Source organism: Pituophis catenifer, unplaced genomic scaffold, assembly GCF_029215685.1.
Source record: "Pituophis catenifer annectens isolate HBS135680 unplaced genomic scaffold, rPitCat1.0.hap2 SCAF_4, whole genome shotgun sequence".
Classification (NCBI taxonomy): domain Eukaryota; kingdom Metazoa; phylum Chordata; class Lepidosauria; order Squamata; family Colubridae; genus Pituophis; species Pituophis catenifer.
The window spans coordinates 24,873,656-24,945,744 of NW_027256884.1; the positions used below are offsets into that span (position 1 = coordinate 24,873,656).

A 72,089-nucleotide genomic window follows, 5' to 3' on the forward strand; every position below is an offset into this window, starting at 1 on the left:
AATAATTGCAGTGATTCAATCTGGTGTCTGTCTACTTTTTATCATGCTGATATGTACAATACTTAAGCAATGCTCGTGTATGCAAAATGGCAATTGCAGTAGCACTTAGAGCTCTCTCTAAGTGGTTTACAGAGTCAGCCTATTGACCCCAACTATCTGGGTCCTCAGTTTAGTCACCTTGGAAGGGTGAGTCAACCTTGAGGCGATGCGAATCAAATTGCTAGCAGCCAGCACTCAGCAGAAGTAGCCTGCAGTACTGCATTCTAACCACTGTGCCACCATAGCTCAAACTAATATACTCTGTATGTGCCCTGGATTATGGATACTGAATTTCAGTATTTTGATGTCAGTATTGAAACGTGTAGGATATTTTTGTTCCATTCAATCATATCCAATTCTCAGAGACTTATCTGGATAGGTCCGTCCAGTTTTCTTGGCAAGTTTTTCAGAAGTGGTTTGATGGTTATACTGAATGATTTGATTGTTTGGGTAACTTAGCTACTGAATGTGTCATGTTTTTAATGTGATTTTATAGGTTTTTTTTATTTGTATCTTCTTGGTGGTGGTTGTTTTTTTGCTGATTTTTAAAAATTATTGTAAGCCACCCAGAGTCATGCATGTGAATAAATCTCAGTTTTAGGGGCTGCAGAAAAACAGTTCTGAAGTTGAATACCTGCCTCTGGAGTAAAACCAGGGGTGGCTCCTGGGGGTTCAGCAGGGTTTAGGTGATCCTCTAGCCAAGTATCTCCGGGGTTCAGTGAACCCCCAAATGCCACCCCTGGCAGGCCACGCCCACCCCCTCCCCCCCAGGAGTCTCCATGTGGCCCGTTCATCATTCCTGGTAAGTATAGGGGCCATGCAGAGGGTCTGGGAGTGCAAAAAATGGCCTTCCTGGAAGGTCCTGAAGGCTGGAAATGGGCTCGTTTCCGACCTCCGGAGCCCGGGGGAAGCAGTTTTCGCTCTCCCAGAGGCTCGAGGTAAGCCTCCGGAGCCTGGGGAGGGCGAAAAATGCCCCCCCACACCATGGTGCAGGCATCCCACCATGGCCACGCCCACCCAGCAATGGGGCAGCGAACCCGTTGCTAAAGGATCTGAAGCCCATCCCTGAGTAAAACTTTAATGATCTGTCCTCTAGTTTGAAGTTTATTAAATGAAGCCTTTGTAGAAGACTGTGCTGAAGACCACCCTAATGGCTGAGAGCAGAGGCCATTTTGACTTGCTTTTATCTTTGCAAAGATGCCCAAAGACTTCAACCTTGTTTGTTTACCTCTAATTGCAGATATGAGAAGGTCCCTGTAATCCTGGTTGGAAATAAAGTGGACTTGGAGAGTGAGCGAGAAGTTTCATCCAGTGAAGGCAGAGCCCTGGCTGAAGAATGGGGTTGTCCTTTTATGGAGACGTCTGCTAAAAGCAAAACCATGGTGGACGAGCTCTTTGCAGAGATTGTCAGACAAATGAACTATGCCTCTCAACCAGATAAAGATGACCCATGCTGCTCTGCATGTAATATACAATAGCATTCCAAGGATGGGATTGGACCTAATTTGCTGTATTTGGGTAAGGTGACAGAATAGACTATTTCACTCTGTGATTTAAAATTGGTCAAAAATTCAAAGTGGAGTAGCACTGAACCTCCAAGTGAAAGATAAATATCGATCAGTTTAATTAAAAAAAAAAGAAATTGAGAAGCTTTATTTTCCTGCAGCACATCTTCTGCATGTTCTACTCTCTGGCTTAGCCAACAGATTACAGGGTGAGCACAATCCGTGCACATTGGCTTGTCAGTTAACAGCTACTTGCTTTAAATTAAGAAAAGTTTTCGGTGAAAAGGAGCGCACCAGCAAAGACCTTTTGCACTCTGCCTATTATTCTGTACTGATAAGTAAAGATTTAACAAAAGGTATCTACTTACTGAATTTCAGGACTTTTATCACTTGTGGCCAAATCAGTCAAATATGCTAATTTTATTTTTGACGCAAGTGTTGATCAATTTATTGGCAAGCTAATCTACAGTTCTGTTATTTCCTTTACATTCATTATTTTCTGTGATCCCATGATGCAAAAAGGAAAATGCTCCATCAGTACTTGAACGGAAAGAGAGAAGCTCTGGAAAAAAAAAACAAAAAAACCAACAGCTTGTAAAGAGAACACTGAAACATTAAAATATGCTAAATATTCTTCATTGTTGCTCAGAAAATGGTGGATTGCTTCAGCTGCTGTTCAGTCAAGATACCAAACCAGCCCTTGCTTTACAGAGCAGGAAATGCATTAATCTCTTTACTGATCCAGGAAGAAGCAACCATGACATGATGGGGTAAAAAGAATTATTTGGCCTTACTAATGAGGAACATTGCTAGCACATTAACAAGTACCACCTTGTAAGGAAAATGAAGCCATGTTGTATTCAGACGTTCCTTTTTGCAGAAACCTCACGGGGGCTGTAAAAGCATCCTATATTTTTTAGTTTAAGGATACCAGTTTATTTTTTTGCCTTTTAAGGGCTGTGTCTTGGATGTGATATACTAATTGAGCTATGGAATTTAATTTTGCCACTTTATTATATCTTTACTGTTGGCGATTCTGGTTAACTGTGTAGAATTACTTTGTCTCAGAAGGTGAATACAAAATATTTTAATTCCATGTGGGAATGAGAAAAGGATTTGTGTCTTCAGTTGCCTAACATGCTAGTCAGGTGCTGCCATTCAAGTGATCCTGTTGCCCTGGTTATTGCTGTGACAAATAGTGAGTGAAAGCATTGTTTTAAAATGGTGGCTCAGCCTCTAATTTTAATTTAAATAGCAGTGAAATACTTAAAATTTGCATGACTTAACAGCACCAATTATATCTATTATGTCTTACAATCAAGGAAGTTTCCAATCAGAAAGTCTTAAGATTGAAATGGTGGAATGATAATGGACCTTGATGGATAAATTGGCCTTTAAAATACAATATCACTGAGCCTATGGTCCAAATACTATCCTGAAAGATTGGTTTCTCAATCTTGTGAAGTAGTTCTGTAATTTCTTGTGTAGATGAGTGGAAAGGAATGTATGTTCTGTGTATGGATGTGTGAGTGTGTTGGTGAGTGCAACTTTTTACAAATGCTGTAATGAACTTGAGTTCTGAGATTTTGCCTTGATCAGCAGAAAAACAAACTGCAATCTAAAGGGTATCAAAAGCAAATGAATTTTTAAACGCCTTTTTTTTTAAAAAAAACAACACCACTTGGCCACTTTATACCTTACACAGTAGAACACGTTTAATTTAGATTAGATCAATTTCTAACAATAATGATATGGATGATTATTGGCTATGACTTGCCTTTGTTCTTGAATTATTTTTCCCTCATAATCAAGAGAGCAAAGAGTTGTCATTTAAACAGCGAGGTCCTGTATTAGAAATGTAATTCCTTCCCAAACCTCTTGCTGAGCTTTAAGAATTATGGAACCTTAATGCAGCTTTTATTGGCAACTTCCATGTATTAAGGTAAAAATTATGAATGATAATCTTTAAATTCTTTTAGGAGAAACATTATGCAGCAGTATGTCAGAAAATAATTTCACTGATCAAATAAAAGTGGAATAAGCAGGTATAGAAGAGTGTTGAGTGCATCTTATACTGATTAATTCCAAAAAGAAGTCCTGTATTGCATGTCAGATTATTTGATGTAAAAAGAATGAGGAGCATAAATGGCATTTCTTTATTTTTGTCAAGGCGTTATTTTAATAAGAAGCTTTGGGGGGAAAAAAACCCACAACTACTTTGTAGTGTATAATCTTCACTTACTTTCATACAAAAGTAGGTGATTTGCTAATTCCAAGAAACAATTTATATTCAATTTAGATTCTGTCACTGAGTAGTATATTTGACCAAAATGATATAAATCAGCAAGGGGGGATATCCAAGGCTATCAGTTATAGTTACAGTTATGTGGATTCCCACTCTCTCAAGTCATGAGTGTAGACACAGTTAGTAGCAGCTAAAAGGGATTCCTAGTGCCAATGCAAGAGTATGTTCCTTTGTCAATCCTTACCCTTCCCAGTTTGTAACAGTGAGATACTTTGTCATTTTCTGGCCATCACTGTGTTTGTAAAGATGATCTTGCCATTGGCTGTCCCAGAACACAGATTTTAAAAACTAGATCAAAACAGGCACATTCATCTTGGCCACAAGGTCATTCCGACACTATATACGCCACTATTCAAGCATACAGACAGTAGCCTCTATATGTGTTGGTGACATTTTCCAATTTATCTGATCGGCAATATTACATAACTTGGGACTGCTTGTTGAGACTAACTACCTGTATTGCATTCTAAGCAGATCCAGTAGACATAATTTGGGAAGGAGGACTAACATGCCTTAAAATATTATCAGTTCATCCAAAGACCCGATATTCTTTGCGTAGAGCTTTGTATTTTTCTGCAGCGGTGAGTCCCTCTTTTCCTTTGAAACTGGTTGGACAGCTCCAACATCTGTTCAGAATGTTTTTGTAAGATGATTCAGCACACATGGAAATATCGATAGCAGTTTCTGAGGAATTCCTCATCTGGTGGTACCAACAATAAATGCAGGTAGCCCTCGACTCACAACCGTAAATTGAGCACACATTTTTTTTGTTGCTGGGTAAAATACATTTGTTATGTGAGTTTTGCCCTATTTTTCACCTTTTCTTGCCACAGTTAAGCTGTTGTTAAATTAATAACCCAGTTGTTAAGTGAATCTAGCTTCCCCCGTTGACTTTGCTTGTCAGAAGGTGTTCACATGATACGGGGACACTGCAGCCGTCATAAGCATGAACCAGTTGCCAACCATCCGAATCCTGGTCATGTGGCCATGAGGATGCTGTAACGGTCATAAGTATGAAAATTGTCTTAAGTCACTTTTTTCAGTGACGTTACTTCGAACGGTCATTAAATGAACTGTTGTAAGTCGAGGACTACCTGTACCGTATATCCCTTTATTTAAAAATTGCCATTATTATTATTTTTTTGTCAGCAAACATGCTAGTATTTTCTATGTCATATATGCCGCTTAAAGGTTTAGGATGAGGTGACGCATGGTCTTCAATATAACTGAAATAACTCCACAATAAAGCAAATTTGGCAACTTCGGGATTTTATTGTGAATTTTTCCTTTCTGAGTTTTCGATCAGGTTTTAAAAAGGGATTGCAGTATGTTTTTGCAAATGTAACCATTGACAATTTGTCATTTCTAGAGTTGAATAAGCATCTTTAACAATTGACTGTGGACCTCTGTTACAACTGATAAATGGGGAAAAAATACTACATTTTATAAGTTATCAGTTGTTTAAATCGAACTATTTCAAAATAAAACAAATTGTACATAGAACTCAATGCAAACTCAGCAGTTGTATCTGGAGTTAAATTATTTTAACAAATAAATTTATTTAATGAAATGTCTGTTGGCTCATCTTCTCGTATTCCTTTTTATTCGAGAATAAAACAAAAACCCAACTACATTCTTCACGTATTACGAATTCAGATCTCCTTCATTAGAATGCCTCTTTAAAAAGGAACATATTTGTCATAGTGAAGAAAGTTTGCCCTGATAGTGATTCACTATTGCATTGTTATCATGACAATACTGCTAAAATCCGTCATTATATGAATTACAGATAGCAGTAAGTACTGTACTAAATAGTTTTAGTCCTTAAGTAATGCAAGTCCTCTGATGCCAAAGACTGCTGTGGGAACTGTATATTCCCCAGCTAGGGCTGCGAAGATTGAGAAATGTAGCTAATTGTATGCAGCCATCAGCTGGTCTTACATTTGATAATTGATTCCATTCATTCAGTCAGTCAGTTTTGGCCCAAGTCCCTTTGGAGGACTCTAAGTAGCTTTGCTTCCATGTATTGATGTGTGTGTTACAAACAAAAGTAGCTGTATAGAGCAGTATAGACCAAATTTTCTTGTTTGTCCTCCCCCTCCCTCTTTTCACAAATAAATTTACATCTCTATAAAGTTTTCAATAGCCCTGGCCTTTTAAACTGTTTCTTCGTGTAGCAAATATTAAAGAAGACCAAAAAAAAAATTACAGAATAAATGAAGGCCAATTATTCAACGAGTTCAACTTTTCTCTTTTAGGCAATACAGAAGAATCCTAAAATTGGAGCACAGACCTGTAAAAAGTTCCCATGTCAGTATTTGCATTTGTATTTAAAGCATTAATACTTTGTTCCTTAGCTAAAAGTATAAGGATGATGCTGAAATATGAACCAGATAGTGCCTACTCTCAGGTTTATATCTAACACAGGATTTTCCTCCATATTGGTGGGGGACGGACGGACACACCAAGCTTTAAGAACAGATTAAAGGCACTGTGACAGAGCTGTTGTCTTCAGTGACCGCTGAGGTTGCCAAAATACCAATATAAAAAAATTTTACCAAGTAGAAAATAAATAATAACCATACCAAGGATTTTGGGAAAAGAAACACAGAAATGAGCACATTACATTTTGCTGTAATTTTGGGTAAAGAGCCAGGTCTTCAGAAGTCTTCGAAATAACAGCAGAGTGGGGCAATCCAGATTTTGGGGGAGGAGGGGATACCTCTTTCCAGAGGGCAGGCACTGATAACCAGAAGGAAAACTTAGAGGGGTCCTGAGATGACATCGTTGAAGGAATCAAGCACCTCAACCCTACGGGATTGATTCAGCCGGGCAGGTTCTTTGAGAGGCGGGCAGTCCCTGAATAATCCGTCCCTATGTCATGTAGGACTTTTTTTTTTTTTTAGAATAGAATTTTTTATTGGCCAAGTGTGATTGGACACACAAGGAATTTGTCTTGGTGCATACGCTCTTGGGAGTACATAAAAGAAAAGATACATTCGTCAAGAACCATAAGGTACACCACTTAATGATAGTCATAGGGAAACAAGTCAATATAAATCTTAAGGATAACAGCAACAAGGCTACAGTCAGTCATAAGTGGGAGGAGATGGGTGATAGGAACGATGAGAAGATTAATAGTAATGCAGACTTAGTAACTAGTTTGAGAGTGTTGTGGGAATTATTTGTTCAGCAGAGTGATGGTGTTCGGGAAAAAACTGTTGTGTCTAGTTGTTCTGGTGTGCAGTGCTCTATATAACTTTATAACACCTTGAATAATCTGGAAGCAAGTCATTTTGGCTCCCACCTGGGTCCCAGGGACAGGATGGAAAGCGAGGGGGTGGACTTGAGGGCTATACTAGAAGACACCCCGACCTGTTGCATTATTGTTATGGTTATTGTTAACTACAAAATTAAGTTCTATAGCTCCTTTTCGCTCACAGCTCATAAAAGCTGGACTCATTTAAGAGACTTATCAAGGGGCCACCCTTGAATTTTTGGCTACCATAGACTAACACAACTTTCCTACAATTTGATTACAGGTACTCATTAACTTACAACCATTCATTTAGTGATTCATCAAAGTTCCAATGGGATTGAAAAAAGTGACTTAACGAGTTTTTCACACTTATGACGGTTGCAACTTCCCTGTGGTCACGTAATCAAAATCCAGACACTTGGCAAGTGGTTCATATTTATAATCGTTCCAGTGTCCTGGGGTCATGTGATCCCCTTTTGCGACCGTCTGACAAGGTCGCAAATCATCTTTCTTTTATCATCCACAGCAGGATAGCCTGAGTGGGTTAAGTAATTTTCAGAAATATCTGGGCAGGTATAAAGTTCCTTCTCACCTCTCTAAAACCTGCCTAGGATTTCCTTCAATAAATGTTATATTTCTTGCTCAGACTCATACTTCAATTTAAATATGTAGATAACACCATTTGGTACAGCAGCCTATAACAGAAAGAACTGGCTGTATTTCTCTCTACTGCTAGTGGAGATTTATTTTTGGTTGAGAGAAATCATTGTTCTTCCATAGCAACCAGAATGGGATGTAACACCAGAAGTTGGTCTGGTAAAAATATCTCTAGATTCATCTGGGCCAATTAAGTTCCTAAAATTAAATCCATTGACATAATGTGTTTCAATTTTAACATTATTATAAAATATAATTTGCAAATGTCAAAAACAGATTACTGTGATTATTTTGAACAAGGATTGATACTTTTTTAAAAAATCAGAGGACGAATGTAGGTTACAGCAATCTACAATTTCTTTCCTGAAATTCTGAGAAGTATTTATTTATTAAGGTAGATTATATGTGATATTCATGGCAGAGAACCTACCTAGTATAAAATATCTTTTTCAGATGGACAATTATTTTTGTAAATATGATTTAAATCCTCCATCAGCTAAAATTCTTCAAAGAGATCGGACTCCAAATAGCAGGTATGGTTGTTTGTCCTAACTTGTATTATTTCATTCTCACAATAATCTTGGTAAGCAGTGGTGGGTTTCAAAATTTTTTACTACCAGTTCTGTGGGCGTGGCTTGGTGGGCGTGGCAGGGGAAGGATACTGCAAAATCCCCATTTCCTCCCAATTAGCTGGGACTCTAGAGACAGAATAAATGGGGGCGGGGCCAGTCAGAATTTTTACTACCGGCTCTCCGAACTACTCAAAATTTCCACTACCGGTTCTCCAGAACTGGTCAGAACCTGCTGAAACCCACCTCTGTTGGTAAGTAATGCTTACAAACAGTAATTGGTATTTCCTCAGTAAACTTCATGACCGAATTGGGAATTTAAATCTTGCTATCCCCAGTCCTAGTTTGATGCTCCATGCACTGGATCTGAGTGTATAGACACATCTGGATCTGATCATTTCTTATGCCTATGATATTTTTACCTATAATATTGGCCGATTTAAATTTTACTGCGACAATAGTGCTGCACATAGTGAAACATACCTTAGAATAGTTTACTTGCTGAATGTGCATTCCGTGACTTCTATATATCTTTATCTAAGCTGCCATAAATTGTACATCTCCATCTGAAATGGAATTAAGGCCACTTCTGCATCAAAATACATTGTCAATAAATGGTTTGTGGTGCAGCAGGAAGAGCCTTACAAGGAATACAGTCAGTGGTGGGTTTCAAATTTTTTTACTACCGGTTCTGTGGGTGTGGCTTGGTGGTCGTGGTGTAGCTTGGTGGGCATGGCAGGGGAACGATAGTGTAAAATCTCCATTCCCACCCCACTCCAGGGGAAGGATACTGTAAAATCTCCATTCCCTCCCCACTCCAGGGGAAGGTTACTGCAAAATCCCCATTTCCTCCAGATCAGCTGGGACTTGGGAGGCAGAGAATAGATGGGGGCGTGGCCAGTCAGAATTTTTACTGCCAGTTCTCCGAACTACTCAAAATTTCCGCTACCGGTTCTCCAGAACTGGTCAGAACCTGCTGAAACGCACCTCTGAATACAGTCAGCCATAGTGACCAAATCAGTCAAGTCAATAAAATCCAAGGAAGCAGTATCCCAAGGTCCTTTGAGAGAGATTTATGGATGTAAGGCTTGCTTGTTAAAGATTTGCTTTGCTTGCAGACTCTGCCTCTTGAGAAAACATTAAACTTTCACAAAAAAATCCCTAAGCAAATAAAAACATTTTATTGTCATGTTCCAGATTTTTTTCACTGACAACTTCAGGAATATATAGACAACCCTTATGGAACAGTCATCTTCCTTCGCAAGAAAAGGAGGAGAACCTTCTGAAGGGCTCCCTGATGATTGAAACCTATACATAAGGATCTTCTTGGTACCGAAGACAGATTTGTTAGAAGATATAGGCATAGCATGTTGGAGATTGATGTAGTACCATTGGCTGCCTGTTAATATCCAATATACTTCCCAGTGACAGAATATGAAGTAGTTTTCCACTCTAACAATTACCACTTCCTGTTATTTGGATTACTTGCTCTTAACAGGCCCAGAATAGCTTGGTAGGACATTTACAGGTCCACAATGCCCAAATTAGGTGGTCAAGGTAATTTTCCAACTGCTAACTTCCCCAGAAGTATCATTACTTAAGCTGTCCATTGTGCTAAAAAAAAAGGAACCCTAAATGCTTGCCATTAGTTACCAACATTTGCACAAGACAACTTAAAGATAATTCAACTCCTGATTGAAGGAACCTTCGGTGCCTGTGTCTCCAAAATGGGCACAACAAAGTGAAAGTAGTGTCAGACCTGCCCCAATTTAAGACATTTAGGAAAGACCCTCGACTCCATTTGATTGAAGTGATATGTTCCTTTACTAAAGTTAAGTGGTTGCAGCTTTGCATGACCAAAGTTATCATACTAAACGTTTCCCATTAGAGTCATGCTTCACATCTCATATATTACACTGCGATTGTATGCAACCAATAATTTGGTCTTTATCGCTGCACTTGCCCTGTGAACATTCTTTTGAAGATCCAGACACCCTGACTTTGTTGGTGTTTTACAATGTGTTAATTATCTGGATATTTCCCACCGGCATTTGGGATATGTGGTTAAGTGAGACCCATTGTGCCATGTTTGCTGCAGTGAATTAAACAGGAAAGGTTTTTCAATAACAGGGAGGCATTTATAGGTTTTTGAATATTGATTTTCTGAATTGCATTACTGGGTTTTGGTTTTGATTTCTGTACTCTGCTCAAAGTCACTCTCGTGAGGTGGGTAGCCATATAAATTTTATAAATAGACAAATAGTTGTATAGTTGCAGTATACTTTGGAGGAAGAGAAGGTGTTCCTATGGAATTCACAATTTGCTCTGGAGATGAATCTATAAGTTACTAGATAACCTGTGACTTGCTGGGACATCGATTCAGAAATATTTTCTTACCAGATTCTTCAATGCCTTCAATGATTGCAGAACTTCTAATGTATTGCCTTGGTTGAAAAAGTTCTTTAAAATTTAGGGAGTTATTCAGAGATGTATCTGCCTTGAAAATAATCTATGCTGAACTGTACATTATAATCAAACATCAGGAGTTGACCACAGGAAATGTACTGTGCAGTGATGGGTTGTCCCCGGTTCGGAACGGCTCGCAAGAACTGGTAGGAAACCCAGCGGGAGGCTCCGCCCACTGACCTGGATGTCATCATAGGTGATCTGCGCATGCGCAGAAGCTTTTGCGCATGCGCAGAAGTGCGCACCCGCTGCGAACCAGTAATAAAGGTAAGTAAAACCCACCCCTGGTACTGTGGCATTTTGTATTATTTCATAACATCTTTTCTACATTTCACTAAATTTCAGTTCCATGGCAGTCATGGATCTCAGATTTTGGATTCATTCTAAATCAACCCATTTGATGCACCTCAGTCCCTACAATGCACAGTTTTACTCAGTTAAAGGTTGCACATACACAATCAGGAGAATTTTAGTTATATACAGTCTATGGAGCAAAGTGGAATACAAACACGAGTAAAAATTTAATTTGCAAATAAATATTTTAGAGGTGGTCTTTACTGAGGATTATCACATCATGGAGTTTTCGTACATCCATTGTACTTTATTATCAAACTTCAGCCTAATGTATAGTGTGTTGTTTTATTTCTATTCTAATTTTTATCCATATGTCTCTCTCTATAAATTAGGAAACATCATTAGGGATTTTAAAGAATTTTGCAGTACATCATAAGTAGAACAAATGCAGGCATTTAGCTGCTAACAGATTTGAGGCATTAGAATTAAGGTCTAGGAAACATTTCATCTAACTCTCCCACCTCCAAGAGTCAGAAACATTAGAGTAATGTATTTTACCCACTGCATGAGGCAGCCATGAGATTTTAGCTTTTCTTGTTCTTTTCACAGGAGCTTAAGACTGTTGCAATTTATGGTGCTTCCTAGTAGCCCAGTGATATATACTGTATATAGCATCTTTTTAAAGGACCATGTGTTTCAACAAGCACTGGATTTTTAAAAAGGTAAAGGTAAAGGTTCCCCTCGCACATATGTGCTAGTCGTTTCCGACTAGGGGACGGTGCTCATCTCCACTTCAAAACTGAGGAGCCAGCGCTGTCCGAAGATATCTCCGTGGTCATGTGGCCGGCATGACTAAACGCCAAAGGTGCACAGAACACTGTTACCTTCCCACCAAAGGTGGTCCCTATTTTTTATGTGCCTTCGAACTGCTAGGTTGGCAGAAGCTGGGACAAGTAATGGGAGCTCACCCCATTACGCGGCACTAGGGATTCGAACCGCTGAACTGCCTACCTTTCGATCGACAAGCTCAGCGTTTTAGCCACTGAGCTACTGCATCCCTCTAAAATGTTATAGTACAGCAATAGAAAAACTTTCTGTATCTTCTTTAATGAATAATGTTAAGTCGAACCCTTGCCCTATAAAAGATCTTGAGCAGAACATTTTTCTATAGGTAGCAGAAAAACCAAGAGAAGCCTGCAATAGTAAGCAGGTCAACAGAATGGAAATGGATTTGCCTGACATATACACATCTTTAGTTATCAAAGCACTTCTACTCAATTTCCCATCTCTCAGCAACACTTAATTAGTTATTTGAATTTATTATACCAATATTTCATTGTTAGGCAACCTGAATACAAACCAAAGCAATTAACTTCTAAAGGAAAATTCAATGCATCAATAGAGTTTCTGTCTCTGTGTCTCTCCTTCCTCTGTCACCATGCTGTATTGAGTGGGATTCTTAGGGCACAACCCTAGACAAAAGTACTTGAAAGCACACCTCCTTGAATTCTGGTAAAGGAAATGCACTTGGTGAGGGGGAGGGGTAAACCTAAGAAAACACAGCTGGGGTGAATGGATGACATTGTCTTCCACTCACTTTCAGCTCATAGCAGATAACAGAATAATAAAATGAGAAAGAAAGGACTTCTGTCCTAAGCCGTTTTAAGTCATTTCAAGGGGATGGTCTCAAACACTTCCTTCTGATTTTGATTGGCTGTAGCATGGGGCATCCTCATTGTCCTCTAGAGCAGGGGTCCCGAACCCGTGGTCTGTGGACTGGCACCGGTCCGTGGCATACCAGCAACCTGGCCGTACACACAAGTGAAGCCTCATCCATGGGATGCAGGCAGCATACAAAACCACGCCTCCTCCAGTCCGCAGAAAATCCTTTCTCCACGGAACCGGTCCCTGGTGCCCAAAAGGTTGGGGGCCACTGGTCTAGAGCACGGGTGTCAAATCCGATCGCGTCAAGTGACGTATTGTGATGTTTTTGTCCTTGTGGAGCCAGGGTGGGCGTGGCCTGCATGTAACACATCTGGCCCGTTGGCCACCAGTTTAACAGGCCTGCTTTGGGGCTGGCTAATGCCAGCCTCTGTTCTCTGCCATTCAGCAACCACCATTTTTAAAAAAATTATCTTGTGCTTGATCTAACAATGGCTCATTAAGATAATCGACTTCCCTTATCCCATATTTTCTTCCTTCCTTCCAGAAGCTCCTTGTTCTATTTAACATTTTCAATATTCTGTGGACATCTTTCAGTTTCTGCCCAGTTAGACAAAACGTGCCTCCTTGCTTTTCCATTCCCAGTCCACATTACATCAGTTTCCCTTTTTTTCCCCTCCTCCCCTAAATCTTTAAGTTTCAACACAGGCATGTTGAATGAAGTTCAAAGTTCCAGTGAATGCCACTTTGCTTCTCTGAAACGGAACCACTGAATCTTTCTCAATACGTTTCTGTGGACCTAGAGTAGAACATAGGGACAAAAAGAAAAAACATGACCCTGAGCTTTGATCATTGTAGCATGGGCACAACAATGATAAATAAGGAAGTGGGGAAAGAAAGTCTATGTTGACATTAAAGATGGGAAAGTGTAAAGACTTCCATGTGTAGAAACATCTGAGAAAGCAAAGGAAAGACACAAGCACTAGTGACGGGTTTAACATTCAATAAAAGGAAAAGGCAGGCACCAGGAGACTTGCCCACACAAGGACTAGCTAGGAAAGCTGGTCTTCTTTGCATGGATGAGAAGAACAGGAAGCAGGGAACAGATGCTGCAATGGCCTTCTTCTGCAATCTAGACTGGAGGCTTTAAAGGGCTTCCGGAACTGCCATAAGTAGCAAATAAGAGACACAATTTCACCAAGAGAAATTGTCCTAGAGCAGGGATGTCAAACTCAATTTCATTGAGGGTCACATCAGGGTTGTTTTTGAGCTCAGGGGGCCAGGGCAGGTGTGGCCAGCTCAATGTCACAGGGTTGCCTGTGGCGGCCCAAGCGCTCTACCAGTGAAAACGGGCTCCTGATCCCCATTTTCGGCTGCGATGGCTTCCTGCAACCCTCTGCCAGTGAAAACGGAGCTCAGGAGGGCTGCTCACGGCCCTCCCGAACTCCATTTTTGCTAGCAGAGGCACTACGAGCTGTCCTTTGTTGTTTCCAGGGCGGCCCCACGGGCCAGATTTAAGCACCCCGTGGGCCAGATCTGGCCTCCAGACCTTGAGTTTGACACCCCTGTCCTAGAGGTACAGTGCCATTCAAATCAAGAATGAGCCTGGATAGCTCAGCAGACTAATGCATCATAATTAACATCCAGCTGTCTGCAATTACTGTAAATTCGAATCTCACCAGGCTCAAGGTTGACTCAGCCTTCCATCCTTTCTAAAGTAGGTAAATTGAGGACCCAGTTTGTGGGGGCAATAAGCTGACTTTGTATAAATATACAAAAGTATGAAGGCTATTGCTTAACGCATTGTAAGCCGCCCTGAGTCTCCGGAGAAGGGCGGCATATAAATCAAATTAAAAAAATTCTTTTTTAAAAATCGTCAACTTCTTTAGCAACTACCCCACAGCATACCAAAGAAGCAGACCCTCTTCAAGAGAGCCAGAACACACCACAGTACCAAATCCCTAACAGAAGCAAAGAAGAAATATCTCTTCAACATTTTTTTTTCTGCAACGGCTATCCCAGGAACTTCATCCTGCGATGCATAACATCCAAGCCCCAAAAAGCCACACAGAAAAGCACGGCACAGAAATAAGTCCTGCTATACATCAAAGGCACATCAGAAGTGGTTGCCAGACTACTGCAACCCCTAGGAATAATAATAACCCACAAACCCACGTTCACACTCAGACAGGAACTTACAAAGATCAAAGACAGAAAGAACACAGAAGGAAGACAGCATCAACAGAATATACAGCATCAGTTACAAGAATTGTAACCAGCTCTATATTGGGCAGACAGGATGGCAGTTAAAAAATAGAATCCATGAACACCAGCTGGCTGTCAAACAACGTGACCCAAAGTCCCTGATCGCCAGTCACACTGACAACACCACCAGGTTGACTGGGAAGAAGTGTGATGTCTTCCTTGGATGACTCCCCAGATTCCTCCTCAGATGTCAGTTCAAGGGAGGATGAACCCATTCCTGGCACATCAGGAACTGACTTGATTGATGGCTCTGAACAGCCGGCTGGAAGAGGTTTGAAGGAGGCTTCAGCTGGGGATAGTTTGCAGTGGCAGATGGTCAACGAAGAGGAGGAGGAACTGCCTTCTGCACCTGATCCAAAAACACGTAGGGTAGAGAAAAGGCAGGAACAGCAAAGGTCAGCCAGACTATTTGAGAGGAAAAGGCCCCGCCCATCTTGATGGGCTGCACTGGAAAGCTGGCTATTTATCACAGTAGATAGAGGGAGGTGTTGCTGGAAACAATGTGTTTGTTTTCTAGCTGTGTGTTTTTTGTCGTCTTTTTCCTGCTTCACTCTGGATGGATACCATGTTTGGAATTGATTTGTGCCGTGTAGACTCCATTTTGGCTGGCGGAGTGCTGCAGGAGGCGTTTGTCCTGTTGTCCCCCTGGCTGGCCCGTGGAGAACTACAGTGCTGAACCGGCCCTCGAAGAAATTCAGTTTGACACCCCTGTTCTAGAATTATTAAAGTTAAAGTAAAGTAATATTTACCACTATCTGCTTACTTCGGTCAGATTTTCTTGAAAGCATAGGATAAACACATTTAACAAAAGGAAAACAAATGATAAGAAAAAGGATTTGCTCTGAATATTTTCTAGATTATGAACCACTGTATTTTTATCTACTTTAGCAATACAAGGACAGATTGGCTATTGCTTGCCTGCAAATCCTTTCACTAGAATTGAAATGAACCTCAATACAAAAGTATACCAAGACTATTTAGGGTCTTAAATCAGTAATTACTTAGTGTTGTCTCTGACATTTTAGAGTTTTTTTTTCTTTTTTTAAATTAATCTTTATATTTCTGTAATATACCTTCTTAAAGTAACTTGTCACTTATCCTCCTATTGAAGTCATATTATCTCAATTTCTTTGTGGGATGGTGTGACAATCTTTATTTTTCTTCCATTCATTCATGTCCAATTTTCAGAGAATGCCTGCATAAGTCTCTGCAGTTTCTTGAAAGTTTTCAGAAGTGGTTTGCCACTGTCTCTTTCCAAGGGCTGAGAGAAAGTGACTGGCCTGCCCAATGTCTCCTAGATGGCTTCTTACCTAAGGTGGGACTACAACTCATGATCTCCTGATTTCTAGCCTGGTGCCTTGACCATTGCAATGAACTGTCTCTCTGTAAGAGTCTTAGCAATATGTTAATTCTGTAATAACTTTTATGTCTTGCTGGAAAAATGTTACATACTTTACTTCAGAGCTTTATAGTTTCTAAGAATCTGTGAAAGCCAATATATCCATATACTGAAATACTCTTTTTTCCTTGTTTTCCCTTGAGATGATTTCTCAAGATTCACACTGTATTGATTTTCCTCTAGCCAGGTTTTTCCTACGTAACCAAGGTTTTTCTGCAGCCCTAGCTCAGTGGAATCACATCCACTCGATTCTGGGCTTTTTTCTATCTGGCAGCCAGCAAGTTCTTGCTGCCAGGTGAGAGACTTATATAGATCTATTTCTAGCTCGTTAGCCTTCATCAGTAAGCCACACCCGCATCTCATGTATCCTCCCTGTAAAGGTATAATATCTATTTTCTTACTTCTTCATAGGATTTATGTGTGTTTTTCCTCTAGCCAGGTTTTTCCTACGGAACCAAGGTTTTTCTGCAGCCCTAGCTCAGTAGAATCACATCCACTCGATTCTGGGCTTTTTTCTTTTCTGGCAGCCAGCAAGTTCCTGCTGCCAGGTGAGAGACTTATATAGATCTATTTCTAGCTCGTTAGCCTTCATCAGTAAGCCACACCTACATCTCATGTATCCTCCCTGTAAAGGTATAATATCTATTTTCTTACTTCTTCGTAGGATTTATGTGTGTTTTTCCTCTAGCCAGGTTTTTTCTACGTAGGAAAAACCTGGCTAGAGGAAAAAGAGGAAAAAGTTCCTGGCAAGAAAATTACAAGTTGTGGACATGTGATGTCTCACTTAATGACTGTGGCAGAAGGGAGGTCATAACAATAACACAATGTCTCACTTAATGCCCATATCATAGCAATAGAATTGCTGTTGTGGTCATTAAATGAGGACTGCTAAGCTAAATTCTTATTTTTGATTGTACATTTTTTACAATATGTATGCAGGTTACAGATGCAGTATCATTACAATTGTTGGATGTAAATTTCATTAAAAATACATAGAGAAACTACTCTATCACTTTCTGCGTTTCTAATAGAAGCTCTGGAATACTTAAAAGAGCCATGGGGAAAAGGGAGATCTTCCATTAGTGCTAGTAGACATCTTGATTGCTCTAAATACCTCCCTCCAGCTACATCTGCATGTTCAGTCCAGCCAATTGCAAACTAAGTGAAAACTTAATAATTCATACGGTAATCAAAGAATTAATAAGCAATAAGCAATTTCTAAGAATATAGGCAGTTCCCAGAAGGGTGTTTTTTTTTTTTAAAGAGTGTTTGGGTCTGGTAAAATCAGTATTTGTAGATTTTGAGGAAGTCCTTTAGGCATTGCTTTGAGGTCTCCAAACACGTTTTGTGTAACGATTGTGTAAAAAGTCCTAATTTTTCATAACTTTTAGGTTATTTTGTCATTTTTTTAACAATTGTTTTTCCTTAATCCGAACATCACCTGGAATAGCAACATCAATGAATCACACTTGAAATATTAGGCATGTTATGAATAAGGTGTCTATCCTTTTGGGCCTTAAAAGTCTCGTAAGATCTCAACTTGCTCATTTTTCAAAATCTTGTTCACATGATGTAGTTTTTACTACATTGAAATGTAGATTCAACATTTGTACATTGTGTAATTCTTCCATGCTTTCCAGATTTAATATCGGGCTCCAAACATCAGTCCAGAAAGGATATCCATTTTTAAAAAAAGATACTCAACTTTCATAACTGCAGCTTGTTTTCAATTACAGTAATTGTTACATTCCAACGTGAAATCAGATGAGAGAAATGAACATTTTGGTGGTTAAGAAAATCTGACCCACAGGGAAAGGATGCCAGGAGATGAGCAGAGGTCTGCAGAAGCAAGATTAAGTAATTCCCTACAAAGAATGTTCATCAAACACTGTCTCTTTGTTGTTTCAAAATGTCATTGTCTTTGTAGTCCTGCCCCATTACCTCATAATTACCTTATGAGGAGGACCTGGATACATAATGCACTATATCCAATTTGATACCTTGCTGCTGTACCCAGCATTCTAATTTATAAATCCCTAGAGGGATTGTGGGGTGTGATGGCTTAGTGGTTAAATACTGTTGACAGCCTGGGTTTGAGACCCAAGAACCACGCAACAGGGGGAGCTCCCGTTCCTGTCCCAGCTCCTGCCCACATAGCAATTAGAAAACATGAAAATTCAAATAGATTAATGGATACCACTTCAGTGGGAAGGTAATAGGGTTCCACGAGTCTTTGGCGTATATGCTGGCCATATTACAACGGAAAATGTCTTTGGACAATGCTGGCTCCCTTGGCCAAGAAATGGAAATGAGCACGGCACCCTAAAGTCAGACACGATTGGACAGGGAAATCTTTACCTTTAGAGCGGAGGTGGGATTCACTTACCTTCCCTACCGGTTCGCAAATGTGAGCACGTGTGTGTGCGCTCTCGCTTTGCTTGCATGCGCCTGCTCTGCACATGTGCACGGCCTTCCACCCATGCACAGTGCTCGCATATTTTGTCCAGGCGGGTGGGTGAAGCCTTCTGCAGTCGACACTACCGGTTCGCCCAAACCGCGCAGAACTGGCTGAATATCACCTCTGCTTTAGAGGGATGTTACTGTAACTCCTCCCATCTTTAGCCCCGTTTTTTTTCCAGCCCTGTCAATACAGCAATTTGTGTCTCAGTGTCATGGTCATGGTCTTCAGAAAATTTTTAACAGTATACATATTGCTAACTGCGGACCGATGTAAAATGTAGCCATGAGCGAAATACCATTAACGGTATTAATTAATGCTATTAACTATTAAATATTAATGCCACACCATAGCTTACTTCGAAGTAAGCCCAAACCTAGGGAAAATGGTTTTTAATTTATCTCGAGAACAGAAGCTGTTCCTGCTTAAGTTTCTTTTTCCACATGAGAAGTAGCTTATTTTCTACATTATTCAAAGGTAGATGATAGTTTATTCTGAAAATAATATCACAAGTAGAAGAGTACAATTTTACCCAAGGGGGAGGGGGAAGGATTTGCACTCCTAAATAAGCCTGTGCAGTTTGGAGGGCAGACTGGAGTGCAGTTGTATTATTCTAAGCTGAAAAACACCACAGGAAGGAGTGGAAAAAGGATATTTGAAAACCTTCATTTCAATCTCTTTAAAAATTCTGAATCGTTTTAATGCAGAACAGTTTGTACTGTTCTCACAATTCATATTTCTTGGTTACCTTGACCTATGTTCATAGATGTCTGTTCCCAGTAGCAATGATTTTGCAATAACAAAACATGTGCCATGTCTTCATAATGCAAACTCTGTACTTTTGTAGTTATGTCACAATATTACCCACAACTATATAAGAGGTTGAATTTGTACTGAAATGTCATAAATTATGCCCATGATTTGCTGCCCCCCCCATTTAAGTTTTGTTCTCACAAACTAAAGTCTCTGATGCCTTATGATGGAATCTTATGATGGAAGAGGCTGTACTTCCTGAGAATGCTCAGGAAGATAAATCTATCTCAGCATCTACTTCTGTCCTATCGCAGCACCGTTGAGAGTGTCCTGACATACGGCACTCTTACATGGTATAGGAGCAGCTCTGTAGCGGACAAAAAAGCTCTACAGAGAATCATTAAAACTGCCCAGAATATCATCGGACTCCAGCTATCAGCCCTGGACAACATCTTCAAATCTCACTGTTTGAGAAAGTTGCATAAAATTCTCAGAGAATCTTCCCATCCTGCTTACAATCTTTTTGAACTGTTGCCTTCTGGCAGAAGATACAGAACAATTAAAACTCAGACCACACATTTTCTGAATAGTTTTTATCCCAGAGCTATAATTGCACTCAACAATGAACTAAAGGTCCACCATCAGTGAGCTGTTGGACAGCATTACTTAGTCTGTTGCGTGGATGTTTGGATGGTTTAGAGATGGGGAATTTGTGGTGGGTGGGGGTGTGTTTGGGGATTGTTATTTGTGTTGGACCTGATCTCTGGGTGTTAAGTGAATTTCGTTGTATGGGTATACTGTGTATACATGTACAATGACAATAAAGTTATTATTATTAATCTAGCATAGAATTGATCTTTTATTGTATGTGTACAGATTAACTTTTATTTATTTATTCAACTTGTGTGCCGCCTTTCTCCGAAGACAAGTTGAACAAATAAATATTTAGAACATACAACATAGAATAATAGGCAGAAGGAGACCTTGGAAGTCTTCTAGTCCAACCCCATGCCCAAGCAGGAGACCCTATTCTGGACCAATGGCTGCCCAGTTTCTTCTTGAAACTCTCCTGGGATGGAGCACCCAAAGATAAGCTGTTCCACTGATTAATTATTCTGTCAGGAAATTTCTCCTTAATTCTAGGTTAGATCTCTCTTTAATGACCTTTCACCCATTTCTTCTTGCCCTGGCTTCAGGTCCTTTGGAGAATAGCTTCTTTTCTTTGACAGTCCCCAAAGTACTGGTTGACTGCTATCAGTGCTATCATCCTAGTACTTCTCTTCATTAGACTAAATATACCTAATTCCCTCAATTGTTCATCATACAGTTTTGCCTCCAGACCCCTGCTCATTTTGTTGCTCTGTCTATTGTCTCAACATCTTTTTTTGTATCATGGTGACCAGAACTGGATTCCAAGTGTAATCTCGCCAGTGCAGTATAAAGCGGTACTATCACTTCACATGATCTTGATGTCAATTACCACCACCACCACTCCACTATCAAAGTGGATCCTGGGTGCTGTGCTGCGCTGCAATGGAGAAACGGGCAACGGAATGCTCGGCAAAAGTGGAGGAGGAAGAGCAGGGAGAAGAAAGAGGGAAACCGCCTTCTCCTTCCCTTGCGCCCACTGCTCTGTTGCCCATTTCTCCATTGCAGCGCAGCGCCCAGGATCCACTTTGATATGGGGGGAGGGGTAATTTAACAACCGGTCTGCTTGAACCAGTGCGAACCAGCTGAATCCCACCATTGATACATGACTTGTACAGATGCATTATGTACATCTTTCCTTCCTTCCTTCCTTCCTTCCTTCCTTCCTTCCTTCCTTCCTTCCTTTCTTTTCTTCTGTTCAGTTGTATCCAATTTTCAGAGACTGCCCAGATAATTTCCTGCCATTTTCCTGGCAGGAAAACTCCTAACCAAGAGTTAGGCTGCTAGGTATCTTTAATTTATCTTGTGATTAAGGGATGCTCACCTCAATCAGACAGTATACTTATTAATTAAATAAAAATGGAGCAGAGCAAACACAGACGGCCCATTTCTGTTGCACATCCAAAAATATTCTATTGCTGAAATAGATTTCTTTATTTCTGAAACTTTCTAGATCAGCAGAATGCAAATTGTAGTCAAGTATTCGAATCATCCTCTTTAATTAAGAAAGCATTTATTAGTGCAATTCAATGTTTTGCCAAAGTTTTATCAAAAATGTAATACTTCCATGAAAACATATTCATTTCCATCATATACAATTGTTAATAAAACACTGCAAGTGTATTCTTTGTAATAAAGTATTGAAATCTGACTATATAAGTAAGAGATCACTGCAACTTTTTAGTGCAATGCAATTTACACATTTCCTTAGAAATAGAACATTGTGGTAATAAATTAACAAGGAGGTGAGGGAACAAACTCATGGCAATTTAAATTAAAAGCTTGTTAAGTGCGTACTGTTATATCATACATTCACTATCATACTTCCCATCCACTCAGTCTTTATCTAAATCCAATCTCTGATTTCTGTTCCTTCTTCCCCCCTGCTCCCGTATCCTTACCCCACGTGATTGACTGTTATCATTTAAATTAGCGCTTCATCTTGAAGACTGATTGGAACTTTCATCAGGTATTTGAACAATTTAGCAGAGATGTACACAAAATTGGCACAGATAGACCTCATTGGATTTGGGACTACGCTTAACACATATTCTGACCAAATACTGATTATTAAAAGACAAAATATATATATATAGAACGTACATGAAAATTTTGACACTCTTTTTCAAGCAAATACAAAAAAGATATCAAGTGCAAAAAATATGCTTTCTTGAAAAGACTATAAAAAATGAAGTACGTAATAATTTGTAAATCTACAAGGTAAAAAATGCCTAGCTAAAGAGAGCAAAGAAAGCAAGGAACACATTTTTAAAATAAACTCACTTCATTCTGACTAAACATTCAGAAGTCACATTTTGACTCCCCAAGAGGGACACTTCAGGTACTTTGTGCATGTATTTCGAAACGTTAAATAAGAACAATGCAATGCTAACTTCGTAATACAGACAGTCCTTGACTTACAATCACTTGTTTAGCAATGATTCCAAGTTACAAAGGCCTTAGAAAAAGTGACTTACAACCTGTCCTTGAAGCTACAATTGTTGCACCACCCCTGCAGTCTAGAATGGGACAACTCACCGCCGCCAACTCACCATAGCTAAATTTCTGCGGGACAATTCGCCATGGCCAACTCACCGCAGGACAGCTCACTGGGAGACAATTTAACAATTCAATTTAATCATTTAAAATAAATTAAAAAATAGTTTAATTTTTGTCATTCACAGTTCATTCTGTCCCTCCTTTTGCATCCTTTCTTCAGAGATTCTATTCCACAGTTTCTTTGATAATAGTGTAACTCTTGTCCCGTAGCGAGTTGTCCTGCGGAAAGTTGCCGTGGTGAGCTGGCCATGGCGAACTGGCTGCGTCGAATTGTTCTAGACCCGTTTGCAGTCAGATTATTGCAATTCAGGTACGTGGCAGCTGATACTGATTGCAATTCAGGGGCATTGTGTGTGTAATTGTTGCAGCATCTTGTGGACACATGATTGCAATTTACAACCTTCCCAGTTGGCTCCCAACAAGCTAAGTCAATTCGGGAAGCCAGATTTGCTTAACACACATGATTCCCTTAATGTGATTCACTTAATAACCATGGTAAAAATGGATAAAATAAAGTCCGGTTACATGATGACTCGTTTAATGACTATATTGCTCAGCAACCAAAATTTCAGTCCCAACTGTGGTCGTAAGTCTAGAACTATCTGTACTGCTTTTTGCTTAAGCAGACAATTAAGTGCAATATATTTAGTGACAATGATAAGTACAGAAGAATAAGAATAGCAAAGAGCACTAAAGTTGCTCTCCTAAAGTTATATTTACCCAGCCAGCTGGGTAGGAGATCTGAGCTATTTCTTGAATGGGATTCAGATTGATCTGACATCAATAACAGCCATCTCTCCAGTTACCATCCCGTAGAGTAGTAAATGAAGAAAGAGGTTTCGGTGGCTGGAGAAAACTGTTTAAAAAAAAAACACACACACACACACAAGATAAGCATAAAATAAGGCAAAGTTCCATGAACAACTAAGCACACATGTATTGCTATTTTCTCCACAGGCTGCAGTTGACGTACCTCTCGGATGAAATCTCGCAGAACGACCCTCTCATTTTTAGCATCAGAAGAAAGATTTGATAGAACATACTGCACGCATACTTTTAATTAAAAGAACTTTTTAATGTCTTTTCAAACATGGAACAAATTTGTCTTCCCATTCTTTGCCCAGATCTGTCCAGATCCACAAGACACTTCAAATGTTTTACCGGGTAGAAAAACTGAGCAGTTTTGTGCCAGGAGTGTGCAATCTTCTCCTGAAATGAAGCTACTGTAATTCTCAGGTTCCTTCTTAAAATGTTTAACATTGTTCTTTTGGAAATTTCCCAAACTGATTACAGAGTTAACCAGTGGTGAAATCCAAATTTTTTTACTACCGGTTCTGTGGGCGTGGCTTGGTGGGTGTGGCAGGGGAAGGATATTGCAAAATCTCCATTCCCACCCCACTCCAGGGGAAGGATACTGCAAAATCCCCAGTCCCTCCCTACTCCTGGAGAAGGATATTGCAAAATCTCCATTCCCACCCCACTCTGGGGCCAGCTAGAGGTGGTATTTGCCGGTTCTCCAAACTACTCAAAATTTCCGCTACCAGTTCTCCGAACTGCTCAAAATTTTTGCTACCACTTCTCCAGAACCTGTCAGAACCTGCTGGATTTCACCCCTGAAGTTAACCCGTTGCTGATTATTCCCCCCCACCCCCCATTACTCTTTTCATATAACTGGTCCAGCAAAATCCCTTTAACTGTAGATCTTTGGAAAGTAAGAAACTATCAGTAATAGAATTTACTAGAAAATCTGTAATTCATTGGGCCATCATTTCAGAGATATTTCCTTACCTAAAGAGAGTAAGATAATAAACATAGGCAGGCAAAATCGGTTGATCTTGACAATTAAGCACCTATTAGCACTTGGATGGAAGACTGAGAAAATTTTTAAAAGTCTGGGAGATGGCAAACCACCTATACTGTTTTCAAGAAAAGTGTCTGGATGTGTCCATATAATCAACCAGGAAGGAAGTGTGATTTAAAATTTCGTTACGCTCTTTTTTTTTTAATTGTATGTTATAGAGGTAAGGTGAAGCAGAATGGGATTTAAGGGAAGGGAGGCAGGTAACAGCCCTGGGCACTGGTATTGTGTCTGCAGCAGACCAATGCAGTCAGAAGTCAAAATACATCTGTTTGCACTAGTATAGCTCCAATTAGAGTAGAGATGAGCTGAAAAGGGTTTTTTTCCCTAGCGTTGACAAGATGTAGAACATAAAATGTATATTAATGTTAGGGATCAGGTCAACTGATCATTAGCATTATTTTCTAACAGAGGGAAATTATATGTATAACTATACTCCTTCCCTTCTCCTCAAGGAGAACAATTAGCTGGGGCTTGGAAGAAAAAAATATATGGCATATACCCGTGATGGCGAACCTATGGCACGCGTGCCACAGGTGGCACTTGGAGCCATATTAGTGGGCACGCCAGCTCAGCTCTGGGGCGCATGCGCATGCCGGCCAGCTGGTTTTCGGGCCTTCTGGGCCCACCAGAAGTAGGGAAACAGGCTGTTTCCTGCCTCTGGAGGGCCTGGGGGGTAGGGGTGGGGAAGGCCTGTTTTTCTTTCTTACCTGGCTCCAGATCCTCTCTGTGTATCTGGGAAGGACGAAAACAGCCTTTTCCACTCCCTTGGAGGCCCTACGGAGACTGAAAGGGCCCATTTCCTGACTCCCGGCAGGACAGGAAGTGATGTTTTTTGCTGTCCCCAGCCTCCAGAGACTTCGAGAGGCTCTGGAGACTGGGGACAGCAAAAAATGTCACTTCCTGTCCCACCGGAAGTTGGGAAATGGGCCGTTTCAGGCCTTTGGAGTGAGTGAGAGAGAGTGAGAAAGGCTGTTTTCGCCCTTCCCAGATAAATAGAGAGGATCTGGAACCAGGTAAGAAAGAAAAACGGGCCTACTAGGCCATCATGTGCCAGGAGCAGGGGGGATGGGGTTTGAGCGCACATGCACGTGGGCACATGCGTGCACAACCCTTCCCCCGCCCCCCCCTCTCCTGGCACGCGGTGGCAAAAAGGTTAGCCATCACTGGCATATACTGTATCCGACAGATTTTTCAATTGGATGTGGCTATCTGGCCATGTACGCTTCACCCTGGGGCTCCCTGCTGCAGCCAACCCACCACTGGTATTTATCCTTGATTGCCCCTCCACTAGCATTCTGGACACTGAGGGACCAGTGGCAGGAGAGAAGTGCTGGTGGAGGGACAGCTGAGTATGAATACTCACAGTGGGTCCGCTGTGGCAGGGGGCCTGGGGTGAAGCAGACACGGCCAAGCAGGCACGGCCAATTGTCCTAAACCTCCAATGAACAACTGAGGCACATGAGAAACTGCTCTTCTATTGGTCTGTTTCTTGGCAAGTCATAGATCTGCAGAGTTTAGCTGGTCTATATCACATGCTTCCGCTTAGCATTGCTGGTCAGAGTATGAGAAACTGAGTACAGGAGCCTTGCTGAATATACCTCAGCCAGAGAGGGGTCCTTGGGTTGAACACTGATCACCAGTATCAGGACTAGTCCTACTTCCTCACCATCCTCTATGAAGGGTCAAAATATAGATCTCATACATCATAAAAGCAGTTCCTACTATTCCTAGGAACTACTTGTGCTTCTTTACCCGTGACCCTTCCTTTACCACCCAAGCCAACTCCTCTGCCAATCTAATGTATGGTCTTCTTGTTTATTCACTCAGTAAAGACAGGAGTTAATCCTTTTCTCCAAGGAAAGACATCACAATAGCTAATGTCAAACCAGCTGCTCGGTTAAAAGAATTCAGACCTTGCCAACACCAATTTATTAGCTATAAAACCAAAGGCAGTCCAGAATTAATAGGGTAACAGCACAAACCAACTGAAAATAACTATTTGACCGATTATCTATCTATGGATATCGATGTTTCCCGTTATCTACTACTACAGAGAGGGACTCCTCAGGGTGCCGTCGGCCAAGTTTTGCCGGCTGGCGACACTCAGGAGGAGAGCCTTCTCTGTCAGAGCCCCTGCCCTTTGGAATGAATTGCCCCCGGATATTCGTAACATCTCTGATCTCCGGGTCTTTCGCTGTGCCCTCAAGACCCTACTGTTCCGACAGACGGGGCTGTCTAATTGAATGATTTTAAATTGGGTTTTAACTTTGGGTTTTAAAATTCGGCCAAAACTATTTAATGATTTTAATTAATTTTAACTATGATATTGTATATTTATGTTTTAATTTTGGCTGTACACCACCCCGAGTCCTTCGGAAGGAGGGTGGTATATAAATAAAATTATTATTATTATTATTATTATTATTATTATTATTATTATTATTATTATTATTATTATTATTATTATTATTATTATTAATTTCCCAACTAGTGATCCCATGAATGATTTTTGCATCTTTTGCATGTAAATCTCTGATGATTCAGTTCTCCAACATAGCATATCACTAACAACCTCATATCCATGTCGACACCGAAACAATACAGTTTGTGTTTGTTTTGATAAGAAGCTGAGAGAAGATTAGATTCTCATAGGGAAACTCCCCTAAAAGGGATGCAGATAGACTAGTATCAGTATCAGATATCAAATCAAAGTTAGAGGTGGCTTGTTGGTTTCAATAAACCCAGTACGAGCCAATAAGGCTGAGCTGGATTAATTTATAGGCAGGTGGAAGAAAGAATTGTTTGGAATTGCATAATGAAGAGTCATGATGGGTCCTTCTCAACAGTACAGAAAGCTCTGGGTTGAACTGAAGATGACAGAAGAAGATTAAAATATGTATATGCCAGAGATGAGTCTGCAGACAATGAGCTGCCAATCTGAATGATGGGTACCAATTTATGTCAAGTGTAAAGATGATGTATGTGCGTTAACATGCATGGAGTAAAAATGCGACGCGTGGGGGGTTTGGAGACAAAAAAGCCCATTTTTCGCAAAAACGGGATGCACAGAGAGGGTTTGGGGGGCCTGCAAAGTGCTCCTGCGGGCTGGGGAGGGCAAAAATGCCCGGTTTTGGCCTCCCAACCCCCCCCACACATCATGTTTTTGCCCTCCCCAGTCCCCAGGAGCACTCTGCAGGCCCCCCAAACCCTCTGTGCATCCTGTTTTTGTGAAAAACGGGCCTGTTTTTGGCAAAAATGGGACATGTGGGGCGGGGTTTCGGGAGGCCAAAAATTGCTGTATTCGGTGTATAAGATGCACCATCATTTCCACACTCTTTTGGGGGGGGGTGTCTTATACTCCGAAAAGTACAGTACTTGATTTATGAAAATTCTTACTCGCTTAGGCATCTCTAGACTTCATGACAGAACTTCAGGGAGTGGGAATTATTCTTTAAAGCTTATAAGCTTAATTTCTCCTTCAACAAACATATTCTTACCTTCGAATTGGCTGTGCAATTTTGCTCCTAGGTATACTGCTTCCACCTATGGCCAGGGAAGGCCTAGGAAGACTACTACGAGTTACAATATTTGTGTTTGCAGTCTTGTTTGGCACTGGAATGCTTGTACTGGAGTGCATTTGCAAGCTACTATTGGACAACGCAAGGCCACTGCCGCTATTACTTCCTTGAACTGTTGGACTCACGTAGGCCATAGCTTTGAGGGGCTGCCTGGCAGATATTGGAAAGTGTCCCACGCTGTGGACTCTGTGCTGAAGTTGCCCTGGTGAAGGAACTAGAAAGAGGAGAAATAAAAAAAAATAACTGAGAGCTATAACTGAAGAGAAATGTAAATAGTTCCTGACAGTGATTTCACATATTAACACGAGGAAGTAAATTATTTAAACAAATGTAGTATGTAAAAATGTATTCAGATGCTCAGTTATTATGTAGTTCTTTCCTGTTGTATTTGGTCCCTTTTGCATGAAATTCAGGCATGCATATCCATGGGGAAGGCAAAGGGAACAGATGAGAAAACTTATACTGTATCAAAGCCTGTTAACAGACACACAAGTTGTGATGCAAATACTTAAAAGGTGAACTTTGTGTCATAATGACACTGCACGAGTCATCTTTTGGTAAATGCAGATACTTATGAGTTTGGGAAAATATTTTAAAACCTTCAGGAGGAGGAAGAGAAAAACTGAAGAAATGGTACTGAACAACAGCATTGGATTGAAATATTTTCATATCCAAATCATGCTGAACAACTTGAAAGTTGAAAGCAGAAAACCTCCTAGCATCCTTTACATTAATTATAAAATAAAACTAAATCTGGAATCAATTTGCACTGGCTTGAAGTACTAAGTCCTACAATCATCATTCATTGGATCATTGTCTCCTGGAAATCAAATCTTCCTGGAAATCAAATCTTCCTGCATTTGGGGATTTTACAACTATGTTAACAATAAATGCATGGAAATAAAATAGAAAAATCCCCTTGTTAGGTATTTTTTAGGAATCCTAAATTTATTTTAGTGACAGAAAATAAAAGTACATTTAAAATAAGAACAAGATAATCTCCATTAAACCATTTTCCTGAATATAAATCTTCAAAGTAAAGTTTCTCTCAATTTAAATTTAAATTTAATTCTTAATGACTGCGTAGGAACAGAGACACAGAATCTGTAGATCAGATAACTGGTAGGGAAGTAAGGGAAGTAAATTGTAATCCCTGGAGCTAAGATCAAAGATGTGTCAGAGAGGCGTACCAAAATAATTAAGCCCACCAATTATTATCCTTTTCTCTTCTTTCATGTTGGGATGAATGATCCAACCCAAAGCCTAGAAATAATATTTAGGAACTATGAACAACTAAGCAGGAAAGGGAGCAATGTAGGATACAGGCAGTCTTCTCTTCCATACTGCCCCCATAGATCAATGCCAAACAAGGGAAGCAAAGATTCTAAAAGTTAAACCACTGTCTCATAGGATGGTGCCATTAACACAACTTTGCATTTCTAAACTATGGTTTACATTACCTACAAGGGCTTCTGGCAAGAGATGGGCCGCACCTAGAGGTGGGCGTCACATAATGTAACAACTGGTTTGCCCAGACCCGAAAATGTGAGCACGTACTCACTTCACTCGCGCGCGCACCTTCCACACATGCGTGCGGCAATAAAAACACAGTGATTATATAAGACAGGATAGCGCCAGGGCTTGTGGGCGGGCCCAGCCAGTGCTCGGAACTACCGGTTCGCCTGAAACGGTCCAAACCAGCAGCAGTCCACCTCTGGCTGCACCTCACAAAGACTGGAAAACAACTAGCTAGCCTCATCTGAAAGGCTTTAAACTAAAAAAGGAAGGAGTGGGTGGCCAATCTTTAAGACCAAACCCCAAGAAAATAAATCAGACAATGAGGAAGGAAGTGGAGAGAAGGAAGGAGAATTTAGGTATAAAACAGGACAGTTAAGAACTAAATGCAAGGTCAGCCATTTACACATTAGTCCTCAGAGTTTGGGGAATGAACAGGGAGAACCTGAAGTCCTAATACATGAGAGCAGGACAGGTATGGTATTGTTGTCATTACAGAAACTTGGTGCGATGGAATCCATGATTGGGACATGCTGCCAGAAGGATATAAATTGTTCAAAGCAAACACACCCAACAAAAGAGGAGATAACAAAAGAGGAGGTACTTACATACATTGTATATAAGTAATCACTCCACCTCTATAGAAATACACGATATCAAGGATGAAAGCCCAATTGAATGCATCTGGGTCAGTGGTGAAATCCAAATTTTTTACTACCGGTTCTGTGGGCGTGGCTTGGTGGGCGTGGTGTGGCTTGGTGGGCGTGGCAGGGGAAAGATATTGCAAAATCTCCATTCTCACCCCACTCCAGGGGAAGGATACTGCAAAATCTCCATTCCCTCCCCACTCTGGGGCCAGCCGGAGGGGGGTATTTGCTGGTTCTCCGAACTACTCAAAATTTCTGCTACCGGTTCTCCAGAACCTGTCAGAACCTGCTGGATTTCACCCCTTATTTGGGTGAATATTAGAGGAAAAAGAAACGATACTGCTATAGGTATATACTTACAGGCCACCCAACCAAGTAGAGAAAATAGATGAACATTTTGCTGAACATTAGCTACCAGTAAATGAGATGTGCAAGAAATATACCACTGCATGGGGACTTTAGTTACCCTGACACCCTGGGAGACAAATGCAGCAAGTGGGAGATCTTTTATTTTATGGCAGGATGCCAGCATACCATAGAAGCTGAAGATGGCAGATCTGACACACGGTTACCAAAGAGCATTCTGACAAACTGAGGGACAAAAAGGGCAAATACAAAAATGGAAAGAGGGGCATAAAACAAGAACAGAATACCAGCAAATAGCCCAAATCTGCAAGGAAGGAGTCAGGAAGGCTAAGGTCAGAAAAAATTACTGGGATATCCATATGGGACACACATGGTGTCAAATAGGGGAGTGATGTAAGGGAACACACTGGGAGTACTGGAGGCAGAAGAGCCAGTAGAATAATAATGCAGCAGCAATGTATAGATGGAATGGGACAACTCACTGTGGCCAACTAGTCGTCACCACCTTGCCATATCCAACTTGCCTTTGCCAACTCACTACCCACTTACTGCAGGACAACTTGACATGGCTAACTTGCCATAGGAGCTGGCCGGTTAGGCAAATGAGCAGGTGGGCAGAGTGTGGTGAGATGTACTGGGTGGGTGGGCAGAAGGAGAGGCAGGAGGGTGAGCACAATCCATCCCACAATCAATCTGAAATAATTCAATGAAACTTCTAAAACTTTGCTCCAGATGTGAAGCAAAATTTGTTTTCCACTTTGTGCACACCCTACTAGCCTCTTCCAGGGTTAGGGTTAGCCTCTTCCAGGTCAAAGACTACAGTCGGCCTTCTAAAACCATGCCGAAAAGAGCCAGAGCCAGGGGAAAATAGGCAAAATTTGATATGGTTCATATGATTACTTCTCATGTTTTCACTTTAGGATCACAATTTGGTGGCAACTTTTGGAAGGTTCTGGAGGCCACAACTAAGTTTTCAGAAAATGCAACTATATATGACTCTGTAAATGTCAAGCTACCTAGCATATTTGGCAGACTCAGATTTGAACAACAACCCCAACACCACTGAAGTCCTCCTACCCTTCGTTTCTGATAATGAATCAACTGCTCTGAGGAAACAATTTCTCAGGAAAGGAGGGAGGAAAAATAGTCATACTACCTCTAATTTTTTTTGAAAGCCACATATATAAACTTAAAATGATCCTGAAAAGAAAAAAATTACCTGAAGCAAGAACAATTTAAAATGCCATATTTTTCGGACTATAAGACACACTTGACTATAAGATGCAAGAGGAAAACAACAACAAAAAGTTTTTGGCCTACACGCGCCCCATTTATGGGCCCTTTTTTTGGAGCCTTTTCCAGCCTTTTTTCATCCTGTTTTCAGGGCTTTTTTTGTCCCATTTTCTGGGCTTCTTTTGGTCTATTTTCTAGCTTTTTTGGGCCCATTTTTGAAGCTTTTTTGGCCCATTTTTGAGGCTTTTTTCTGCTTGTTTTCTGGGCTTTTTTTGGCCCATTTTTTCGGCCTGAAAAAGGGCCGAAAACAGGGCATGCAGAGGCCAAAAAACGGCCGGCAGGTAGGCAGGGCTTTGGCAATATTCAGTCTATAAGATGCACAGACATTTTCTCCTTTTGGGAGACAAAAAAGTGTGTTTTATAGTCCGAAAAATATGGTATTCTAAAGTAGTTTCCCTCCCCCCTAAAATCCAGGGCCTTGCTTGTTCGTATCAATCCCAATGATTTGCCGTAGGGGCTGTAGAACAATTGGATCAAAAGATCCAAGATTAGGAAAGAATGGTAATCAAACAGCTTTCAATAAATAAATAAATAAATAAATAAATAAATAAATAAATAAATAAATAAATAAATAAATAAATAACACAAATATTTTCATACTTACTGCAAGACTGCATTCTGGATACCCCATTACTGGCTCCATGCAAGTTAGAATCAAAACTTAGACTGTTCCTGACAGAACCTGCAGGGCTGCTGTTTGTATTGACAGTAAGGGTACTTGGCATTCGAGCTAAATTAGGCATGCTTCTTCGGAGTTTGTCTGTAGCAAAAGTAAGACATTTGCATTGTCTGAAAAAAATCAGGCATGAATTTCAAAGAGATAGTTCTTTTGGATCAAGTCAAAAGGACCAATCAATGTGGGATTTATAGAAGGATGCAGCTGGTCAAGGAATAATGGCAAAGTCTTATCTGTTTTTATTGTGCCATGCCATTTCCTATGACAATATGTTAACTTAGAAAACTCCAACAATATTCTTTTCACACTAGGATCCCATTTTTGGAATGGGAATAACAGTGATTGTGACATTCCAAAAAAGAAACAGGAGGAATTTGCCCTATGTGCCTCTGAAAGTTCAGAAAATTTATGCCAGTTGAACCTAGTTCAATTCAGTCCCAAACATCCTCAACCTTCCTTACTTCGTGTTTCCTCGCCCTTCTGGTCCTAACTTGCTTGATCGGAAAAATGGTAGAACTTCTTCCCCAATTTTTGTGCCATCCCAACTTTGAAAATTAAATCTGTCCTAACCAACCAAGTCAGATGTATTCAAGAATCATGCTTTTTGCCCTTAAAGGACTTTAGCTCTGCTGCAGTCCCAAAATAGTCACAATATGTGGTGAACAGATTTAGCAGGTTTCAAGCTGCATGGGCCTGAAGGAAGACAAAATGATGTCCTATGTAGAAATAAGCAACCTCTCAGATCATAAAATAGTTTATGATCTATTTCCCCCAAAATAAGACATCCCGATAATAAACCCAATCGGGCTTTTGAGCACATGGCAATAAGGCCAAGTGCTTATTTCAGGATTCAAAAATATTAAAAAATTATTGAGCCAGGAGTATTTATTAGTCAGTGTCACCCCAACAATATGTGCAGTTTACTGAGATGCATGGATTTTTATCCTTCGTTTAAATTAAACTTTCTTACTTAATACCTTCCAATTGTATTAGAATATGACTCCTATCCCTGTTAGGATGATTGTGATGGCCGGAAGTGACAAAGTTGCAAGAGCTCCACTTGAAACAGCAAAATTCATACTGCTAAACACAGGAATCCTCTTCTTATGGGAAAGAAACTGTGTGCTTGTGTGGGGAAATAAGAATGGGATATATATATAGAAAGAAGGAAATTACTTCCAGAATATTAAGCCTTTATAAACTATTTTTAGGTATATTGTCAAAAAGAGAACAGCCCACTAGTATTACATTTTGTTCAGGATCAGATGTAAGCTGATGTCAAGAAAAACTCAAGTCACACAAGCCAGCCACTCTTACCTCCATTAATTCTGCTTGATTGAGACTCCAGAAGATTTGGGGGTTGAGGAGAACAAAATGGCTGCTGTTGATTATTACTATAGGGAAAATATGGGGAAATTGGGCTCCTCCTACAGTCTCGTATATTGGAGAATGTTTGGGAATGGGAAATTCCTTTTTGGAAAGGAGAGCAACGTGTGAGTCGAGGCTGCGGAGGGGGTAAATGGTCAAATTCTTCTTCCTCATCTTCAAGGCTATAACGATCAAATTCCTGATCACCACTGATCCCTTTTTTGATCAAAGGAAGCGATACACTGGAACTGTTTCTTGACACTGATGTTGAAGTTGAAGCATAGTCTTGCCTCAGGCCTGTAAAGAAAAACAAGATCCAAAATACAAAGTGGTAAAAACTGGACTTCTACTAATAATATAAATATAATTGCATTATTATTTTAATCTTGCCGGACAAACCATGATCCAAGAACCAAGAATTACAGAGATTTCAGTAAGGTTTCTTTAATATGAGTTGCCATTTTATTTTTATGCAATTAGTTCACTCTCCACTCCAACTAGGTTTCTTCTCTTTGCAGTGGTCAAATGCCATATAAGTTAGGATACTTAATTGTGATTTACATTGGCTATGCAATTAAGTTCTTGACAGCATATGAGCAATATACCTTTTTAAGGCTGTGAATTACTTCATATGCAAAAGCAAATGGGAAATGTATGACTGTGTATATACAATACCACTCTCCAACTCCTTGAATTCAATGCCTATTTTCCAGGAACATGCACCAGTCAAAAGAAAAGCAATTCAATTTTGTGAAAATATGCAGATGTTTTAAGGAGTTACAGAGAAGTAGTATGCAAACACCATTTTCCCTTAAAAACCAAAGAACTGTAGCACATTTTCAAATTTTTTAAACTCATCTTCTACAAAATCATGCTATTTTGCAATGATCAAGCCTTTTTTCTCTTTAGTCATAAAACAAAAAAACAACAACCCATCAACCCTATTTAGAATTAGGAAAATAAAAATTTCAACCTACTTTCTTCTTGTAGGCGAGCCATGATCTGGACATCTGTGAGGTCTTGTAGTTTATACCCCATGGAAATGGAATCATCTTCTAATTCTGAGGTGCTCAATTCACTGTCCAGAGATGACTGAGGACTAAGAGGAGAACTTCTAGAAATGCAATCTGTTGAAAAACATTAAAACCGTAAACATAAGCACTAATTCATAAGTTAATAAACAAAGAATGTGACTGTTATATACAGTTACAATATGTCCGCATCATCCCAATATCATAATTTGGAAGAAAGACTCAATGACGCTATAGAAAGTGCACCAAACAACCCCCTGCCACCTAAGGATATGCATACTTTGCCAATGATTAGGAATGTGCTCGGACCACACCTGAGCACCACTGTTTTATGTTATTCACTGTTATTCATTAAATAGATCTTCTTGAACAAACCTCAAAAAAGATGCTGCTGCCTTGAGCTGATTCATTAAAATTCTTAAAGCAGGTGAATTTGTTTGCAAGTTTGCAAGAAGAGTGCAGAAAATGGCTATAAAGTGCTGGTGAATGGTTAAACATACCATGTTTCCCCAAAAATATGACCTACCCAGAAAGTAAGTCCTAGCTTGATTTTTACACATGTGCCGAATATAAGCCCTCTGTCAGGTTTCGGTGTTGTCTTCAAATAAATTGCATTTCCAAACAAATAGTCTTTGATGAAATCTTTCATTTATTAAGCACGACAATCTGTCCCCGATTATGTCGTAGCCAACACTGACTTCCTGACCCCAAACCTTCCCTTTCCTTTCCCCAATTCTCTGCATCTCATTGGCCATCTTCCAAATCACTCTCCCCATATTACTACTTCAGCTCCCAGGAATGTCCCCCCTCCCATCTCATCTTCTAGGGGATATTATCTTCAGGGAAAATAAGTAGGTGAAAAGTCAAGCGTCCTCTTGCCAGCTGCCCCCTCTTCTCCTCCTTATGTCAGCACTGGAACAAATGTAGTTTGGAGTGCTGACACCCTACCCCCCAAATAAGCCCTAATTAAGACCCCACCCACTCCAAGGTGCATAAGTAAAAATTAAGCTAGGATGGGGATGGGGGGTGGAGCTGCCCTACTACTTACTTTCGGACAGTTGCAGCCAGGCCTCACACACCCTGATACCTGCCTTGCTGGCCCATTTCTTCTGCAGCTGGTAAGGTTGGAAAGGCTTTCCTGAAGGCCTCTGCAGAGCTCTGGGTCGGCTTTGGATCTGTTATCGGCTGCAGAGACATTCAGGAAAGCCTTGCTGGCCACAGAATAAGTTCCTGAAGGCCATTGACAACGAAAAGGAGGCCGGGGGCGATGCACGCAAGTGAGGTGAGTCAGTGGATGGCATCCCCAGAAAATAAGACCTGGTGCCTTTTTTGGTGGCAAAAAATATAGGACAGGGTCTTATTTTTGGGAAAACACGGGTACTTCTTCCAAATCGTTTTCAAAATATTCAGTCCTACTGCAGTCCATTTAAACAGCATGTATTAAAAGTGGTATAGTAGTGATCTCTATTCATTAATTCAATACAAATAGGAATCCTATAATTTCTTCACATTAAAAAAGTAGAACAAAGAAACAAAAATGAAAACTGCAGTATGGATTTATTTTAGATTTGGGATTCCTAGTTATTTTCTGTCTATTTGTAGTTTTCCTTACAGAAAACAGGGTTCTTAAATACACTGTCAGTAAACCTACAGGGCTTGGGCTTAGAGAATATTAAATTGCTATGTTAGTAAGAAAGTAGGCATTACCTGTTTGTTCAGGTGTTAATATTGCTTTGCTGAAGGTTTTAGGGAACGCAGGGCTGTTAAAGCTATTGCTATATGGAGTAAACCTTGCAACAGGACTATAAGGAAAAGCCAAGGATACAGATGAAGAGAAGAGACTCCGCCATCTATTAGCTGTTAGTGGGTACAGAAAAGAAAATATCAGTTTGTATTTAACAACAGAATGCATATCTATCAGGGAGTTAATATGACAAGAAAGCTATTGATGTATGTACATCTAGCGAGATACGTCTCACTGGAGGCAGGGAATTTTATTCCCAAACCAACTGATGTATGAGGGATTTATTAAATTTATTTGCTGTCCATCTCGCATCAAAACGAGATGCCATTTGCATGGAGTTAGTTCCACTGAACTGATAGAATGCCAATAATTTTCTATAGGTTAGAGGGAAAAAATCCTGTTTAAGATAAATAAAAAAAGAACCACATTATGAGGCAAAAGGATCAAAAGGGAATAAAGTGTTGTTTCTTTTTTAAATTTTCTTCTCTCCCGTACAATACAATTTAACGTTGAACATTTTAAACACTTCTTGGTACCAATATTTACCTATACAAATTATTTAAATTGAAATTTAACAGTAAAATAAATGATGTGAGAATATTATGATTATGGACAAAATGGAGTATACATACCGAAATAAGAACTTTAGAAGCTATAGTTTTGTTAAACACTAAAATCATTGTTATTGCATGCAGAATAACAAAGTTGTGTTTTAAAAATGCTTAAAAGAAATGCTGTATTAGTGAGCTTTTAATTATCATAGAGGAAAGGTTTTTGAAACACAATATTATTTGGATTAATTATTGATGACAAACTGGAATGAGTGAAGTTTCATGATAAACCACAGATTCACTTGCCAAGTAGCCAATATAAATTGCATCCCCCTTTTAAGCTTTTAAGTCAATAAATATAAATATTTCTTCTTTTCACCAAAATGAAATTTCAAGTTACATAAATACAATTTTTTTTAATGCAAACGTACACACTCCAGAGCAGACATTCTTCCATTATAATCATGCTAAATGCCAGGCTGCTGTACAGCCAGGGAGGATAAAAAATTATGATTTAAAAAAATTTTTTTTTAAATAATCAGATTTTTAAAATTTAAATCCGATTGTTTTTATTTAAATCAGATTTTTTTAATTTTTATCAAATTTATTTTAATAAAATGCTCCAAAAGAGTAAATAATAATGGAGTATTTTTAATAAAATACTCCAAAAGAGTAAAAATCTAAAGATAGTTCTCTTTAAGATACATTAATAATTCAGTTTATTCAGCATGAAATGGAGCTTAGTTATGTAGCACGAGGCTGTATATTCTGCAATATTTACATTTTTGGTAATCTCATTCAATGAATCCAAGCTCTGCAAGCCAAATAGGAAACCTTCATTTTGTTTGCAAATAATAATATTAAAGATTCTAACTACCAGCAAGAATGAGACCTTACATTTAAAGAGCACCTGTCATTTTAGATAAATCATGGCAGTGCCTGTTAACTGGCATCCACTCACCTGCTGCCTGCCATGTCCCTCACCTTGTTGTGTCATTGCCACATCACCAGCCATCCCATTAAAATTAATGGAACTGTTGGTGAGTCAACAGTGGGTCAGATCAGGAGCCGTTGCAGGACAGAGGTGACAGTTGCTCTTTAAAAATTATGATTTAAATTGACTTGATTTAAATCGAGCCTTTTTACTAGTGATTTAAATCACGATTTAAATTGTGATTCAAATTGACTTGATTTAAATCAAGTCCACCCTGTGTACAGCCAATGATGGATTGAATCATTGACCTAAATTATGCATGCACATATATGAAAGAGAACACTTTAACATGTCTTCTTGATCTTATCTAAAGAAAAGCCAAGAATAACAAAAGCCATTTTTAAGACAAATTTCAATCTTTTGTCCTTTTCATCAGAAATCATAAAATGTAAATGCCTTTAAAATGAAAAAGGTCTTTTGTGCCTTTGGACTGGTGTCATAACAGTCTGATCCAAGGCCATCTCCCTGTGACTCCCAAATGCAGTCTGCAGCCCACGTGTAACAGCATTCATTATTTTGCCACAATTGCGCCTTTGAGAAGACTCACAGTGAACAAAGCTACTGTTTTTGCAGCTGGGATTCCAAGAACCTCAGTAACAAAAACACAGCATTTGTACAAAAAAAAAAAAAAAAGGACAGAGAGACATGTTCTAATCTAGAGTTTTTCTCTGTTCTTAGGGAAAGTGTGAGATCTATTCCAGTCAGTTTTAGCAGGAGTGCTTTCAATAGGCACAGGGAAGGAAAAAGACTATGGACCTTCTGCTCTTCTTATAAAAATAATTTGAGAATAGAACCGAGGAAGGAAATGGTGAACGTCAGAGGTATGAAATGTGTTTTAGGAAAAGTGATAAAAGTGCAGTGTTCCTTCACTGACTTTCTTTCTTTCTTTCTTTCTTTCTTTCTTTCTTTCTTTCTTTCTTTCTTTCTTTCTTTCTTTCTTTCTTTCTTTCTTCCTTCCTTCCTTCCTTCCTTTCTTTTCTCTCTCTCTCCCTCCCACCCTGCCTCCCTCCCTTCCCCAATCCTAAACAACTCAAGGTGGCAAATGTATCTAATGTTCCTTCCTCCTCCTATTTTCCCCTCATCAAGCACCTGTGAGGTGAATTGGATTGAGCGAGCGGGTTGGACTCAAGGTCACTCAGCTGGCTTTCATTGTAAGGCAGAACTAGAATTCACTATCTCCCGCTTTCTAGCCTGGTGACTTAACCACTAGACCAAATTGGTTCTATACATCTATTGCCCCTGCCCCCAATTGATCAATGTATAGGTGCAGCAAGCCAGTCTACGCAAAACTGAATTTTTACATTCCTTTTCCTAACAGTTGCTACACCAGTTTCATGGCTCTGCTCCATATTTTGCACACAATAGTACCTGAATCTGCCTGGGATGCTCTGTTTGGGGGCAAAGGTAAGACTTGAGTAAGCTTCCACTCATTAATTTTCTGTCTTCCTTACCTTCAGCTCAAGTTGCTTCCAAATACAGTAACTCACTATTCTGTCTAACTTTGGATAAGCAGTTCCCTTTAGATAGCTTTTCACTCTTAAATACAACCCAGTTTTCTTGGTTTGGTGCATTCACCTTTGTACAGTGTTTCCCTTCCGCTGATGTAACGTCCAATTTAGAGACTGACAGATTTCCTATCCTCTGTTGGGTGTTATCTTGTAGAAACCTATTGGTTTCTTTTTCTTTAAATCTTTCTCTGTTGGCATCTCTACTTCAATGAGTTGCCAATCAAAAGCAGGGCATCTGCAGGTTTACAAGATGGTAGATGCAACCACACAATTGAACGATGGCCTTTTAAAAATATATATATTTATTTTGTGCAGGACTTTGTGCAGTTATAGGTACCATCTTGACTTTCAGCTAACTTTGCATCCAAAGCCCTTTGTTAAAAGCCATTATTTTCTGCTTCAGGTTGAGAACAAAATTTTCATTTTCTCTTTGTGGCAGCCTCTCAAATACTGGAATACTTGTTATGTAAATAGGTTTGTTTGGCGGGAAGTTCGAATTAACTGACCCTCAGCTGATTGGCTGACCACCACAGCTGCAAGGTATATAAAGGGAGCTGACTCCCCTGGTCAGTTGCTGGAGTCTCACCATATAATAAAGAGCTGTTGTCACTAACTACTCTGGCTTGCTGCGTCCTCATTCACCCCACTTAACATTGGCGACGAGGATGGGATTTTGAGGCCAGAAGCAGAGGAGAGCTGAAGCCACACTCGAGAAAAGAGCTGAAGCCACGTTCAGAGAAGGGACCGGAGACCGCAACCGAATCCAGCCAGGCGAGCGAGCGGAGCACAGGAGAATCCCCAAAACGATGTCTGCCTATACCCTGCCAGCGCCTTTCGACCCCAAGGAAGAGAAGTGGGGGTCCTACATGTCTCGGTTCGAGTGCTTCATGGTGGCAAACGACATGCAAGGGCTACCGGACGTGCGGAAGAAAGCCCTGTTCCTGAGCCACTGCGGGCCAAGAGTCTTCGACACAGCCGAAGCATTGTCGGAGCCGAATTCGGTCCACAACATTTCCTGGTCGACGCTACAGACCCTGCTGAAGGACCACTATGCACCAACGCCATCGAAGTACGTCCAGCGCTACGATTTCCGGCAACGGCTACAGCAGGAGGCCGAATCGATCAGCGAGTACGTCGCCGCCCTGTGTAAGGCCGCAACCCAATGTGAGTACCGAGACCTGGATGAGATGCTCCTAGAGCAACTAATTTGCGGAGTGAGAGATAGCCGGCTCCAGAGAAGGCTGCTTGCGAGGTTAAACCTGACCCTACTCATCGCGCTAGACGAGGCCAGGGCGCAAGAGTCGTCAGTAAAGGCTGCCGAGAAACTAAAGAGCTCCCACCTAACCAAAACAACGCAGAAGACGGCGCCAGTGCATCGAGAGGTCGTAAGCACCGCGAGCGAGGGGGAGTCTGAAGAGGAGGTCTACCGCACCGAGCAGTCCCGCACAGCCCGGAGGGAGCCCAGAGACGGATGCGCCAGCTGCGGAGGGTCCCACTCATGACAAAACTGTAAGTTCAGGGACGCCGTTTGCCGTTCCTGTGAGAAGAGGGGCCACATCGCTAGAGTCTGCAGATCGAAGACACACCAGAGCTACAGACCACGTGGCCAAACTGCCCAATCCGAGACGGCGCCACACCGAAGGCCCAACAGGGATGGCGGAAACCGGAAGGGCGCGAAATTTGAAGACGCTGGGGCCTACACCATACGCATCACACAGACCTGCACCTCGCCCGGAGAAAAGACCTACACCTCGGTCGAGATCGAGGGACGGGAGTGCCAGATGGAGATAGACACGGGATCACCAATATCCATCATGTCTTGGGAGAATCTGAAGAAAGTCATCCCCAGCGTACACAAGCGACAGCTCCAGCCGCAGCAACGCAGACTGAAGGATTACCAGGGGAACCGCATACCCGTCGAAGGCAGAGGCGAGTTCCAAGTCCAATACGGGGAGTTTACCGAGAAACTGCCCCTCACCATCGTCAGCGACAACCTCCCCAGCCTCCTGGGCATGGACTGGTTTAGGGCCCTAGGCATGGGATTCACCGGAGTAAGGAACGTTCGAAGCACCCTGAAGGAAGACCTGATGCAAGAGTTCCAGGATGTGTTCGACGAAAGGCTTGGCAAGTATGTGGGGACCCCGATTTCATTTAATCTAGACCCCAATGTTGCACCCATCCGTTTAAAGCCTAGGCGGGTACCATTTGCCCTGAAGCCCAAAATAGACATTGAACTGGACAAATTAATCAAACAAGGGGTGCTCGTTCCAGTCGACCACGCCAAATGGGAGACCCCAATTGTTACACCGGTCAAGCCGGACAGGTCAGTGCGCATATGCGCTGATTATAAATGCACAATTAATAAGGCCCTGCAGCAGAGCGCCTATCCAGTGCCCGTCGTTCACCACTTATTGCATTCCCTGGGCCCCGGCAAGATCTTCGCAAAACTCGATCTTGCGCAGGCGTACCAGCAACTGCCGGTAGATGGCGCTACCGCAGAGGCACAGACTATCGTAACCCACAGAGGGGCCTTCAAGTGCACCCGTTTGCAATTCGGAGTAAGCGTGGCCCCCGGACTGTTCCAAAGTACCATGGAGCGGCTTCTACAAGGGATCCCCGGGGTGGTACCCTATTTCGATGACGTGCTCATCACCGCCGACAATGAGCAACAGCTAAGAGAAAGACTGAGGGAGGTTCTAAGGAAATTCAGGGACGCAGGACTCAGAGTAAAGCGTAACAAATGCATGATTGCAGTCCCTTCAGTCGAATTCTTAGGGTACAGGGTAGATGGCACCGGCATTCACCCCACAGAAAGCAAGATCAGGGCAATCAGAGAAGCACCCACCCCCAAAGACAAGGCAGAGTTACAGGCCTTCCTGGGACTATTAAACTTTTACGCCATTTTCCTTAAAGACAAGGCAACAGTGGCAGAACCCCTACATAGACTGTTAACCAAAAAAGCCACTTGGAAATGGGGGGAAGGCTGAAGACAGGGCATTCGCCGGCATTAAAAAACTGCTATCAGCCGAGAGTTTTCTAATCCAGTACAACGCAACGCTTCCCCTTGTTCTAGCATGTGACGCGTCCCCGTTCGGGGTGGGAGCCGTCCTGAGCCACAGACTCCCGAATGGCCTGGAGGCGCCCATCGCATATTACTCCCGAACCCTATCAAGTGCCGAGCGAAATTATAGCCAGCTCGACAAGGAGGCCCTCGCCGCCGTTTCGGGAGTAAAGAAATTCCACGAGTACTTGTTCGGGAGGGACTTTGAGTTAATCACAGACCATCGACCGCTCCTGGGCCTCCTCGCGGGAGATCGACCAACCCCGGCAGCACTTTTGCCCAGGATGACACTTTTGCCCAGGGCCATCTTCCTCGCAGCATACTCCTATCGCCTGGTACATCGACCAGGGGCGGACATGGGCAACGCGGACGCACTCAGCCGATGCCCACTACCCGACGGTTTAGAAGACCCCACACCCGGCATCCCCATCCTGCTGATAGACGTTTTGGACTCGGGGCCCATCACATCAGCCGAGGTTGCAAGAGCCTCAACCAAAGACCACGTGATCCGGACAGTCGCAAGTTGGGTTATGAGGGGGTGGCCGGAAAGGATTGGGAGCGGGGAATTTAAACCATTCGCGGGAAAATGGGATGAGTTGACAATGCAAGGAGGTTGTTTACTATGGGGCGATCGGGTTGTTATTCCTTCACGTTTAAGGAAAAAAGTTTTAACGTTGTTGCATGAGGGGCACCCTGGGATTGTAAGAATGAAGGGGCTAGCCAGGAGCTACGTCTGGTGGCCCAGCATGGATGCAGACATTACCGAGTGGGTGGGGAAATGCCAGCCCTGCCAAGAGTCCAGATCAGACCCGCCAACGGCACCCGTGAGAGAGTGGGAAAGGCCCCAGGGACCCTGGTCCAGAATACATATTGACTTTGCAGGCCCATTCCATGGACAGACCTTCATGGTCGTCGTAGACGCATTCTCCAAATGGTTGGAGATCAAGCTAATGAAGGCCACTACCACCGACGCAACCATCAGAGAGCTAAGACAGTTATTCGCCACACATGGGTTACCGGACATCTTAGTGTCAGATAACGGGCCACAGTTCACCGCAACACAGTTCGAGGGTTACTTAGCGGGACTTGGGATCAGACATGTCCTTTCTGCCCCGTTTCACCCGGCTAGTAACGGACAGGCTGAGAGATTTGTTAGGTCAGCAAAGGAGGCCCTTTCACGCTTAAGCCCCGGGGACTGGCAGGAAAGGGTAGACAAGTTCCTAATAGCCCAGCACTCCACACCCTGTACAGCCACGGGCCGAAGTCCGGCTGAACTATTAATGGGGCGGAAACTCCGGGGAATACTAGATAGACTCAACCCCAATTACTCCCCAGAGGTCTTCAAGGGGGGGGGGGAAAGGAAACTGAGAGAGTTCACCATAGGAACACCGGTACACGCTAGAAACTATGGACAGGGCCCACTCTGGGAGGCCGGAACAATCACAGAAATCACAGGCCCCAAGTCATACCGGGTAGACATGGGGGACGGGAGAGTTTGGCGCAGGCACATTGACCAATTAAGAAAACGAGTAAACACAGACACCGACGATACATTAGACGACCCCATCCCCGACCACGACTACCAACCAGAAACACAAACCACTAGCCCGAGTAGAACGGGGGACTTAGCTGAGGATTCTGGTATCCAGCGCCGCCCCGTCGAAGTAGTCCCAACAGCCGAGGAAGTCGCCGCCCACGAGGAGGTCCCGGAGGCCTCATTGGCGGAGCAGGGAGAAACAGAAAGTCCCTCCGACCTGCTCAACGCCGCCCCTCCGACTGAACTACGCAGGTCAACTAGGACTCGTACACGCCCTAGTCACCTGAGAGACTATGTATGCAAATAACACCCCAAGTGACTTCTGGGAGGGGAGGAGTGTTATGTAAATAGGTTTGTTTGGCGGGAAGTTCGAATTAACTGACCCTCAGCTGATTGGCTGACCACCACAGCTGCAAGGTATATAAAGGGAGCTGGCTCCCCTGGTCAGTTGCTGGAGTCTCACCATATAATAAAGAGCTGTTGTCACTAACTACTCTGGCTTGCTGCGTCCTCATTCACCCCACTTAACAATACTGCTATCATGTCATCCCAGTCCTTCTTTTCTCCAGACAACCAAACCCAAATCCTGCAACTGTTCTTCATGTATGTTTTCATTTCCAGGCCTTTACTCATCTTAGTTGCTCTTCTTTGCACTTTTTCCAAAGTCTCAACATATTTTTATAACGTGGTGACCAAAACTGGATGCAGTATTCCAAATGTGGCTTTATCGAGGCTTTATAAAGTGGTACTAATACTTCACGTGATTTTGGTTCTATGCCTTTGTTTATACAACCAAGAATTCCTTTAACTTCATGAGAATTAGAGGGAATCCTATTTGAGCCGGTTTCTCAAATTATAGTTCCACCTTGGATTCGTATTTTTTTAATCTGACTGCTGTCTTAGAGCAGCTCTTCTTCTTGTCCCTCAAAGTCATCCCTTCTGCCCATTACATATCAGTTGTTGTCTAGCAATTTGGACGCACTTCGTAATGATAGAGTTTGTATGGGAATTTCAGAACTTCATGAACATTTTTCATTCCTTCCCACAATCTGTCCGATTCAAGGTAGCTCTTCCAATATATGAAATATTTTAAGTGTTCTTGCAACAAGAATTCATAATATAGACTAGACTAGATAGATTAGACTAGACTAGACTAGACTAGAATTCTTTATTGGCCAAGTGTGATTGGACACACAAGGAATTTGTCTATACTCCATCTCATATTAATCTTACCCATCCACCAAAAGTGCAGAGGAGAAGAAAGTGCTGAATATCAAACATGAACATGAAATAACTGGGGATATACAAGTTAAATTTCACTGAAGCAGGTAATTTGTAGATAGAAAGCTGCTCTGCATAATGGACAATAAACCTTTGAGTCAAGCTTTTTTATAAGTGAGAGAAATGCAAAAACGTAGAGGAAAGCCACATCAAATTCTCTATCACAGTCTTGGCACAATCTTACACATTTATACCCAGCCTTGGTCAAATCCAACTGTTTCTCTAAAAGAAACTATGCAGCCTGGATTACACCAGAGGCTTAAGGAACAGCTGAGTTAGGACTTCTACAGAGCAGGTGACACTAATGGTGTCCACAGACTTCTTGAAAAGAAGATATGCTGATAAAGATAAACAGTGAATTGTTATAGACAAATTCTGCAAGAGGCAATAAATCAGTCCAATTACCATGTTGATAAGAGACATGGTAGCTGAATAAATGTGTTCCTATCTTATCTGCTTCTAATTGGTTCCTTGGTCTTTGCCACAATCATCATTTCACCATATTGTCAATATTGCACTTATGTCACAAACAGTTATTCTGAATCAACCTTCTATCTGATTCTATTTATTTGAAGGTATTTTCTGACAAACGAACAAACACATTGTTGTACAAGCTAAGCGAGAATTTAAAAATGACAGTGGCATTCAAATGAAAACAACCATTTATAAACGTGCACCAGACTTTAGCCGTATTTCCAAAAGATAAGGATATCAGAAACACAACAAAGAGTTTTGAAATGTGTCTTAAAATCATGGGACATAAAACCAAAAATAATTCCAGAATCACACAAACTACTAATCCTTATTTTATTATATATATATATACATATACATATACATATACATATACATATACATATACATATACATATACATATACATATACATATACATATACATATACATATATATATATATATGGATAGCTCCATACAGAACAACATTCAAATGGCTAGTCTTACACTGGTACTGATATCTAACCAACTACAATCAACCAGAAAAGGTTTAGTTGAAAAAAAAAAACAAAATAAATCTTAAGAATAGAAACTTAGAATTACCTTGTTCCAGCCTGAAGCACAAAGAACGCTTGGCAGCTTCCATCTCAGGGCTTGGATTATCAAGAACATGTCGACACCACTGCAGAGGAGTCAATGACTTTTCTTGCTGCATGATACCCTTAACAGGTGCAGCATATAGCCTAAATAGAAGCAGAGAAAAACTTTTAGGGAAGTATTATTTGTAGTGATGGTAGCTGTAATTTTCTACCTTTGGTGTTTGAATTACAAGTCCTAAAACAATACAATGTTTGGGGCATATTTTAAATGACGTTAGTTTTAGCCTTTTGTAAATCAGGCTCATGTAACTATTTACTCCTCCAAGAATGGAGATAATAGTGTATATCCATCAAGTGAAATATTATGAGCCAATAGTTAAGCTCTAAGCAAGCCTTGAATTGAACTTAAAATACCATACGGGTAAATCCTCGACAACCATAATGGCACCAGAAGCTCCAGAATTTTAGTCATAATCCATTGAGGTTATAAGTCAAGGCACCACATGACCGGACCAATTTTACAGGGGCCGTAAAATGAGCCACCATGGTTGTAAAATGAATCAAATGGACGTTGTCAGGTCCAATAAATCAGGAATCAGGGTTGTTTAAATCAGTACAAGTTTATTCCATTTTATCTCTTTACAAGAATCTGAACTACTAATGGTCAAGGCAAATTGGTAGTAGATAAGAGTCAGTGGAATTCAAGGAGGGCTGGATTTAGATCTCTTGTGAGAGCGAAGGGACTCCAAACTGATTGCGCACTTGACCCCTCCCTGGGACTCAGTACCCATTACAACAGGTGCCAAAACATGCTTTGATTCCAGGAAACAGAAAAAAATATTAGGAAGTTTCATTCTGGTTCCTCTCCGATTCCCTTGAACATAAGAGGAAAGGAAGAGAAAATGCAGTCAGGCTGGTATGTTGATGTTATAGCAGCCTATCTCACTACGATTGTAGTCTTTTTGTGGTGCCTCTTTCCTGCTCTGGACAACCTCAAAGGGCTGACAATAACCTGGTCTATACTTGATCTACATATTAAATATTGTATGTTAAAATTCTTACCCAAATCACTAGATGTGGCAAAGTCTAAAATGAATATATGGTTTAAGCATGTGCCAAATCATACAGGCACATCACAAAGGAATACAAATCTAAAAGAATTATTAATTTGACTGGTTAAGACAAAAGCTTGAGGTGATTAGTGAAGAAACAAGAGTGAGAAGAATATGAGTGATAAGGGGGGAGTTTGAGGAGGGGAAAAAAGAATGTATTAGAAAAGGAAAAAGGTAAAATAATTTATTCAGTAGTTTAGTCCATTCATTTAGTAGGTTCACTGCTGGAAATGACAAGATCAACAAGTTTTTGTGTTGTATACAGTCCAATGCTATAATATTCTATCTGGGTCCAAGATTTTTCTATATTTCATCTCTCCAACTCAAGAGGTGGTCAATTCTGCAAGCATCTAAAAGGGCTACCAATATGTCATCTTTGGGGGCCACCCATTGCTTTGCATATTTAAAACATTCCTGCCTATCCATAATTTCTTTCTGTGCCATTTTTATGACATCTTCAAATTGGTTCTGCAGTATATTTCTGCATTTCAGATTTGGTACCTGAGTGAAAATTTTAGTATTTACTCTTCCACCACTTACTGTACTGTGTACTCAAAGCTTCTCTATTTCAGATTTTCTTAGGCTCCATACTTAGCAGCCATAAATTATTTCTGGTATGACTATGGTGCTGAAAGTACTTTGGTATTTTTCATATATTGGAAGATTGGGTGGTAGAGGTAAATGTTCAAAGAGCCATGTCGCTGTTCTTCAGCATGATATCTCTTAATCAATTGGGTGTATGGCATTGATTTCTTGACTAAGGTACATATAGGAGTTGACATTCTCTCAAAACATCCTAAGCAAACCATAAGACCTAACAACCCCAGAAGAAAAAAACAGGAGTCATCTACAACATACAATGTAAGAACTGCGACAACCACTCCGTAGGACAAACAGGCAGAACGCATCCAGGAAAACCAACTGGCAGTCAGAAGACATGACAGAAACTCTTTAATTTCACAACGTATTGACAGATTTAACCATAGTTTCCATTAGGAAAACGTGACAATCCTAGACAATCCAAGTTAAAAAATGCCAGGGAATTTCTAGAAGCCTGGCACTCTGACAAATTGGCCATCAACAGATACATAGATATTAACAACATCTATAAGCTATGCAAAAGAGGCAATCAACCAGCCCAAAAGAAAAAAAGACTCCAGCACTTCTCCACCAGTAGTCAGCACTCAGATCAGCATAGATTAACTCCAAGGTTAACTTCAGACCAACACTCAAGGAAGCAATACCCCAATCAAGAAACTGCCAAAGAGCCATCAGTAAGCAGCCCAACCAACCAAACCCTAAGATTGCCCCCCACACACAGACAGGCAAGACACCAAAATATAAACTTGACAGCAACAGTAGCAGAGATGATGTTACTTACTTAGGGTAATGAAATATCTGCAAGAAAAAAAGCAAGCTCAGAAAGCACCAAGGACTCCTCATTTCAACCGTGAGCTACGAATATTCTCCTTTATTGGCTGACATTCTCTATTTACTCTTTAGCTACTTTCTTTTTATGGTATGGTTAGAATTAGATTCACAAGCATTGGGAGATTTTTCTGTTGATTTTCAGGTTTACCATGTTGAGTTCTTTTAAACACTACCCAACTTCTTAGAGGCTGCAGCTGATGATTTAAAAAAAGTCTCTGGTGAACCAGTGGGGTTCCATTTATTGATAGGGATGCCTTTTATCTCCCCAGATGGGTATTTAAATTCCAGAATATTTTACGAAACGGAATTCTTAGCAAATTGTTCAACATGTTAATGGCTGAGATTCTAAAAAAAAAAAAAATGCACTGACTGATGTAATGAGGAATATGAAACTGAAATATAAATGGTATTTGATATTGGAAACAGTGAAGGATGTTTCTTCTTTCTGCATGAATTTACATGTACTTTTCTTTGGAAGCATTTTAAATTTTGCAAGAGGAAATATCAGAAGGTATGGTTGTAAAGAAAGTGAAGCTGTATGAAACAGTATTCTCTTCCCAAACTTCTCTACTCCCTCTGAAAAGACTAAGGATTTCTCCTAAAATGACTGCAGTTTTTCTAACAATGGAGAAAAATCCCATCCGCTTTGCTGACTGTTGAAGTTTACACCTTTTTCTGCAGTATATCACAAATAACCACCTCCATTTTCATTATTTTTGCAGGCACCCATATTGCTTTGGATCCATTCAGAAATATTCTAGGCGGGCCATACCATCACAAGGGTTGCTGACCACAGTACTGAAATCCACGTGCAATTTTTCCAAGCCATGAGATTTCATCCCTCCCACTGAGGCAGTAATATTACCCATTCGTTTTCAGCTCAACTTCCATTTCAAGCATGTATGCTAAACTGTGAGCTCCCAGACTGGCTTTATTTGAAATCCCCAGCTTTTCCCATTTTATCAATTCTTCCCTACATTAGGGTAGAACAGTAGTTCATATAACTGTCCTATTTCAATCAGCATCAGCCTAGAATCTTAACCAGTGCACCATGATTATTTTTTTGCACAACATAGTCAAGGCAATGCAGCAAAGAACCCAATGCTAACAAATCTCAGTTCCCCTGCTCCATGCTAAATTTCTTTTTAAGAATTTATAACCATTCCCATTTTAAATGCATATACATATTGGTGCCTGGGATTTATCCACCAATCCAATACAAAGAGAAATCTTTAAAGCCCGGTGTTTCTAAATCTTTGTTTGGAAGCAAATGGAGGACTTGGGAAAGTAATGGTTGGGGGGAAAAATCAATGAGAAAAACGGAGAGGGAGGGCCGATGTAAATAATAATAATAATAATAATAATTTTTAAAAATCAGAATCCAAGGGGATTTAGGCAGCCAAATGCTGGAAAAGCGAGCTTTGGAAAGCGCCAGCTGGATACAAAAAAGAAAAGAAAAAAAGAGGAAGGGGCTCTTTTCTCAGAAAGGGCCGCAGGGAAAGAAGAGCCAGGCGGGAGACAAGCCTTTGTGCGAGGAAAAGTCGGGCAAAGATACCCTACCAGGTTTCCTCCTCCTCCTCCTCCTCCTCCTGGAACCGCTGCTGCTCTTCTGCCTTTTCTTCCCAGCCGTAGCCACCCAGCCTCCGAAGATCCAGGATTTCCACCTCATCCAAAAGGCTGGCCGGGGGCAGAAGGATGGAAGGGGCGGCGAGGGCTTCGTGGGGTCCCCCGGTGGGGGATGGCTTGAAGTAGACGAAGGGCTCGGCTTGGCACACGAGAGCCGGCGCTGGGCTCGACCTGCCGGCTGGAGGGGAGCTGCTGCGAGGGACTAGCGAGGCGGCGGCGGAGGCTACCAGCCGCGGCTGCAGAGGGCTGCTGGGGCCCGGGCCAGGCGGCGAAGCAGGGGAGGTGGCAGCGGCTCTATTGCGCAGCTGCTCGTTTTGCTTCTCCAGTTTGCGCACCAGCTCCTGCAGCTTCTTCACCTCCAGCTCGGCGCTCACGGCGCTCACCGCACCTGGCTTCACCTCCGCCACCATCGGCTTCACCAAAGCGGCCTCCATAGCCGGAGGCGCCCTGGAAACGAGCGCAAGAGACTCCCTTTCTTCGCCCAAGGCGATCCTCTCCCGACAAGCGCGCTTCTCTTTCCCCGGGGCACCTCCCGCCACAACCAGCTACCCAGCCAGCCACCGCGCAGCAGCAAACAGCAAAACCCCAGCAGGAGCACCGCACCGCGCGGAGCCTCGGCGGGCAGGCACCGCGCAAGCGCAAGGAGGAAACAAAGCAGGGCGGGGAGACACCCTTGCGCTGCGCAGGGCGGGGCGCGGGGGTTGGGAGGGGAGTCTCCTGCCCGATATGAGGGAGCTGGAGGCAAAGCGAAGGGATGGCGTGGGGGGTGGGGGGGACACGGGGAAGCCCTCCCGGGCTTCTCCTTTCCCGTCGCCGAGCCCGTGGCGGGAAATACTCTGAGGCGTTTCTTTCCAGGCAGAAAATAAATGGCGCGGGGGATGGAATTGTGGCTTGCTTGATTCGAAGCGCGTCAGCCGGGTATTTTCTTCCAGAGGAGACCTCTTTCTCTTTTTGTGCACTGTATATCCGAACTAGACTGTTGTTTCTCATTGTCATCTAATATACGCGGGGTATATGCATAATTGTATTTATTTATTCTGTCATGGTTAGGTAGTGGATATTGCAGGTGATGACCCTTTGAGAGCTGTGTGCAACAAAAACATTCAAAGTGACAAAGCTATTTTTATCCTATCCTGTCCTATCCTGTCCTATCCTATCCTATCCTATCCTATCCTATCCTATCCTATCCTATCCTATCCTAACCTTCTTAGGTCCTCGTATTTGGTTTCTCCATGAGCATAAGCACATACATGGAACCTATTTTGCAAACCACAACAGTGTTGTGATATTTCCTGACAGTGAAAACAATTAATCAGTGAACAGGTTGCCTCCAGAAGTTGTGGGTGCTTCAACATTGGAGTGTTTTTTTTAGGAAGAGATTAAATAGCCATTTGATCGAATGGTATAAGGTTCTCTTGCCTTGAACAAGAGATTGGACCAGTTGGTTCCAGTCCTGTCATTCTATGAACTCAACTGACTAACCTTGTCGAAGCAGGGAAACCTACATCCAAAAATGCTCAAGTTGCTATATCCCAAAACAGAAATGTCATTGTTGAACCAACAGAGAAAAAATATCAAACTCCAAGTAAACCTGTTTTTGATATGAGCCAAATATGAGCCAGCGGTGCGTGGCAGCAGCCCAAAAAAACCAATGCAATCCTAAATTGCATTAACAGAGGGATTGACTCAAGATCATGTGAGGTACTAGTACCGCTCTATAAAGCCTTAATAAACCCACATCTAGAATACTGCATCCAGTTTTGGTCACCACACTATAAAAAAGATGTTGAGATTCGAAAGTGCAGAGAAGAGCTACAAAGCTGATTAGGGGCTAAAACATCTGAAGAATGGTTACAAGAACTGGGCATGGCTAGTCCAGTGAAGAAAACGACGAGGGGTGACATGATCACAGTTTTCCAATATCTGAGGGGCTGTCACAGAGCAGATGGGACCAACCTATTTTCCAAAGGACCCAAAGGATAGACAAGGCACAATGGATGGAAACTGATCAAGAAGAAATTCAACCCAGAAATGAGAAATTTTCTGACAGCGAGAACAGTGGAATGGGTTGCCTTCAGAAGTTGTGGGTGCTTCATCACTGGAGGCTTTCAAGAAGAAACTAGAGGACCACTTGTCAGAAATGGTATAGAGTCTCCTGCATGAACAGGGGGTTGGACTAAATGATCTACAAGGTCCCTTCCAACTCTGTTATTGTTAAACTTGGCCTGCCACCAGCAGATTCTGTTTGAGTATGGGAGGACTGAAAATCAAGATCAAAACTTCATGTGTTGCAAACTAAGTAAATGTATGTATATATCACCCTTAATAGACTCAATAGTGGATGATGGGGCTCAAAGAAAGCAATATTTTATTCCCTAAATCAATTACTTCAATGTCATTACTATGCAATTGACTTGTATTTAGTGGAGAGGCTGCCTAGCAAGATGGGTCATAAGAGAATATTGCTGACATTCAAGCTGTCTATAATCCCAAGTATGCTTTTCCAAATAAAGCTCGTGCCGTCCACACTTCTAATATTTCCAAAGTGCATATTTTATGGGATGCAGATCTTCCTGCTCACTCAGCCATTACACCAAGATGCTACTTTAACTGAGAAATAAGGAGTGGGTGTTGCTGTCTCTGGCTGCAAAGTTAATAAATTAGTCTGTGCTTAGGAGAAACTTATTTAGACAATCAACTTCAGGAAGAGAGAGGAGGTCAGATTGCAACTGAACCACTGGAGGCAGAAATAATTGACACCTTTGGAACCTTGCCAGACTGCGAACAGAAGGACTTACTGAATATATTAGAGAACCTTACACAAACTTTAATAATAGTGCACAAGAATCCCTCCAGCAGAACCCAGGATGCAACATACATACACATGCATGCATTTGTTTGTTTGTTTGTTTGTTTGTTTTATATGCCACCCATCTTGCTGTTTGAGGCAGCTATGAGAGGCATACATATCTACAGGTTTATACCAAATATCCCTGGAACCAAAACCAACTGTTTTAGTAATGGGTTTCAATTTAGTTTGCTACCAGTTCGCTCGTGTGCGCACACAATGCTTCTGTGCAGAAGCATCTGGGTGGGTGGGCGGAGCCTCCTGCCACGGCTGCTACCGATTTGCCTGATTCGGGGTGAACCGGTAGCAACCCACCACTGAACTGTGTGTATGAAGATACTCAAGGAACTTTAGAGTCAATCAAACACGTGAAATGGTAAGACAATGATTCAAATACCCATAGGAATAAAGCTCCAGAAGCCAACAGTATGTGACACTCCAACACAATAATTTTGTAAGAGGAGTTAGACAAAGTAGCCTTCAGAACCAAATCCAAAATGAAATTGTTAGATGACAAAAATCTAACATGAAGATAACTACAATCAAATGTCCTGGAACATTGCTGGTTGCATGGACAAATGTATAAATGAGAATTTTTTTTGCACTTTCTACAGGGTTGCTACATGTTTTTTTCTCCAGAAAACTTGGTTGATAGGAAATAATGTTGGTAGAATACCAGCTACAGGTATTTCTTATAAATGGGTCAAGAGTGACTGAAAGGGGCTGAGCTAAAAGCTAAAAATGAGCATTATATCTTGATGTAAGAATATTTATTTATTTATTTATTCAGTTTATATACCGCCCTTCTCCCAAAGGGACTCAGGGCGGTGTACAGCCAACATAAAACCCACAAATATAAAATTTAAAAAACAGTTTAAAAATATTAAATAGTTTGGCCCATAATTGAAATAAACAACCCAATTAAATGTTTAAAAAAGAAAAAAGAATAGAAGAAAAATTCTGGGAAATTATGATATATAGTAGATGAAATTCAAATATTGAGGTTGAAATCTAAAGGGGAAAATGTTAATTTGTATAAATATTTATGTGCCACCCAGATAAGAGGTAAATTGGGATAACCAGGAAGAGTCCTTAGTTGTTCCTGGTTAGTAACTGTGAGAGTAACTCTAAACTGTAAACAGTAACCGTGAGAGGGACCTTTGAGTCCTGGTGTACAATCGCTTAAACATGAGCCAGCAGTGTGCGGCGGCAGCCAAAAAAGCCAATACAATCCTTGGTTGTATAAATAGAGGCATAAAATCAAAATCATATAAAGTATTAGTACCGTTTTATAAAGCCTTAGTAAGGCCACACCTGGAATACTGCATCCAGTTTTGGTCACCACATTACAAAAAAGATGTTGAGACTTTGGAAAAAGTGCAAAGAAGAACAACTATGTTGATTAAAGGCCTGGAGATTAAAATATATGAAGAACGGTTGCAGGATTTGGGGTTGGGTTGACTAGTCTAGAGAAAAGAAGGACTTGGAGGGGACGGGACATGATAGCAGTATTCCAATATTTGAGAGGCTGCCACAAAGAGGAGGGGGTCAATTTATTTTCCAAAGCACCAAAGGCAGGACAAGAAATGATGGAAACTAATCAAGGAGAGAAGCAACCTGGAATTGAGGAGAAACTTCCTAATGGTGAGAACGATTAATCAGTGGAACAGCTTGCCTTCAGATGTTGTGGGTGCTTCATCACTGGATGTTTTTAAGAAGAGACTGGACAGTCTCTTGTCTGAAATGGTATAGGGCCATGATGGCGAACCTATGGCACGCATGCCACAGGTGACACACAGAGCCATATCTGTGGGCACGCGAACATTGCCCTAGCTCAGCTCCAGCCCGCATGCGTGCGCTGGCCAGTTGACTTTTGGGCCTTTCGGGCCCACTGGAAGTCGGGAAACGGGGTGTTTTTGGCCTCCAGAGGCCCTCCTGGGGAGTGGGGAAGGCTGTTTTTGCCCTCCCCAGGCTCCTAGAAAGCCTCTCGAGCCTGGGGAGGGCAAAAAAAATGGGCCTACTGGGCCCACCGTGCCATTGCATGCCAAAAGCAGGGTCGCACAGGGGGCTCGCGCGTGCATGCACAGGGAGCAGGGCGCATTGAATTATGGGTGTGGGCATGTGCGTGCTCGACCCCCTCCCTCTGCTTCCCCCGCTTTTGGCACGCGATGGCAAAAAGGTTAGCCATCACTGGTATAGGGTCTCCTGCTTGAGCAGGGGGCTGGATTAGAAAACCTCCAAGGTCCCTTCCAGCTCTATTCTGATACGCTACATCAACCCGTAGGTATAGATATGCTAGAATAGAGCAAAGCCAGAACTGAAAAGTGTGCACTAAAAGTGCAACTCTCCCTCTCTTAGGTGCATTCCCCTGCTGGGTGCCATTGTCTAATCAAATTCAAAGATATTGTTTTTGGAACAGTTGCTTCACATGTGGGTTGGAATGCAGTTGTGGTCCGTTCTCAGCTGCACTATTAACCTCTTCCAGGATTGTGACCAATCCCAAAATTACCATTTGTTCAATGTTCAATGGTTTTCACCATGAATGGTCTTCTAGTACAAGCTGCTACTCAAGCAGGAGACTATATACAATTTGAGACAAGTGGCTGTCCAGTCTCTTCTTAAAAGCCTCCAGTGATGGAGAAACCACAACTTCTGAAGGCAAGCTGTTCCACTGGTTAATTGTTCTCACTGTTAGGAAATTTCTCCTTCATTCTAGGTTGCTTCTTTCCTTGATTAGTTTCCATCTATTGTTTCTTTTTCTAGTGCTCTGCAAAATAGATTGACCCCCTCTTCTTTGTGGCAGCCCTTCAAATATTGGAACACAGTTATCATATCACACCTAGGTCTTCTTTTCACTAAACTAGTCATACTCAATTCCTGTACCTGTTCTTCATATATTCAACATGTTTTATATAATATAGTGACCAAAACTGGATGTCATATTCTAAGTGTAATCTTACTAAGGCTTTATAAAGTGGAACTAATCTGTCATGTGATCTTGATTCTATCCCTCTATTAATGCAACCTAGGACTGCATTGGCTTTTTGGGCTGCTGCCACATACTGTACTTCTGGTTTATATTTAAGTGATTGTCCACCAGGACTCCGCAATCCCTCTCACAGTTATTGCTATTGAGCCAGGTTTCACCTAATCTGTACTTGTACATTTGTTTTTTCTTGCCTAACTGTAAAATCTTACTTTTTTCTACATTGAATTTCATTTTGTTAGATAGGGCCCAATGTTGAAATCCATCAAGATCCATCTGGATCTTGAGCCTATCTTCTGCAGTGTTGGCTATTCCTGCCAGTTTAGTGCAGTGGTGGGATTCAAATTTTTTTATTACCGGTTCTGTGGGCGTGGCTTGGTGGGCATGGCAGGGGAAGGATACTGTAAAATCTCCATTCCCACCCCACTCCAGGGAAAGGTTACTGCAAAATCCCCATTTCCTCCCGATCAGCTGGGACTCGGGAGGCAGAGAATAGATGGCGGTGGTGTTACTTACTGATTCTCTGAACTATTCAAAATTTCCACTACTACTTCTGCAGAACTGGTCAGAACCTGCTGAATGCCACCTCTGGTTTAGTGTCACCTGCAAATTTGATGTGTTCCTCTTCTATTCCCTCATTTAAATAATTTGAACACCACACTATAAAAAAAAAGATGTTGAGACTCTAGAAAGAGTGCAGAGAAGAGCAACCAAGATGATTAGGGGACTGGAGGCTAAAACATATGATGTGGTTGCAGGAACTGGGCATGGCTAGTCTAGTGAAGAGAAGGACCAGGGGAGACATCATAGCAGTGTTCCAATATTTGAGGGGCTGCCACAGAGAGGAGGGGGTCAAGCTATTTTCCAAAGCGCCTGAAGGCCAGACAAGGAATAATGGATGGAAACTGAACAAGGAGAGATAAATAAGGAGAAATTTTCTGACAGTAGAGCAATCAACCAATGGAACAGCTTGCCTTCAGAAGTTGTGGGAGCTTCATCACTGGAAGCTTTCTTTTTTTTTTTTTAATTTTTTTATTATTAAAATATAAACACAGATATAAAGACAATACAATACAATACAAAGACAACCAAAAAACCCACCACCTACAAACCCACCTAACATTCTACATATACATTTTTGTCATCAACAGAATATATGTCGTTGAGCTTATATATTTTAATAAAGAGTAATTATTAAATGTCTAATTCCAATGTTATAACTTTACACTACAAATTTACATTTCTTATGAGTTCATCTTCTTATGCAAGTCTTTACCCTAATTTCTGTTCTCTACATTTTTGCTGATTTTCCTTTCCTGGAAGCTTTCAAGAAGAGACTGGAGTGCCATCTATTAGAAATGGTGTAGGGTCTCCTGCTTGGGCAGGAGGTTGGATTAGATGACCTACAAGGTCCCTTCCCTTCCAACTCTGTTAATCTGTTAATTTATGAAGACATTGAAGAGTACTGGGCATAAAATGGAACCTGGGGCATCCCACTGCTTACTTCCCTCCATGTAGATGTAGTTCCATTAAGGATTATATGTTGAATGCAGTTTGTCAGCCAGTTACAAATCCATCTGATGGTGATGCTATCTATGCCTTACTGAAATCCAAATAGTAGTAATGTCTACAGCATTTTGCTGGTACACTAATTTAGTCACATAGTCAAAGAATGAAATAAGATTTGTTTTGCATGATCAGTTTTCACCAAACTCATATTGGCTTCTGCTTATAACTTTATTTGCTTCTAGGTGTTCACAGATCTGTTGCTTGATTATCTTTTCCAGGTTCTTCCCAAGTGTTGATGTCAGGCTCATTGGTCTGTAGTTTCCTGGATCTGTTTCCCCTCCCTTTTTTTTTTTTTTAATATGGGAACTACATCAGTTCTTTTCTGGCCTTCCGGTAGTTCTCAAGGATCTTTGAAATATATGTTCAGTGGTTCCAAGATCACATCTACCAGTTCCTTCAGTACTCTGGAATGTTATCCGTCAGGTCCTGCTGATTTGAAGTCATCTAGAGCGGATGGGTGTTCTCTTATCATTTTCTTGCTTATATTAATTTGTACTCCTAGTCTGTCTTTTATGTTTTTGGTAGTTTGGACTGTATTATCTTTTATTGTGAAGACAGATTAAGCAGCTCTGCTTTTTCTCTACTGCTTATTTAAAGAGATAGCTTGTATTCTATTGTTTGGGTTTGCATTACATTGAATTTCAATATGACATGGTCACTCTCCCTCAAAGTTCCAGCAACTTCAACCCACTCTGTCACTTCTTCTCTGTTAGTAAGAATTAAGTCCAGTATAACTGTCCCTTTATTTCCCTCCTCCACCTTCTAGATAACAAAGTTGTCAGCTAGGTTGGCAGTAACCTGTTCAATCACTCACCTGATGCAGAGTTTGTCTCCCAGTTGATGTCAGGGTAGTTAAATACCCCATTACTACTGTGGTGAGTTTCCTACATACATTTGTTAACTGGTTAGCAAAAAGTTCATCTATTTCCTCTGCTTGGTTGGGTGGCCTGTATTATACATCTATGGCAATGTCGTTCTTTTTTCTTTTTATATTAAGCCATTTGCATTCTAGGAGGGTTTCATTCTTGGTTTTGTGCATTTCTATAGCTATATAATGAAACTCTGACATATAATGCAATTCCAACTCTGCTTTTGTTAAGTCTCTTTCTTTTGAACAGTTTGTATCCTTCCATCAGTACATTCCACTCATGAGTTTCATCCCACCAAGTTTTGGTAATGGCAGTTATATCATACTTTCCAGTGGTGGGTTCCTCCCAGTTGGGTCTGGTTCGGCCGAGCCGATAGCGGTGACAATATGATGTCACCGAACCAGTTCTCCCCTCCCACCCCCCCCACGTTATTCTTACCTTTTATTTGGTCCCACCCCCAATCTATTGCTGCCTCCTGAGTCCCAGCTGATGACTAGAGGGAAAAAAACTGTTTAAACTCTTGCCGAGGGGCTTCAAAGGGTTGTCCTACAGCTGATCAGTGTTAAAAGCAAACAAATGAGTTGGGTCGTAAGTGCGAGGACCTTCCAGAAATGACTCTGACCAGCTAGCCATGCCCACCTAGTCACATGACCTCCAAGCCACACCCACAAAATAAGCCACACCCACAGAACCAGTAGTAAAAAAATTTAGAACCCACCCCTGATACATTCCCTCTAGAATTCCCTCCAATGCAAAAGACCAAAAGTACAATAATTAACCTGTTTTTACACACTATATAAAATTTTCAGGCACAATCTAATATCTGTAGGAAATTGGAGTTCCCCTCCGAACCAGGGGTGGGTTCTACTTACCTTTACTACCGGTTCGCAACGGATCGCGCACGTGTGCGCCTTGCTTCTGCGCATGCGCAAATCACTGATGATGACATCCAGGATGGTGGGCGGGGCCTCCCGCTGGTTTTACTACTGGTTCTTGCGAACTGGTCTGAACCGGGGGCAACCCACCACTGCTCCGAACCCCTAGATATTTCTGACTGGACAAGTCAGTGTAACTTAGACAGCCAACCTAGGATGTCTCCTCAAACCCTGAATATTTTGTCCAGACTGCTGATCTTTAAAAGCAATCACTTTTTCAGGTTGCTGCTGTATCTTTTTCTGAGTAGTTTCTAATTGCTCCCAGACTTTATGGAGTGCAGTAAGAAAGATCGATTCCACCCACTGACTACTGCCCCTTCTTCTGTCCCATTCCCAATAATTGCATTCATTTAACCATGGGAGTTGAATCTCCAAAATGTGCAAAAAAAAAAAAAAAGATTAGTGAAGGTTAATAATGTAATATATGAATATCAAGTAGCATAGCATAAGAAAAAAACAAAGTGGTTAATATTAGCTTTGATTTTAAAATAAATACCAATTCTTAACAGATAACTAGAGAATTTGGTTAATTTTATTTTATTCCTTATATTAGAGATCCCTCTGGTGGCTAAAAGAGAAAAAAAACCTACTAAAACATCATTGGAAACACAAATGTATGCTCCAATTATTTAGCAGATTGAAGAATTAATATAGATTAACAAGGGATGACCACAATGAACCATGGCTTCAATTTATTGATATTGTATATGCATGTCTGTGAATAGGCATTCTCAGTGCTGTGTATACTTATTTTCCATCATTTTTTTTTTTTTTAAAAATCAGTTAATTAAAAATGTTTTTTAAAAGAAAAAAAATACACTTTCATCCAGGTTTAAATGTTGGGCTTTTAAAAGTATTTTATTTTTTATTTTGTAACAGAAAATATGAAAATAAACCAAGTAAGTAAAAAATTTCCAAACCCTTTCCAAAATTTTAAACAAATTTTTTTTTGTATTTACAATATTAAATATTTTTCCAAAAATGCCAATAGCTCTCAAGACCAAATCAAATCAATTTTTTTACATTGCCAGTAGAAAGAACCTGATGTGTATTCTTTTAAATACATTTTTTGGCCATCCATTTGAATAATTAAGTCTAATAAGACTAGTTTGACATTCTTTAAGAATGAAACTATTGGGGTTCCATTACTGTAAATTCCAATTCTTTGATCCATGTGTCATTTAATAGCAATAGCAGTTTTATATACTGGTTTACAGTGCTTTACAGCCCTCTCTAAGCGATTTACAGAGTCAGCATATTGCCCCCAATAATCTGGGTCTTCATTTTACTGACCTCAGAAGGATGGAAGGCTGAGTCAACTTTGAGCCTATTGAATGACAATTTTTAAATTTTATTTTATTTTATTTTTATTTTATTTTAATTTTGATTTATATGCCGCCCTTCTCTGGAGACTCAGGGTGGCTTACAATGCGTTAAGCAATAGCCTTCATACTTTTGTATATTTATACGAAGTCAGCTTATTGCCCCCACAAACTGGGTCCTCAATTTACCTACCTTAGAAAGGATGGAAGGCTGAGTCAACCTTGAGCCTGGCGAGATTCGAACCTGCAGTAATTGCAGGCAGCTGGTCTTAATAACCAGCTTAATAACAGGGTGCCTTAGACCACTGTACTACCAAGGCTCTTTTGATTCATTGAAGCTGAATGTTTGGTTCCAGTGGCAAGCTCCCTCAAAAGGAAAACAAATCAGGTTTCTTTGAAACAGATGAAATATCTGGTTCACATTTAGCCATTAAAATGTGATTGTCGGATATATTATTCTGCTGTGAATTAGGCAAGCAAAATTCCTCCTAAAGTTTGAGAGAAATCCTTAATATAAATGAAGTAATTCACTTGAAGTATTTATTCCATGTTCTGCCCAAACCTTCCAAAAAAACTTCCTAATATCTATTTTCAAAGCTGAATTCTTCAATATTCGATATCAAAATGAACCCTATGACTTTAGCGGCTGTCATATATGGGAAAATAGTGTGGATAAATTTAAAAAAAAACTTTCAAATGAAGCCCACAAAGAAAAAGGTCTGCAGTTCTAAATTTTTGTTCCATTTAAATATGGCCAATATGCGGTGGGGTGCGTGCGCATGTGTGTGGGCCAGGATGCATGCATGGGGGCCACACACGCATTACATTTTGGGGGTTCAGGCACACGTGCATGCATTCGCACATGCACATGCGTGCTTTGGGCACTCGGTCTGGAAAAGGTTAGCCATCACTGCTATAGATCAATCAGCCTCAATGGAAACTAATCAAGGAAAGAAGCAACTAGAAATCCTGACAGTGAGAACAATTAACCAGTGTAATGAGTTGCCTTCAGAAGTTGTGAGTGCTCTATCACAGGAGGCTTTTAAGAAGAGACTGGACTGCCATTTGTCTGAAATGGGGGTTGGACTAGAAGACCTCAAAGGTCCCTTCCAATTCTGTTATTCTGCTAGGTTGGCAGATGGGAACTCACCCCATCACACAATGCTGAGCTTTCAAATCTGGGCTGTCGGGTTTCTAGCAGGCAAACTCAGCTTCTTATCCACTGAGCCACTGTCCCTATAAAGTCCTATATTTTTTACTACCGGTTCTGTGGGCGTGGCTTATTTTGTGAGCATGGCTTGATGGTCATGTGACAATTCTTTAGGATTTAGCAGAGGTACTGGTCTATCAAGCTTTTAACTGCTTGCAGAGCTGTACTGGTCTACTCATTTGTTTTTGCAGGCACTGGTCTACCCATTTATTTTTGCAGGCACCGGTCTACTCATTTGTTTTTGCAGGCACCGGTTTACGCATTTATTTTTGCAAGCACTGGTCTACCAGCACACTGCTTTTTAACACTGATCAGCTGTAGGACGGCCCTTTGAAGCCCCGCGGCAAGAGTTTAAACAGTTGTTTTCCTTCTAGCCGATCAGCTGGGACTCAGGAGGCAGCAATAGATTGGGGGTGGGGCTAAATAAAAGGTAAGAATAACGTGGGGGGAGAAGAGGGCGGGGGGCAGAACCGGTTCGGTGATGTCACATCGTCACCGCTACCGGCTCGGCGGAACCAGGCGGAGCCGGGAGGAACCCACCACTGCTATATTCTTAATATATTAACTGGAAATTTCATTTCATCTTATTCTCTATGTTAGAGCACTCTCTTGTGGCAGAAAGGGAAAAAAAGAAAAGGCCATCTTCAGCCGCTTTATAAGCAAATTGAAAACCATCATGTCAGTCACTGCAGAGACTGTTGTGTGAACCAGACCCTGAAGTTCCAGAAAGGCAAGTCTCAGTTTAGAAAGGAAATCAAATCAATTATAAGGCTTCCAAGGCATACAGTATACAAAGCTATAATTGTGCTGATTTGTACCAATGACGTAAGCTATGATGAATTCCTGGACAGTTTGTCCTACTTTCTTTGGTACTCCCAAATATGTATTTGGAATGCTCAGTGAATAATTTTTAAGATGGATGAAAAAATGGGAGAAATCACATACACACACACCCCTTGGCTGACTCTCACAAATGGCTAATGATGCTTTCCTGCTCTTTCATCATCTCAGTGTGAATTATGCTCTTACCAAATGGGAAAGTTTAAACTCTGCTAGAAGAGGTTGAACACACCCAGTTACTGAATCAGGTAGGACAGCTGGATATGCAGCGTCCATTACTATGTGGGATTCCTACCCAGATGGAGGGATTGGTGCAGAAGTTTATATTGTACATCCATAGCAGAGGTGGTTTCAGCAGGTTCTGACCAGTTCTGGAGAACCGGTAGCGGAAATTTTGAGTAGTTCGGAGAACCAGTAGTAAACATTCTGACTGGCCCCACCTCCATCTATTCTCTGCCTCCCAAGTCCCAGTTGATCGGGAGCAAATGGGGATTTTGCAGTAACCTTCCCCCGGATTGGGGTGGGAATGGAGATTTTACAGTATCCTTCCCCTGCCACACCCACCAAGCCATGCCCACCAAGCCAAGCCATGCCATGCCACGCCACGCCCACCAAGCCACGCCCACAGAAGTAGTAAAATAGTGGGTTTCAAAAAAGTAAAATTTTTTGAAACCCACCACTGATCCATAGGCTCCAGCTGGCATAAAATGGCTATCCTCTGAGCTACGACAAATTTCAAGGGTTCTGTATATGGAAAACGATAGCTACTAATTCTATTTCACAGTAGCCATGAAACCAGCTAGGTGACTTTGAGCCAATCAATCTCTCTCAACTTAACCCACCTCACAAGAGTTGTCGTGGAGAAAAAGAAAGAACGTATGTTGAGATATGTTCACCACCTTGAGTTATTTTGTAAAAATAATAATAAAAGGTGGAATACAAACAAACACACAAAAGTAACATGTCTGTCAAGCAAAATTCCCAGATAATTACAGGACAGAATGTACAGGGCAAAAAACTATGTTTCTCCACTTTCCTGAGTATTATAATTAAACCTTCAATCATACACAGTTTGGCTTGATAAAATGACTTGACTAATCCTTATTTTGGATTAAAAAGGAAACAATCTGGAAACTACCCATTATGTCTCCTCCAAAAATAAATTTTAGATTTCCTCTTCTTTCCATAACTATTACTAAATTTCTTGGAAGAAATATACAATTTCTAAGAAATAATAGATTTCTAATAACTATTGTTTAAGACATGGCAAATACTTGCAAAACATAACCGTAATATTGATTTTTAAAGCATGCCATTATAGTCTGGCCATGAAACTCTTTTAAATATGGTACTTTTTAAGAGGTTCACAACATGCAAATCTAAAGGCCTTTCTTGTAGTAAATATTTCCCATCAGCTCTTGCCAACATGGCAAGTATATTAGGAATAATGAAGGGTAACCTCCAAAAGTGAGACAAGAAGCAATTGCTTTCATTAGGTTTAGTATTTCAGTAGTGAATGGGCCATGGAGAAGAATGAATTGAATGTTTAAATTAAATGTTACGTTTCAAGATTGACAGTAAAAAGCTTCTTAAACTGGTTTTACCTCTCCCAGTTTCTTTCCACTCCCTGAAAGTTTCACATACTGTAAAGGCAAGTTGCTAATGGACTAAACTCAAGTATGGTGATTTATCATGTAATGCATTTTAGATATTTAAGTACACACCCAAGTTAGGCATGTTATTAAGCTGCACTGTAGTTCAACATCTGAGAACTCTAATCACTCAATTTAGCTATGATTTCGGAATTGAAGTATTTCAAGAATAATATATTTCTGGCTTAACTAACTCTGCTTCCAGTTGACAAAGACAACAGTTTTTTCAGTGAGTAATTCCAGGGCAGAGCTGGAATTTTAATTTTAACTGGTAACTGAAGATACAAAAGTACACAAAATACAGCTGTATATTCTTGTTTTTTTCTTCAGGTTGTTCTGCTGAGGTAATAGCTCTTGCATATTTCATTAAGATCATCTTTCTTACTCTCCGCACCTGTGTAATGCTACTAAACCATATAATGAATCAATGTGACACTGATCCAGATTGACACTGGTTATTATTACCATAATCTGTACAAAACATATTTGTGAATGTCTTTCCTAACCACTTTCCTCAAAATATGTTGGGTCAGAAAAAAAGGCCTTTGGGGCACTGCTACAAAGGACTACCATGGAATGCTTCAGATGGTAAGGATGAATTAAATTATCAACCATTGATTTATTCACTGATATAGTAAACGCCATAAAAATTTAAATTAATTTAATCTACATTCTGCAGCAGGACTCAAATTTCAATAAACATTTCTTTACAGGTATACATATATATATATATATATATATATATATATATATATATATATATATATATATATATATATATATATATATTCTGAGGTTTTTGCAGGTATTTGTATGTAGGTCTTTGGTTATTCGGGTTTTCTCCCACGTAAAATTGGAAGTGTCTTGGCGATGTTTCAACGAAGACTCATTCATCATCTTCAGGCTGGTGTTTTCGGCTTCGTGCTTCTAGGAGCATGAAGCCGAAAACACCAGCCTGAAGATGACGAATGATACTTCGTCGAAACGTCGCCAAGACACTTCCAATTTTATGCGGGAGAAAACCCGAATAACCAAAGACATACATATATATATATATATATATACATATATATATACACACACACACACACACACATTTGGCCACATTTCTATTGCTTTTCTACTACTCAGCTACTACTCAGATGGGTTATAACAATTTTTAAATTAAAAAAGTAACCACTGCATTATTAAAAATGTAATTATGTAACAGTATTACAAAAACAGCAAATTACTAAAAATAACTTGGCTGGTTCTGAGGGAGACATCCCTAGGCTGTAGGAGGCACAAGCAAACCACTTCCATATTGCTAGCCCCAAAAGTACATTTTAGTACTTTTGTACTTGTACTAGTAAGGTAGTAGTCACTAAAAATCATATTCAATTTAAAGGAATCTTTAAAGTAATTTATAACATGAAGATAAATAAAAAGTTTTGTCTTTCTACCTTTGCTAAAAGCAGAGGAACCATCCAAGTTCTGAAGGATGGGCATCTCAGTTTGGGAATATCATGGGAGAAGATCGTATGCCACATGTCCATCATGAGGATCCTCCAAGGAGATAGAAGCATCCCCTGAGGGTTCAATAGCATCAACATGGCAGGCTCGAGCAAGATGACAGAAATCCTGCTGCTTTCCACGTGCCTGTGATGCATTCAATATACTTTTAAAAAGGGATGATTCAAAGATTCTTGCTGCCTGTCGCCACAGCATTTGAAATTGTTAGTTGCCTTAATGTTTTGACACAGAAGTTGACAGCTGAGGCATTACATGCATTCAGCTTGTGTTTATCTACTCATGAATTTTCTTGAAATTTGTGGAAAGAAATGTATTGCCAAAAGCCTTTTCTACATTCACTGAAAGATCTTTTGCCATCTAAACCATGGGTTTGCTAATTTGATAGTGCTCGTTTTCCTGTTTCCTTTTTTCTTAAGGTGCATGCTGCATTTTTTCTTTTCCAGTGTTTAGCAAGTACAATCCTCGCAGTGATCACCATGTGAAGGAATAGCACCACAAATTGTTTTTCAGTTGGTTCATCCATAATACCTAAAAGAAAAGTTTCAGGTTTCCTTAATATCTTAAGTATTTTTTGCATTATCATTATTGTGTTTACCCAATATGTTTTTACAAGGCAACCATATATGATAAAATGTACCTGGATTTTGGCTGCATTTCCAACACTTATTAGAAGTCCCTCTGTACAGGTAGTCCTTGACTTACAACAGTTCATTTAGTGAATGTTCAAAGTTACAACAGCACTGAAAAAGTAATTTATGACAATTTTTCACACTTATGGCGATTGCAGCATCCCCATTGTCAAGTGCTCAAAATTCAGATGGTAGGTAACTGAATCACATTTATGATCGTTTCAAAGTCCTGGGGTCACCTTTGGCAACCTTCTGACATGCACAGTCAATGTGAAAGCCAGATTCACTTAACAACCGTGGGAAGAAAGGTTGTAAAATGAGGCAAAATTCACTTAACAAATATCTCACTTAGCAACAGAAATTTTGGAATCAGTTGTGATTGTAAGTTGAGGACTACCTGTACACTTTTGCTAGTCTATCCAGGGTCAAATATCAAAGATACATCATTTTGTAAAAAAATGCTGTCAATTCAATGTGAATTTTAATCCATTAGTCCATACATTTTCCCATTTATCTAGCATTATGTTGTATCAAATTTTTTTTTGCCATTTTATCATGCAATCTTCGACATATTCATCTTCCAGATTCATCTTGAGTAACATTTTATTTACTATAGTGATCAAGTGGTCATCTCCAGAACATAAGCTGACATCTGATTCAGATTTAACTCCTGCGAAAACAAAACTCTTTTTTATCAAGTTTAAATATTTCAAAAATTCTATAATAATTAAACCATTCACAGATAAATCCTCCTACTAACAATTAGTAACAATCCTTACTAATTGTTCTCTTATCCTTTATCTTGAATGGTGCCAGATCAGCTTGTTATTAAACTTGTCATTATGCCAGCGGGAAAGACAGCTTCCTTAGCAACTGGGAAGGGAAAAGCCCAGTCCCTGCCCACCACCCCCACGAGCCGCATTTTCCTCCTCTTGTGTGCACAACAAAGTAAGCACTGTGTCCCTGCCTCCTTGTGCCCAAGGCCACCCATTCTTGGCTGCCCCGATGTGTGTTTAAATGTTCCACACAACCAATTGGTCATGGAAAAGTATTCTTCTGTGATACGGCTGGGATGAAGGGACGGGGTCAGAGCGCTGGCGGACCAGTGGCAGAAGAGGAGCGCTGATGGAGAGCCAGCTGAGTAGGAATGCCTGTGTTGGGTCAGTCATGGTGGGGGGGGGGCAAGATGAAGTGGGCGCGTTAAAGCAGCCGTGTTCAATTGTCCCATTCCAGAACTGGTGTGATGGCAGGGTACTATATAGTTTGCATTTCAGCTTCTGTGAGGGAAAGAAGAATCAATAGTTAGGTGGAGATAAAAATGCCCTTCATACCAGAAGTGAAGCTTGAGGTAATTTGTTCCATGCTGCCCTCTGAAAAGCAAAAGGACGCCGATCCCATAGGGCAAAGTGACTGGAGAAACTGGAACGTGTACCTGAAGGAAAAGTCAAGGGAAGATGGAGCCCCAGTTCCAGAACAAAGAGGGCAGATAGCACTGAAGTACTACAAAGGCTTAGTTGGGGTTTATCTTAGAAAAGACAGCAAGGTTAGGGATGCACCATATTAATAAATGGGCCATTCATTGGTATAATCCCTAAATTATTTTGTTTATATAACATCAGTACCTTGATGGGAAACCTGTGGCACACGTGCCTGAGGTGGCATGCGGAGCCCTCTCTGTGGGCACGCGTGCTGTTGCCAGATGCTTTTCTGGTTTCATGCGCACTGGCCAGTTGGTCTTTGCAGGTACCAGAGCACTGGAAAACGGCCTGAAAATGGCCAAAACCCAGGCCGTTTTTCAGGCCTTTTCGGGCTGTTTCCAGGCTGTTTTTCATGCCGTTTTCCAGGCTGTTTTTGGCCCAGAAAACAGCCTGGAAATGGCCTGGAAAATAGTCTGAAAATAGCCCGGAAAACAGCCTGAAAATGGTCCGGAAAACAGCCTGAAAATGGCCTGGAAAACAGCCTGAAAATGGTCCGGAAAACAGCCTGAAAACGGCCCAGAAAACAGCCTGAAAACAGCCCAGAAAACAGCCTGAAAACAGCCCAGAAAACAGCCTGAAAACAGGCATACATGCACCAGCCAACTGATCTTTGGGTTTCCGATGCTCCAGCATGTGCATGTTCTGGTTTGGGCAGTTGGTGCCGAAAAGGTTTGCCATCATTGCATTAGTACATAAACAGGCTTTCCCATGTTCTCTTTTCTTTTGGTAGCAATTTAACTATTGCAGCGAATATGCAATATTAGATTTGTATCTAATATTTGTATTATATGTAATTTTCCCCAAATAAAGCCTGTTTCCCCCCCAAAAAATGTTATTGATATATGCATGCACATACATTTTATATTATGTATAGATATACACAAACACACTCTTTCATCTGATGGTAGAATTGCACCACACAGATACGGACATCCCGTTTTGGAAATGAGGCAAGTATCAGTGTAAAACAACAATAAACAATGGTAAGGTAGTATAGTGTATTTAAACTGTAAAAAGGTGCCCTCCCTTTTCCACACCTTCCCCCTCCTCCCAGCGTGACTCATCCCTACTGAAGAAGCAACAAAGCTGTGAAGACGGGTCGGGTGCAGCCAATACTACTATTTTGTAAGCTGAACTGCACAACCAACAGTATTTCTGGGGAATCTGGATTTGGACACTGGTTGCATAAAGAGGTAAGCAGATATTTATAGACCGGCATGAGATTTTTTTCCCCAAAGTGTTCAGTTTATGATATTTAGAAGAGCAGGGCAATTCATGAATTTTCCTTCTCTCTATTTGGATTTGATTTACCACCTCAGAAGCTCAGACAGGATGCCCAAATACAATGCCTTTGAAACTTCTGGAAACCTTAAGACGTTTTGGACTGTGCTCCTTTGTATTTTGTTTCTGCTTCTCAAAACAATTGCTCAGAAGACGGGTTTTGTTAAACCTAAAATCTCACCAGGGAGAGTTAACCACGGGAGTAAAATTTTACACAAGTTACGGTATATCCTTTCTGTGGCATAATAGTAAAACTACACTACCATCTGTCTTTCACAGGCAAAATATTAGATATTGAAAAAGTAAGAGAATGATTTAAAGGAAGGATTCACTATTTATTGTGCTTTAGTTTGCAAGAGCATAATATGCTGTTTAATAATATACTGTTATTTTTTTTCAATATAATAAAGAATTAAGTTTGAGACTGTAAAAAAGTTAATTTAAAAAAAAAGAACAATTAAGATGTTAACAAAAAACTCACACATATCAAAATTGTACAGAGAAACTATCTCATCCCATAGCTACTTACTATTTTAATTCTTTCAAGACTGAATCTTCATCTCCACCCAAATCCTGAAAAACCTGTTCCTGCAGCTTGCTTTATACTGAATAGACAAGGGATTTTCATTCTCATTTCGCATTCAAGTAGCATTCAAGTAGCATTCTTTTGCATATGTAATCTTGTTTTATGATTGGATTTATGATGGTTACCAACATAGAGAATGTAATTTCTAAGTGTAAACAGAGATGTACACCAGTTAATAATATACAATGTGAATGTTATGGGACAACCAGGGAGATGATAATATTGAAAATTGATTCTGGCTAATGCTCAAAGGAGATTTTTAAATCTTGCAAAATTTATATTGTCTTAAATATAGTTTTAGATTTCTCCATATATACCTTCTCCAGATGAGCGAACATTGTGGTTTCCAGCCCTTGCTGTCAAGATAGTTAGAAATTGTCTGAACTCTTATTCTCCACTGTGTTTTATGGCTGATTGGTGCTTTGAAGTATAGAACATAATAGGGCAAGATATGAACTGGGATAGAAATGACACCAGCATGAGGGTAGGGGATAAATGTTTATAGATTAAAAAGTGATCAGTTGGAGATAGCTTATTGTCTTCACTTACCTTGATTCTATGTACCACTGTCTGTTGTATGGAAGTTTTAATACAAGGCAGAAAAGCTATGACATCAGAACTCCTACATGGTTTAAAAATCTTGCTTTTGACAACTGTATTTTGATCAATTTCTAGTTTGGTTCTTTTTGATTACCAAAATGAGCACCTGCATGTTTTATAGTACTGTATAGTACCAAAGACATACCTGTCACATAATATAATGGTTTATTAATATAATCACAATTTTGTTATATATTTTCAAACTTAAACTTTATATTTTAAGATATTGGATGAGGACAGAAATGCAGAGGCAATCATTTTTACCTCAAGTGACTGATAGTTTATGACCAGATTGTCATTATTACAATACTAGATGAGGGCTCACAAGATTCTTTTAAGAACTGCATTGGAGGAGAGGATTACTGCATTGTCTACATAGAGCAAAAAATCCCTATTTTTGGGATATGTGTGATGATTTGGTTTATTTAACAATTTAACCATGTCATTAATGTAGAAACTGAAGAATAGGAGATGTCAGGCCTACCTCAGCTAGGTCCCTAGGAAAGAAAGACTCTTGACTCCATTTGATTGAAGAGATAGGTTCTTTTACTAAGGATTAGTGGTTGCAGCAAAAGCAAGACTAGAACTGAGTATTCCCACATACAAGTTACAAGTTTTCCCCTTCCATGGTGCTCCCCCCTTGACCAGATCATCAATGTTCAATAGCATCCCAGTATGATGTTTTGGGAACTGCTTTGAT

General features: G+C 40.8%; 2 protein-coding genes across 3 annotated transcripts in view; one reads left to right on the forward strand and one right to left on the reverse strand.

The window, feature by feature from the left end:
• The window catches only part of RAP2A (RAP2A, member of RAS oncogene family), a 12,044-nt gene extending 10,298 nt beyond the window's left edge, over window positions 1–1,746 (forward strand). The window contains exon 2 of the mRNA XM_070942699.1: window positions 1,280–1,746. Coding sequence (XP_070798800.1) covers window positions 1,280–1,517 — 238 coding nt within the window. The 3' untranslated portion in view covers window positions 1,518–1,746. The remainder of the gene's footprint in view (window positions 1–1,279) is intronic.
• Window positions 1,747–23,618: 21,872 nt separating this feature from the next.
• SLAIN1 (SLAIN motif family member 1) lies at window positions 23,619–51,506 on the reverse strand. 2 transcript variants are annotated; one of them, XM_070943299.1, is made up of 8 exons: window positions 51,007–51,506; window positions 46,908–47,047; window positions 36,881–37,030; window positions 35,120–35,269; window positions 34,092–34,439; window positions 32,703–32,858; window positions 28,197–28,491; window positions 23,619–23,694 (listed from the first exon to the last, which is right to left on the reverse strand). In XM_070943299.1, exons 1-8 carry the CDS (start codon window positions 51,504–51,506, stop codon window positions 23,619–23,621), a joined length of 1,815 nt encoding a protein of 604 aa, XP_070799400.1. The 2 variants fall into 2 exon arrangements, with proteins under 2 accessions (XP_070799400.1, XP_070799401.1); XM_070943300.1 differs by lacking the exons at window positions 34,092–34,439; window positions 36,881–37,030; window positions 46,908–47,047; window positions 51,007–51,506 and having other exon boundaries at window positions 35,120–35,180.
• Between the last annotated feature and the right edge of the window lie 20,583 nt (window positions 51,507–72,089).

Coding starts and splice junctions, on each gene's coding strand:
- SLAIN1 (XM_070943299.1), bottom strand. CDS start 51,506: ATGGAGGCCGCTTTGGTGAAGCCGATGGTGGCGGAGGTGAAGCCAGGT. Junction 35,270..36,880: donor ATTAACACCTGAACAAACAG/GTAATGCCTACT, acceptor GTTTTTCAACAG/ATTGCATTTCTAGAAGTTCT. Junction 32,859..34,091: donor ATCAAGCAGAATTAATGGAG/GTAAGAGTGGCT, acceptor CTTTTGCTACAG/ACAAACTCCGAAGAAGCATG.